This window comes from Macrotis lagotis, unplaced genomic scaffold (genome assembly GCF_037893015.1).
Source record: "Macrotis lagotis isolate mMagLag1 unplaced genomic scaffold, bilby.v1.9.chrom.fasta BILBYCTG149, whole genome shotgun sequence".
Taxonomy (NCBI): Eukaryota; Metazoa; Chordata; class Mammalia; order Peramelemorphia; family Peramelidae; genus Macrotis; species Macrotis lagotis.
Window position 1 is genome coordinate 8,363 of NW_027422056.1, and position 72,089 is coordinate 80,451.

The following is a 72,089-nucleotide window of genomic DNA, read 5'->3' on the forward strand; positions in this document are numbered from 1 at the left end:
CCTAAGCTCTGCCACTAACTAATCCATGACCCTGAACTGAAATCACCTCTCTGGAGCTCAGTCTGGTAAAGCAAAAGGGGTATGGGGGCCATGGCTAGAGTAAATGATCTTGAAGGTCCCTTCCAGCTCTGACATTCTATGATTGTATGGGCATTGCAACAAAGCCTATCAAAGTGCTTGGCAACATCTTCTACCCATGTCATTTTCCGTTCCCCTCTAGGAACAAGGCTCCTGCTAAGGACTTAACACGGGATCCAGTTTCCCTTGGACCAAAGAAATGGCAGTGGTGGTGGGGGACTCTGTTAATAGATGGATCTTGACCTTTGTTGAACCAATATCATGTTTATGTTGCCATTCATTTCTGAAGTCACCTGGATTGAAAGCCTTCTGTTAGCTTCTCTAGGTCTTTTTGGGGATTATAGACAATTCTTCAACCTCCACCATGATCTTGGGAGGTTGAAAATGGGCTAGGAAGTTCATGGAGTACAATAATGAGCTGCTCTGAACCTTGTGATTTTCTTCAGAAATTTCCATGACTCTTTGTCCCCTCAAATGTTTTGTATTTATATTCACATATTGCATTTCCCAATATAATGCAAGCTCTTTGAATAAGGGTGTTCAGGCATTTTTTGGGGGGGGTGGGAAGGCAGTGCTTTTATATCCCCAGAGCCTAGCACAGTGTTCCACATTCAGTAGGTGCTTAATAAGCATTTGTTGAAGCAGACTTGACTCTGGGTAAGCGAAGCTTCTCCAAAAGACTGGCAGGCAGAGATAGAAGCTATTCATAAAGATTGAAAAAATTCTTTCCATGGTTTTTCACTGTAGGTTGTGAATGGATATTATGAGGTCTTTGCCTATAAGGCAGCTTTTGCAGAAGTGAAATAAAATGAAAACTATGGGGTTCTGGGACCCCAGGCACTGAAAGAGAATAACAACAGCAAAACAGAACAGAGGATCTGAGATCACCAACTTCTGGAACCTTCCCCAGTAAACCACCTTCCTTTCTACATCTTTTGGATCCACTGGGCCTCAGCTTAGGTTCCCCACTAACACATAGGTCATTAGCCAATATTGGCCCATTGTGTGTCACTTCCCAACAGAAATGTTCTCCATTTGGAGACTTTAAAATTAAAATCATTTAACCCTGAGAGTTACCATTTGACCTCTTATAAGGAGAGTACAAAAGCAAATCTCAACACACAGGCATTCCACAGAATCCTGGAAACATTTCCTGGTGTTTTAGCAATCAAGGATATGTGTTCATAAAGCATTTTAAGATATATTTAGATGGTCCAGGACCTCCAAAGCTCTTTAACTCAGCTTAGATAGAAAAAAAATAAGTGTAGGTATGGGGATAGGTGGGAGAGCATGTTCCCCAGTCTAGATTTTGAAAGTTCGGTTACATAGAGTAGTTACAGAAGATTGTGGCAGGGAATAGTATGATGTTTAAATGTGCCCAATGGCTTTAATGATGTACACATAGGTAACTTGCCCACAAATATATGCTTTCATTTTTTTTTTTTAAATGAAGAAACAGCATGGAGAAGGGAAGGCTAGATTGCTGAATCCATCCCTGTTCAGGAAGATCTAGGTTGAAGTTTTACTTCTCTTTTTAGTTGTGTGACCACATACAACATTCTGAACTTCAGTCTCCTTATCTGTAAAAATATCAATTCCAGAAGGGTGCTGTGAGGTACAAAAGAAAATAATGCAATTTAAAAATCTGGAAGGGGTTCCTAAATTTTGACTCTTGAGTTTTCTCCTGGACCACCATAACTAAGTTTTCCTTCTTGTACACCTCCTTCTGGGCATTCACTAAACAGTTTCTGTTTTTAAAGCACTTTTAAAAAATTAAGGCCTGCATTTCCCAAAATCTATTTGACAAGAAAAAAAGAGATAGTTCAGGACTTATGGTTGTATTTCTATACTTAAAAAAGTCCATGGGATTTCCCTTTACATACTCTTTTATTGCCAAAAGTCATTCTCTGTTCCTTAGTAGACAATTTCATTATCACTTGAGAATCTGAATCATTCTTCACCATCTAGCCAACATTCTGGTACTGCTTGAGACTGATTCTTCTAAGGACTGACCTCAGGGTTACAGTTCAAATGGCTGGCCAAAGCTTTCCTTCCACAGAGTCCAAAGTCACCTCTATTCCCTCAGGAAACATTGGATCAAGAACTTTGGTGGTAGGTCGTCTTATTCAGCCATCCAAATATTGAACTAAGAGAAGCCTTGGACAAATTGAAGTCAGAACTTATTAGCAAAGACTGTGGTTGTGTCCTTTATGATCTTCTCCCTCTCCCACCACAAGCACCCAGAAGAGTTCCCTAAAACATAGGGTATTACATAATAAACATAGGTAGTCAAGACATGCTGATTGAACATTGAATTTAGGGTCTTTTTTTCTTTGTATCTCCTTAACTTGCTACCTGTTTAAAGATAAGCTAGAAACAATGACTTGGCAAGTAAGGGGATGGGTACACGGACCACCAGGGACACCTCCTTGGAACTTCTTTGTACTCACACATTCTTATCCTCAAGTGCTAAAACTGATTGTGGTGTCAACAATGTAAAGCATATACTCCAACACTGCCTGAACTGGAACCACTGGATTCAATGTTTTCAGCATATCCTGGAGAGAGAGAGGAGTGAGTTGCATTTTCCTGCCTAGAAGTTTTCTGGGGAGTATACTCCCCATTTGTATCACAACAGTACAAACCCAAACTCTGAGCCAGATAGTCCTAGACACTCAATAGAATGTGAAATAAAGTGAATTTTGGTCAGGGGCAGGAGGGGGGAGAGGGGGGATGTCAGAAGGAGAACTGTGGTGGAGATGGAAAAGGGGGGGCATAGGGAGAGAAAGAAAAATCCTGATTTCCTAAACACTGGAAAATGTGTTTTTAGATTAAGTATCATTCATGCTGACTTTGTCCCTAATGGGATGACTGACTTTGGTTAAGTCCTGTCTCTGCCCCTACATTGACTCCTCCAAAAAGTGAGAAGCATGGAATAAGGGATGTCTTCCCTCCTTCCAGCTTTAGGAGACTTTTAGAACATTGGTTGTCAGACTTAGCAACAATGGTTCCAAGAACAGTTTCCCCTTGGGTGGGTACTCTCTCCCCTAATAATATGCCCACAGTGGAGGGGACTAGTTCATTGACTTTGCCCTGATGCATTCCCCAGACTTGGAGCCCTCTTCCTACCATATGAAGAGGACTCCAAATACAAAAAACACATATTTGACTTTGGAAACAATTGCAATGTGAATGGGATTAAAAAAAAAACTGAAGAAAACACATTCAGTATCTCAGGTAATTGATTCATGTCTATTAGTCATGGAGTATTATCAGGCCTAACTTGGAACCCCTGGAAACTCTTAATGATTCTTTCAGGTCATCCAGTTCTCTTTATTCTAATGTGTATGACTCTGCCATTTAAAGTAATAATTCACATTTATATAGGACTTAAAGGTTTGCAAAGCTTTTTGCTCATAATAACCCTGTGACCCTTGAGAAGATAAGTGGTATGCCACATCAACCTCATTTTATGAAGGAGGATTGGGGCCCAGAAACAGGACTTGATTTATTGACTCCAAGTCATACAATAAGTGGGACAGTCAACATCTCACATCTAGGTATCTTGACTCCAAAGCCAACACCCTCTCCACTATATCATTCCCCTTAATGGTGAGCATTAGTAAAATGAGGGAACTTAATTAAATGGTTGCTTTCAGTTTGGAAATCTTTGTGATACCAATGTGATCCCAATATAGCTCTTATCCAGAATTTATTTATCCAGTAACTTTACCTATGCAGAACTTAACTAAAAGCCAGGGAATAAGGAACACAATTTTCTGAGTAACTAAAGATATTTTTAAAATTTTCAGTGAACTTTTCATGCTTTTAAAACATAGTTCTGTGAATGAATTCTTAGGGCTTCCCACACTTTCAGAGGGGCCCATGACATGCAAAAAAGGTTAAGAATCTGTTCTGTAGAGTCTTTTCATTCTTACTTCAAACAATAATTATAATCAGCCTATTGTATCTTTCTCAGTTCATAGCATATGAAGTAACACAAATTATGTGGTGGCAGGGTAGGATAAGATGACTGCCCCCCCCCAGCTTCAAGGAGAGAAGGAACTTTAGATTCAAGCATGATGATGTCAATGAGAAAGGACAAGTGAAAGATAAATGATTAAAACAGATACAAGTAGAGAAAAAATAGTCTCAAGCTACTTGGTACTAGGACATCTTCGGAGTGTCAAGGCATCATAGCCTAGTCCAATAATTGAAGTAAAAAATCACTCAGTCATAAGTTCAGGTTCAGTCATGGCCACTATTTAAGAAGGTGGGAAGGCTCCATCCAATACTTTAGCTTTTCAGAAGAGTCATGAAAAATTAAACTTTGTCATCTTCCTAATCCCATGTACCTAATTTCCCCCTTTGACTTCTTTGTTTCTGTTAACTGGCATCACTGTCTAAATTAGTCATCCATCCATCCATCCATCCATCCATCCATCCATCCATCCATCCATTTCCTCATTCATCCAGACAGGAAACATCATGGTATTGTGAAAAAAAAAACCTGCTCTTAGTGGAGTCAGAGGATGAGAGAAGGTGACCTCTCAGTTCCTCATGAAAAAGTTGGATGTCAAAGAAAGCCTCTACAGCCCCCTTGCAGCTTCAAATCTAAAATCCTTTGACATCTCATCATTAATCAGTTGCTAGAACCTTTCTAGTCTGTCTTTGACATGTCTATCATATATTGCCCCTTTCTATTTCCATGGATACTACTTGAATTTAATTCTTGATGATACCTTGCCTTGACTGTTAACCCTGTAATTAGTCTAGTCTTTAATCCAGCAGCTCTGACTTTTTGATCTCAAAATAATCTTATACTCTTAAAATTATTAAGGACTACTCCCCCCCAAAGAGCTTTTGTTTATGTGTGGTTGATGTCAATCAATATTTAATATATTAGAAATTCAAACATCTTAATAATATTAAGAAAATATTTTAGAACTCGTAACAACCCCCAGGGACCCCGTGGAGTCCCTGGACCACACTTTGAGAATCTTCTGCTCTTCCTAATCTTCCCTAAGAAAATCTCCATCATAATTCTCTTGCTCAAAAAGCTTCAGTGTGAGCTCCTCATTGTCTGCACAATAAAGCCCAAACTTACTGGGCAAACACAAAGGCCCCCTCCACAATATAGCCACTGCCTAGCTTTCATCCATATCTACTTTGCTTCATATTCCTTATACCTTGGCCAAATTGAACTGTTAGACATCTTTCAAATATTGAACTTTTCCTGCCTCTGGCTCTGTGCTCATGTGGGTTCCCTCCACCAGGAATGACCTTCCCCTTCATCACTCTTTTAGAACATTAGGCATCTCTCAGGATCAAATTCAAATGATATTTCCTCCCCCCAAACTTCCCAATCATCATAACAAAAGAAATGGTGTCTCTTCTTAAAACTTTGCATTCTCTTGCAAAATTATATTAATTTAAAAATTATTTGTCTTTAAAAAATCAAAGCATTTCTGGAGAAGTCCCTTCCCTGCTTCCACCTACCCTGTGAACTTTCCCTTGTACTCAATGAAAGAAGGAATGATTAAATTATTATTTTTTACTTTTATTATCCACACTGTACCAATAGAAAGAGGCGTTGCATATGGGGAAGCAGGCTTTGATCTGAGAAATCATAGAGATAGTAGTGGAGACCTACAGAGATAATTGCATGAAAAAATCTTATTTTCTGGGATAGTAGTATTGATTTGATGACTGTTCCCAAAGCTAAAAGAAGGAAGGAGGAGGGGAGGGAAGGAAGTGACATGGAGATGGCTGAAGGTTGGCATAGTAGATAATGTCTTTGAGTCAGGCTAAATGTGATGAAGTATGGTCAATTAGAAGCCCAGGCCCCCAAGACTTCAAGGCAGAAATTGTAGAAATAAATGGAGACTTGAATTTCAGGGAATAATGAATTACCATTTCAGAGGAATTGGAGGGATTGTTGCATAGACCCAGTCGAGGACAAAGTTAGGTTAGATATGGAGTCACCATTTAGGAGGCAAGTACCCCAGAAGGAGAGTTGGAGCATTAGTCAGAGATGTAGGGGTTGGACCAATGGAAAAGGCAGAATGATACAACTGGGCATGGTACTGAGTTGGGCTAGATAATGGAAGAATCTTCCAGTCAAAAATCAAGGACCTCTGGGAAAGATAATAGGAGTAATGGGTTGGAAGTAGAAACAGGATTGAAGAGAGAGAGAAGATAGAAGGCCAAAGGAAGAAAAAAGTGATCAAGCAAAATCTACTGGAATATCAGTATACAATACTGCACATCCATAGCTCCTTACCTCTCTAAAGAGTGGAAGGAAATATATTTCCTCATCTTTCCTCAGCAAGACTCATTTTGGGGGCCATGTGTCTCTTCTCTAAATCTAAAATTTAATGGGTTCACCTTATGGACAAGTCTTGTATTCGCTTACAGATTTTTATGCTTTTCAAGACAGGGACCATTAGAGAATCCCAGGTATCTCGAATTCTTATTTGATTCAACACACATCTGGTAGGATTCCCCTCTACAACCCTTGAGTCATCTCAATCCAGTGTGTGCTCTTCACTGTACCACAGTCTACTTCAAAGACTTGATAAATATTTGTTGTTGAAATGAACTCTGCAGAAGATGAGGGGGAAGAAAAGGCGTGATTGCGGAAGAACTAATTTGTGCATGTCAGATAAATGATGTGTTAATGAACCTTGGAAAGAAACGTTCCTACTAACAGCAGGTTGGTCTAGGAGAGCAAGTGTGTTTCCTGACTGGAGCTGGATTCTAACAAGAGAGGAACTGCACCCTTGGGAAGAATAGTTTGAATAAATGTGAATTATTTGCTCTCAGTTGAGGATTTCAAAATACCTTGAGGTCCCAAATGAGGTGAGAGAGAGACTGGAACCTCTGTTCAAAGGGGGGTTGTAGGGCACATGAGACTGGTGGTTTTATGGGACTGATATGTCCCAGTAAGAGTTGCAAGAGAGCAAAGGAAAAGCATGGAGGGGTGCTTACTTGTTCCCAACTCAATCCCCTTTGCCTCAGTGAAGACATTGGGATATTTGGAACATAGTTTCAATGATGGAAGGAAGCGTAGAGGTCATCAATGGCACTGTTTACCCAACTAATTTTACAAATAAGGAAACCAAGGCCTAAAGGGATTTGACAAAGGTCACACATGCAGAAGTGGCAAAGCTAGGATTGAACCCAGTCCTCTAATTCCAAATCCAGGGCTCTTTCCAGTGTACCAAGCTTGCCTCTGTGACTTAAAGGACTAGAAAATGGCCTTTTGCTGAAAGAAATGAAAAGTGGTCTGCCTCTTCTGTGGAATTCTCCTAAAGAGTGAAATTCCCAAACACATTTCTAGATGTATTGGGTCAAAAAGGAAACCTTTTCTTCTTTGGCATTCTGGGATTTTCAAATGGTACTGGCTACTTTCCAAATCAAAGGAAAAGCTCAGAAGGAAAGCCTTAGAGACCCATATTGATAAATGTGGCATCATTTACACAGAAACAAACTCAACTTTGAACTTGGCACTGGGGGAATAAAATCAAACAAAACTCACTACTGATTTTTTTCAAAATTGCTTAAAATGGGGGTAGGACTCATCCAGCCCGAAACCCATGTCCCTTTATAAAACAACATCAGTAATTCATGATATTCCAGTCTCTTGATCCATGGAAAATGCTTTACTTTCTTCTCACAGATCCTCCTAACACTAAAACACCTTGGTTTTTTTAAGTTGAAAGGCTGCTATGGACTTGTCTGACAACAGAACCTCTAATATACTCATGGATTTTTTGTAACATTCATTCAGGGTTTCTGGAGAACAGACTTTTTAATAGAATACAGTGAAGGAGCATTTCAAGCTGTTTTACTCACACCCCATCACACTGGTGACAGCAACACACTTTCATGTATTTTCTTTGCCTAAAAGGACACAAGAAATCTAGAAAAGTTTTCCAATTATTTAGGCTAATCTATTTATTTGAAAACTACCATATTTCTTAATTGACTGAAATAGATGAAAAAATTCAGAGTCTTGAATTTTGATTGTTACATTCTTGGTGGGTAGCCAAGTTTGGGAAAGGACTCTAGATAATGCCATATGAGATCAGGTAAAGGATGCTTCACCTGGACAAGAGAAAAGTTGGTGGGGAGAGAGTGAGAAACATGATGACTGTCTTCAAGTATTTGAAGGGCTATCATATGGAAGAGAAAGATTTGTTGGCCCAATGGATGGAACAAGGAACAGAAGCAGATGTAGGCTTGATGTCAGGAAAAATCTGCAAATGTTTAGAACTCTCCAAAAGTGGAAGATGCTGTCCTGGGATGTAGAGGGAATGTACCCTACAACTATGCCCCAATACCTTTTTTCTTTTCTCTCTCTGCTCTTTTTTCTTGTTGATTTCATCAATGCCTATGGGTTCAATCTTCTCAGGGCACAGGGCTCACAAATCTACTTATCCAGAAGCTCTCTCTTCCTGCTACATAGCTGCATGTCCCCTAGGCATCTCAAACTCAACATCTCTTTATGTTCTCTGTTTCAGTCAAGGTCCACATGGTCATTTCAGGTACATTTTCTTGACCTCAGAGTTCTTAACTCTTCATCTCTCCTCACCCATGAACATAAACAAAAATTGCCAAGTCTGCCTCAGTTTTAGCTATACCATATATATTTTTTCATTTTATCTCTTCACTCACATTGCCATCATTCCTATCACCTTTTGCCTAGCCTCTTAATTGGTTTTTCTTTGTTCCATTGTCTCTGATGGCTTGATTTGGTGGTCCCTGAAGGTCCCTCACTTCTCTATCTATAAGCCTTTGATCTTCTGTGTCAATTTTTAATTTAAGAAACTATTATGGTCTCCTATTGCCTCTAGGATAAAAATACAGATTCCTCTGTCTGGCATTTAAATCCCTTTACAACCTTTCTACAACCTCTCTTTTTAAACTGATGTATTTCTCTCTCACTTGTCTCCTCTGTGTTCAAGCCAAACTGGCCCCTTTGGTGTCATTGGCATAGGTGGCTGCCCCCCATTCCTGGAATGCTCTTCCTTACCATCTTAGCTTTAGGCAGTCACCAGATCCCTTCAGGACTCAGGTCACATGCCTCTTCCTCATCTGCCACACTTTTTTCCCCTCCATATTTTGTCCATGCTGTTTGTGGTCTCCTCCTACAATAGCTTTGCATTGATCTGGTGCATATTACCTCTTAACTCATCTGAAGATAAGTTGTTTCCCCCCAGTTGAATGTAACCTCTTTTAGGGCAGGAACTGTTTTTGTCTTTGTATACTCAGGGCCGGCCATGGTATCTAGGTCATCATAGGCCCTTAATGAATGCTTGTTGGAATTGTTGAAGTGACCTGGCTCCCATTTCCAAAGAGTTTCTCAAGTCAAGGCAAGATGACATCTTGCCATATATGTTGTAGGGACAATTCTCCCTCAGGTATAGCTGGACTCCAAGGCAGCAGCAGGAGAGGCTTCTAACTCAGAAGTGAAGCATTACTCTTGCTTCTTCTATTCTCTTTTCTTGTCTCCTACTCAAACTAGTGAGTTCTCACTGAAGCCAATTGTAGACCATGTTAATTTGGATCAAGGTTCATTTAGTTCACTCTGAGGCAGGCTCGGAGGACCCTTCTAACTCAGAAGTGAAAACTTTTCTTGCTTCTTCTTCTTTTCTCTTGTCTTATCTTCTCATCCAAATTAGTGTCCTCTCAATGTAGCCAATGGGAGACCAGTCCAGCACATTAATTTGGATCAAGGTTCATTTGGGTCAAGTAATGTCTTCCTTAGCAAAATAAAGCATAGGAGAAGCAGTGTGGCATGGTTCCCCTGCCCCAGGTTGATCTGAACATGCTCATGGCATTGGGGAAATGCATTCATGTGTTGGGGCTCTATTTTCCTCATCTAGGAATTGAATGGGGCCATTTCAAAGGATGCTTCTAGTTCTAAATCAATGATGGCCAATGACGCATGATCCCATGTCCTTTACTACCCATAGTGGCTCTTCTTGGGGTTAAACTGAGCTTCTGCCTATCTGAGCTACATTTAGCTCACTATTGTTCTCTTTTGGACCCCCTGTGCTGACTGGATTGCCAAAGGGTTTTGCATAGTGTGTGTGAATCATTTTCACAACCATCTCTGAGTCAGTTCATAGTTGTTTTATAGGAGCCTGAGTGATCTAATACCTATCTTTACCAGTTGTCCTTCCCTGAGGTGCAGGGTTTCTTGGCATTTCCAAAAGCTTCTAGTACTTGACAGCCCCTGCCTTTCCCCCAGACAAAGAGGCCTGTTCAAAGCACGTTGCAAAGGATAGATTTGGTATTAGTGGATGGAGGGTAGCCTGCAGCATTTACCAGTGATCTGGGGCTCTTTTTCAGGATGTGTACTTGAGAGTACACATTCATTTCTCTTCTCCTCAGAGACAAGTTATTGATGCTCCCCTTTGGATGTATATCTTCTCTCTGAGCTTGGGATCAGGTTCCAATATCAACAAGACCTTCCTATAGAGAGACAAATTGATGAATTCTCTAGGTCAGGATGGGAAAGGAAAGATGAGGCACTAGGAAGGGGACCTCCCCCAAAAATGGATACAGTGTTCTAAACATCTCCCTCACGATTTCTTCTCCACTGCTCTTAAGAAGGACTCCTCTGGCCAGTTGGTAGATAAAGGCTGCCTCATTAACTTGGACTGCTAAGATCATCACTGGAGAATGACCCCAGGTGAGTCCAACAACATCTTGTTGAGAACAGTTGCCAATGACAGGAAAATTCCCAGGACTATGGAAATGAAGCAAAATTCCCCTAAAAATCACTGCAAAATGGGTAGCTAACAGGTTTTTGCTTTTAAAAACAAAACAAAAAAGACACTGAGGGCCATGGCCTTAGTTATTTTTTTTTTTTTTGCTGTCATTTTCTATAAATCAGGCGTTCTAGATGCCTGAGGAGAAACACAGACAGGACTTAGGAAAAGAGAGCAAAGAGAAATAAAGTCTGAACTGAGAGCATGCAGAATTCCCAATTCCCTTCTATTGGGGGGGGGGGAGATCAAGAGGAGGATACAAACTTTCATTTCCAAGCACTCTAGCTGACTTGGATGAAGTTAGTGAATGATGTAAGGCTTCCCTTCCCTATAAGAGGACAAAGACCTGCCCCAATAGAAATCACAAGATGCAATGGACTCCTTCTGGCCTCACCATTAGATAATTCTTTGGCGGAATCCAACCCCATAAATAGAAAAGTTTTTGGAAAAAAGATTAGCAAGGAATGAAAGAGGAAGAGAATGCAGAGCAATTCTAGCTTTAAAATGGAAAGAAATGGTGTAAGAATAATATTATTGTCCCTCCTAATTATAAAAATGAAACCTTTCTTGTACATAACCACCTATGATCATACGAATTATTGGATGGCAAAAATGGACAAGACCTCAGAGGTTATATCTCAAACGTGCAAGCTATTTTCCTCACAGAACCCCAAGGAAGTAGCTTATTCTACATGGCCAGTTCTCTCTGTTACAGATGAGACTTTGTCCAGATTCACATGGTAAAGTACAGAAACTGGTACCTGAATCCATATCTTCTGATTTGAAGGCCAGCACCATACCATCTCATTTACTCCAAAAATGTGCCAATGTGTTAACTCGCTCTGTAACATCCCCAACAAACCAGCATCCCTCATACAGTGATAGGTCATTCACAGGGCTGTCAGGTAGTTTAGTAAGTTCTAATTGTTGTGATGTTTTTCCTCATATTTAGTTTTGATCCTTTTCTCTTTAATTCCATCAGTCGATTTCTAGTTCAGGATGGGACAAATTAGTTTGTCTTCCACACATCTCTCGCTTGACTACTGTCATGTCAATATGGCTACAATGCCTCTCTGATTCTTCTCTTCTCCAGAATGAGGATCTTCAAATCCTTCACTACAGTCTTGGATTACAGTATGTCCCTGCCCTCACTGCCGGATAACTCATCACTGCCCTTTGGTGATGCTGAGGGTGAAACATAGTCCTTGAGATGGGGTCAGCCAAAGACGGGGTATCATCTTCCAACTTGTTAGGTATTTCACAAGTCTATTGAGGAAGCCAATGATAGCATTTTATGGAAAGAGATTGGCCTAGTGGATAGAGAGTTAGCCTGGGACTCAGGGAGACCTGGGGGAGGTGGTAAGTGTCCAGACATCCTGCCCTCGAAACAGGTTTTGTGACTCTGGGCAAGTTACTCAACATATATGCTCTAGGGAGCTCTCTAAGCCTGGAAGTTGCAAAAAAGATACTGACTGACCTTGGTAAATGGAGTTTCTCATGGTGATGAAATCACAGCTCCCATCCTAATTCCTATCTCTAAGAGATGGCATTACTTTCTGTTCTTTTTTTCCCCCTTTTGGCTGCTGTGCCACTGTGCTGATGTCACAGAAGGAGACTCAATTGAGCCAGAGGATTTATGCTAGCCCTGCCACTCATGGCTGGTATGGAGTCAGCCTGGGATCCTAACTCCCCTGAGTTGTTCTTTCACATTTACAAAGCACTTTCCTCCAAGAAAGATCCACCATGATCTTAGAAGGTTGATATGTAGTACAAGAGTGAGAAGCTCTGAACCTTATGATTTTCTTTAATTCAGAAATTTCCTTGATGCTTGGTACCCTCAAATGTCTTATATTTCTTTACCTGTTTGCAGATTGCATTTCCCAATATAATTCAAACTCTTGGAAAAAGGGTGTTGGGGTTTTTGGAGTGAGGAGGGAAGGCAGTGGCTTTAAATCCCCAGAGCCTAGCACAGTGTTCCACATTCAGTAGGTGCTTAATACATATTTGTTGAGGTGGACTGGACTCCGGGTAAGTGGGGATGCCCCAAAGACTGGCAGATAGAGATAGCTCTTCATAAAGACTGAGAAGGTCTTTCACAGTTCCAGTTCACCACAGGTTCTTAATGGATATTATGAGGTCTTTGCCTATAAGGTAGCTTTTGCAAAAGTCAAAGAAGTCAAATTATGGGGTTCTGGGACCCTAGGAGCTGAAATAACCAAAAGAGGAGAACAGAAGCAAAACAAAAATGGAGGGTCTGAGATCACCAACTTTGGAATCTTGTTCATTTTTCCTCAGTAACCTCCTCCTTTTCTACATCTTTCAGATCCACCACTATTTTATTCATTTCATCTGGGAAGGATTTGTACCCCAATTAGGCCTCAGCTTAAGTTCCCCAGGGACATAAAGGCTGTCAGTCAACAGTCACCCTTTGTGTGTCACTTCCCATCAGAAATGGTCTCCATTGGGGGCCTCTGAAATTAAAATTGTATAACCCTGAGAGATAAACCATTTAACCTCTAGCAGAGTACAAAAGCAAACCTCAACACACAGGTATTCCACAGAATCCTGGAAAAATTTTCTGGCATTTTAGCAATCTAGACATTTGTCCATAGAGCACTTTGAGATCCATTTAGCTGGTTCAGGCCCCCTCCCAAGCTTTTTAATCTTACATAGAGCAAACAACATTTTTTAAAAGTGTAGATGTGGGGATGGGTGGGTGAGAGCATTCCCAAGTCTAGATTTTGAGAGGTCAGTTACATAGAGTAGTTACAGAAGATTGGACCAAAGAATGTTATGTTTTAAGTATGCCCACTAGCTTATTGCCTACAAGTATATGCTGCCATGTTCCTTTTTTTTAATGAAGCAGCATGGAGATAGGTGGGCCAGACTGCTGCCTCCATCCCTGTTCAGGATTATGTAGGTTGGAATCCTACTTCTCTTTTTAGCTCTGTGACCACATATAGCTCTAGGAACTTCAGTCTCCTTTTTCTGTAAAATGGAGATACCTCAAATACAAATTCCAGAAGGGTGCTGTGAAGTTCAAAGCAAAGCAAAGCAATTTGAAAATCTGGAAGGGGTTTCTCTATGTTGATTCTTAGATTTTCTCCTGGACCACTCAGTACTCAGTAACCTAGTTTTCCCTTCTTGTATGCCATCTTGTGGATATTCTCTAAACATTTGCTAAGCAATTTCAAAGAATAGGGCCTATGTTTCCCAAAATCATATTTGACAAGAAAAATAAAGATAGTTCAAAACTTAGAGTATGTTTAATATTTTAATACCTAACAAAGGCCATGAGATCTCCCTTTAGGCACTCTCCTTTATTAACAAAAATCATTTCTCCATTTCTTAGATAATTCCATGATCACTTGAGACCCAAATAATTCTTCACCATCTAGCCAACATTCTCTTGATGGCCTCTCCCAGTTTTGTTTGAGACTGATTCTTCTGAAGACTGACCTCAGGGTCACAGTTCAAATGTCTGGCCAAAGCTTTCCTTCCACATAATCTAGGGTCACTGCTATTCCCTCAGGAAACATTGGAGTAAGAACTTTGGTTGTGGGTCAGCTTATCCAGGCATCCAAATATTGAACTAAGAGAAGCCTTGCACAAATTGAGGAAAAGTCAAACTTATTAGACAGAAACAGTAAAGTGTTTGAGAGCAAAGACTGTTGTGTCTTTTTTGCTCTCCTCCTCCTCCCTCCCCAAGCACCCAGAAGAGTTCCCTAAAACATAGGATATTACATAATAAACACAGGTAGTTAAGACATGCTGATTGAACATTGAATTTAGGGTCTTTTTTTCTTTGTATCTCCTTAACTTGCTACCTGTTTAAAGATAAGCTAGAAACAATGACTTGGCAAGTAAGGGGATGGGTACACAGATGTCTTATTGACCACCAGGGACACCTCCTTGAAACTGCTTTGTACACAGACATTCTTATCCTCAAGTGCTAAAACTGATTGTGGTGTCAACAATGTAAAGCATATACTCTGACACTGCCTGAACTGGAATCACTGGATTCAATGTTTTCAGTATATCCTGGAGAGAGAGAGGAGTGAGTTGCATTTTCCTACCTAGAAGTTTTCTAGGGTGTATACTCCCCTTTTTATATATGTTGAGCCTTAAGGAGGTATGTGTAAACAACAGTCCAAACCCAAACTCTGAGCCAGACAATAGTGTGAAATAAAGTGAATTTGGAAAGGGGGGGGGGTTGGGAGGAGAACTATATTAGAGTGGTGAAATAGGAAGAGAAAGAAAAATCCTGATTTCCTAAACATTGCAAAAGTGAGTTCTAAATTAGGAATCATTCATCTTGACTTTGTCCCAAATGGGATGACTGACTCTGGTTAAGTCCAGCCCTTGCCCCTACACTCCTCTGTAAAGTGAGGAGCATGGAGTAAGGGATGTCTTCCTTTCAGCTCTAGGAGACTGGTGTAGCATCTTCCTTTTAGAACATTGGCTGTCAGACTTAGCAACAATGGCCCCTAGAATAGCTTCTCATTGGGTATTCACCAACTGTGTCCCCCTCCCCTGATAAAATGCCCACAGTGGAGGGGACAAGTTCATGGACTTTTGCTCCCGATTTGAGCCCCTTTTTCTACCATGTGAAGAGGGGACCAATTGCAAAACCACTTTTTTGCCCATGGAAATAGTCTGCTACAATGTGAATGGGATTTTTTAGGGGTTTTTTTGCAAGGCAAATGGGGTAAAGTGGATTGCCCAAGGCCACACAGCTAGGTAATTATTAAGTGTCTGAGATTGGATTTGAAACCAGGTACTCCTGACTCCAGGGCTGGTGCTTTATCCACTATGCCACCTAGCCGCCACATGTGAATGGGATTTAAAAAAAAAAAACTCAGAATGATTCAGTATCTCAAGTAATTGATTTATTTCTACTAAAGTCAGAGTATTACCAGACTTAACTTGGAACCCCCTTGGAACCTTTATTGATCCTGTCAGGTCATCAAAGTCCTCTTTGCTTTAATGTGTTTGACTCTGCCATTTAAAATAATAATTCACGTTTTTATAGGACTTTAAGGTTTACAAAGCACTTTGCTCATAACAACCCTATGATCCTATAATTGATAAGTAGTATTTTATGAATGAGGATTGAGACCCAGACCCAGGACTTGATTTATTGCCTCCAAGTCATACAGCTAATAAGTGGGACATTCAACAACTCACGTCTAGGTGTCTTGATATCAAAGCTAACACATTCTCCACTATATTATTCCCCTTAACTATCACCATTAGAAAAATGAGGGGACTTAACTAAATGATCTCCAAGGTTCCTTTCAGCCTGGAAATCTTTGAGATCCCAGCTCTTAACCAGAATTTGTTTAACCAGCAACCTCACCTACACAGAACTTGACTAAAAGCCAGGAAATAAGGAACACAATTTTCTGAGTAACTAAGGGAGATATTTTAATAAGGATTTCAATGGAACTGGTTCCCTTGGTAATCTTACATATGGTTCTAAAATGGGATTTTTAGGGTTTCCCACACTTTCAGAGGGGCCCTGACACAAAAAAGGTTAAGAATCTGTTCTGTAGAGTCTTTTCACTTTTATTTAAACAATTCTAATCAGCCCATTGTATACTTTCTCAAATCATACCATATGAAGAAAAGCAAATTTTATGGTGGTAGGGAAAGATAAGGGGAATGTCCATCCAACTTCAGGGAGAGAAGGAAGTTTAGATTTAGGCACAGTGTCTGCATTGAGAAAGGATGAGTGAAAGCTTTGACAGTAAGAAAAAAGATAAATGAAAAAAAGCAGACACAAATAGAGAAAAAAGTACAGTCTCAAGTACTTGGGACTGGGACATCTGGGTGTGTCAGGGAATCATAGCCTAGTCCAAGAATTGAGCTTCAGAATCCATCAGCAAATATTAGGCATTGGTGTTGTCTACACAGAGCTGAAGGCTGTAAGTCCAGGCTCGGTCATGGCCACTAAGAAGGTGGGCAGCCTCAATACAACACTTAGGATTTTCAGAAGAGTCATGAAAAATTAAATTTTGTCATATTCCTAATACCATGTAACTAATTTCTGTCCTTGACTCTCTACTTCCATAAAATGACATCACTGTCTTCTAAAATAACCATCCATCCATCCATCCATCCATCCATCCATCCATCCATCCATCCATCCATCCATCCATCCTTCCAACCATTTCCTCATTCATCCAGGCTAGAACCATCATGATACTATGGAAAAGCCTATTAGCAGTGGAGTCAGAGGATGAGAGAGGGTGACCTCTCAATTCCTCATGAGAAAGTTGGTTATCAAAGAAAGCCTCTACAGCCCACTTCAAGCTTCAAATCTAAGATCCTATAATATCTGAATCTTGACTCTCACCATTAATCAGTTGTTAGAGTCTTTCTAGCCTGTCTTTGATATGTCTCTTATACATTCCCCCTTTATAATTCCATGGCTACTACTTGAATTTTATTCATGATACCTTGCCCTGAGTTTTAGCCCTGTTATTTAGTCTAATCTCTAATCCAGCAGCGATCACACTTTTTGTTCTCAAGATAATCTTATATACTTAAAATTACTAGGGACTCCCCCGCCTCAAGAGCTTTTGCTTATGGGATTTATGTATATCAATATATAACATATTGGAGATTAAAACAAGTTAATATTAAGAAAATAATTTAGAACTCATAAACTCACCCCACAAGAGACTTAGGATATTCTGGGGACCCTAGACTACTATTTGAGAATCCCTGTGCTAATTTATCCTTCCTAATGCTACCAGATGAATCTTCCCTAAGAAAACCTACATATAATTCCCCTCACTCAGAAAGCTTCACTGTGAACTCCCCATTGCCTGCAGAATAAAGCCCAAGCTTAACTGGGCAAACACAGACACTGCCTCAACATGGCCTTTCCTTAATTTTCCATCCATATATTCTTTGCTTCAAATTTTGAATTTTTTGGTCAAATTGAACTGTTAGCCTTTTTTTTCAAATATTGGTTGAACTTTTCCTGACTGTGGGCCTAGGTTCATGTGGTTAACTCCATCAGCAATGACTACCCTTCTTCTCTCAGAAGGACATCTCTCAGGGCCAAATTCAAATGCTACCTCATCCCCAAAAGTTTCCCAATCATCTTAACATTAGAAATGGCACCTCTTCTTAAAACTTTGTATTCTTTTCTGTAATTTCTCTTGTGAAATTATTTTTTTAATTGTCTTTTGTTTTCACACTTAAAACATTTTGGGAGAGAACCCTTCCCAGCTTTCTCCAATCCTGCAAACTTTTCCTTGTATTGAATGAAAGAAGAAATTAACAAAAAGAATTTATTAAGTTTCTACTGCTATTTTAAACAATGTGCCAAATACTAAGAATGTAACTATAAAGAGAAAAATAGTCAGTGCTCTTGAGAAGGAAGATACATGAAGAGAAGTCACATATGGGGAAAGGGTTTTGGTCTGGGAAATCATAAGGATGGTGAGTGGAGACCTACAGACTTGAAAAGGTCTTTTCTAGGATAGTAATATTGATTTGATGACTATTCCCAATGCTAAAGCTGGGAAGGAAGAGGGAGAAGGAAGGGACATGGAGATGGCCAAAGGTTGGCATGGCAGATACTTGTTTGGGTCAGGTTAAATATGGTGAAGTCTGGTCAATCAGAAGCCCAGGCCCCCAAAACTTCAAGGCAGGAATGGTAGAACTAACTGGAGATCTGAGATTCAGGGAGGAATGAACTTCCATTTCATAGGAATTGGAGGGACTGATGTACAGACTTAGTCTAGGACAGAGTTGGGTTAGATAAGGAAAAACCTTGACAATTAGGAGTCAAGAACCTCAGAGGGAGAGTTGGAGTGATGGGTCAGAAATATGGGAGTTGGATCAAGGAGTAAAGATATGTGGCAATGTAGAGGACCAGGAAAAGGCAGTATGATGCATCTGGCATGGTTCTAAGTTGGGCTAGATATGGAGAAGTCTTTCTAGTCAACAAACAAGGGCCTCATAGAAAGACATGGGACAAAAGAGGAAATAAATCAGAGAGATAGTCAAAGGAAGAAAAAAAAATGATCATTAAAATCAACTAGAACATCAGAGTATACAACCACTGCACATTCATAGATCCCTACCTCTTTAAGGAATGGAGTAAAGTACATTTCCTCATCTTTTATCATGAAGACTCATTTGGAGAGGGGTCATGTGTCTCTTTTCTAAATCCAAAGTCCAATGGGTTCACCTTATGGGCAGATCTTGTGTTCACTAATAGATGTTATGCTTCTCAAGGACAGGGACTATTAGAGAATCCCAGAGACCCCAGACTCCATCTGATTCAACCCATATCTGACCAGGAGTCCCCTCTATAACATATTCAACTCATCCCAACCCCATGAACTCTGCATTGTACCACAGTCGGCCTCAAACACTTGATAAACATTTGTTGTTGAAATGAACTACACAGAAGAAGAGGGGAAGAAAGAGGCATGGTTGTGGAACAGCTAACTCATTCACAACATCGGATAAATGATGTGTTACTATACATTGGAAGGAAACTTTCCAACTAACAGCAGGGTAGTCTAGGAGAGCAAGTGTAGCTTCCCAATTTGGTCTGGATTCTAACAAGAGCAGCTGCACCCTTGGGAATACTACATTGAACAAATCTGAATTTATTATTTGCTCTTAGTTGAGGATATTAAAATAAGTCCTGAATGAAATGAAAGAGACTGGAACCTCTGTTCAAACAAAGCAAAGTTGCAGGGCAGATGACACTGGTGGTTTTGTGAGTCTGATGTCCCAGTAAGAGTTGCAAGAGAGATAAGGAAAAGCATGGAGGAGTGCCTTCTTGTTTCCAACTCAATCCCCTTTGTCTCAATGAAGGGATTTGTTTTTTTTTTGGGGGGGGTTAGGTTTTTGGCAAGGCAAATGGGGTTAAGTGGCTTGCCCAAGGCCACACGGCTAGGTAATTACTAAGTGTCTGAGACAGGATTTGAACCCAGGTACTCCTGACTCCAGGGCCGGTGCTTTATCCACTGTGCCACCTAACCACCCCTCAATGAAGGGATTTAAATATTTGGATCATAGTTTCAAAGATGGAAGGAAGCTTTGAGGTCATCAATGGCATAATTTACCCAACTAATTTTACAAATAAGGAAACTGAAGTCTAAAAGTGGTTTGACCAAAGTCACATGGGCAGTAGTGACAAAGATAGGACTTGAAACCAGTCTTCTAATTCCAAATCCAGGCTTTTTCCAGTGTACCAAGCTTGCCTCTATGACTCAAGGACTAGAAAATGGCCTTTTGGCAAAAGAAATGAAAGATGACCTGCCTCTGAAAGGTGACCTGCCTCTGCTATGGAATTCTTCTAAAGAAAAGCCCCAATCACATTCCTAGCTGTAATGGATGAAAAGGAATTTTTTTTTTCTTTTTTGGCATTCTGGGATTTTCAAATGGTTCTGGCTACTTTCCAAACCAGAAGAAAATTCCGGAAGGAAAGCCTTGGTGACAGTGTTGTTAAATGTGGCAGCATTTACTCAGAAACAAACTGAACTTTGAACTAGGTGCTAGGGGAAAAAAATTAAGCAAAGCTCACTACTGATTTTTTTGAAGGTACTTAAAAAGAGAGGAAAGGACTCATCCATCCATAAACCCATTGATCCATTGATATAACAATGGTAATAATTCATGACATTTCATTTTCCTGATCAACAGAAAATGCTTTACTTTCCTTTTTTTTTTAACTTGAAAGGATGCCATGGATTGGTTTGACTATAAAACCCCCATTATATTCATGCATTTTTGTTACATTTATTTTTAGATTCTGGAGAACAGGTTTTTAAAAGAATACAGTGAAGGAGTATTCCAGGCTATTTCATACCACATCACACTGGTGACAACATAACTTTCAGTATTTTTCTTTGCCTAAAAGATCCCAAGATATCTAAAAGAGATTTACCAATTATTTAGGCTAAACTATTTATTTGAGAACTATCATATTTCTTAATTGACTGAAATAGATGAAAAAAGTCAAAGTCTTGAAGTTTTGATCGTCACATTCTTGATGGGCAGCTAAGTTTGGGAAAGGTCTCTAGATAATGCCATATGAGATCAGGTAAAGGATGCTTCACCTGGACAAGAAAAAAGTTGGTGGGGAGAGAGTGAGAAACATGATGATTGCCTTCAAGTTGTAAATCAGTGACATCCAATGCTGCATGGTTCCATGTTCTTTACTACCTATAGCAGCTCTTCTTGGGGTTAAACTGAGCTGCTCCCCATCTGAGTTACATTTAACTCACTGTTGCTCTCTTCTGGACCCTATTTGCTGACTGGATTGCCAAAGGGTTTCACATAGTGTGCATGAATCATTTTCACAACCATCTCTGAGTCAGTTCATAGTCGTTTCATAGGGGCCTGAGTAATCTATTAGCCATCTTTTTGAGTTGTCCTTCTCTCAGGTGTAGGGTTTCTTGGCAATTCCAAAAGCTTCTAGTACTTGTCAGCCCCTACCTCCCCCCCGCCCCCCAGACAAGGAGGCCTCTTTGAAAGCAAATTGCAAATAATGGATTTGATATTAGTAGATAGAGGGTACTCTGCAGCATTTGCCAATGATCTGGGGGGGCTCTTTTTCAGGCACTCATTTCTCCTTAGAGGAGTGAAAAGTTATTGATGCTCCCCTTTGGATATATATCTTCCCTCTGAGCTTGGGATCAGGTTCCACTCTGAAAAGGACCTTCCTGTAGAGAGACAAATTGATGAACTCTCTAGGTCAGGAAGGAAAAGGAAAAGTGAGGCACTAGGAGAGGGACCTCCCAAGAAAGGATCACAGTGTTATAGACTTCTCTCTCAGGATTTCTTCTCCACCACTGTTAAGGAAGACTCCTCAGCACCAGTTGGCCAGTCTATAGATAAAGCCTGTCTCATTCACTTGGCCTACTAAGGAGGGTCACTAGAGAATGACCCCAGGTGATTGCAGAGAGGGTGAAGGGAGTCCAACAACCTCTTGTTGAGAATAGTTGCCAACGATAATTCATTTGCCATAGACAGGCAAATCTCAGGACTATGAAAGGTAGCAAAATTCACTGTAAAATGGGTAGTATACAGACTTTTGCTTTTAAAAAACAAACAAAAACAAGACACTCTTGAGGGCCACTGCATCAGATTACATTTGCTATCATTTCCTGTAAATCAGGAGTTCTAGGCAACCGAGGAGAAACTCAGAAGGGACTTAATGTCAGCAGAGCAAAGAGAAATAGTCTGAACTAAGAGCATACAGAATTCTCTTATACTCTTGACCTCCTACCCCCCCCCCACCAATGTATTTCCAAGCACTCTAGCTGACTTGGATGAAGTTAGTGAATGATGTAAGGCCTCCCTCCCCTATAAGAGGACAGAGACCTGCCCCAATAAAAACCACAAGATGCAATGGGCTCCTTCTGGCCTCACTACTAGCTAATTCTTTGAGGGGGGGGTCCAACACCATAAATAGAAATGTTTTTTGGAAAGAGATTAGCAAGGAATGAATGAGGAGGAGAATGTAGAGAAATTTTAACTTTAAAAATGGAAAAAAATGGTACAAGGAATAATATCATTGTCCCTCCTAATTATAAAAATGAAGCCTTTGTTGTACGTAGCCAACTATGATCATAGGAATCATTGGATGGTGGAAATGGACAAGACCTCAGAGGTCATATCTCAAATGTGTTTTCTTCACAGAACCCCAAGGAGGGCCAGCACTGTACCATCTCATTTACGCCAACAACGTGCCAATGTGTTAACTTGCTCTGTAACATCCCCAACAAAGCAACATCCTTCATACAGTAACAGGTCGTTCACAGGGCCAGGCATTTTAGTAGGCTCTTAATAACTGTAGTCTTTCTTCATATCTAGTTCTGATCCTCCTCTCTTTAATGCCATCAGTTGATTTCTAGTTCAGGATGGGACAAATCAGTTTGTCTTCCACACATCTCTCACTTGACTACTGTCATGTCAATATGGCCACAATGCCTTTCTGTTCTTTTCTTCTCCAGAATGAGAATTCCCAAGTCCTTCAATAGAATCTTAGATGGCAGTGTGCCCCCACCCTCATTGTGGGATAACTCATCACTGCCCTTTTGTGATGCTCAGAGTGAACCATAGTCTTTGAGGTGGGGTCAGCCAAAGATGGGGTATCATCTTCTAAATTAAGGATTTCACAAGTCTATTGAGGAAGCCAATGATAGTATTTTATGGAAACAACTTGGCCTAGTTAATAGAGAATTAACCCAGGACTCAGAGAGACATGGGGGAGATGGTAAGGCTCCAGGCATCCTGCCCTCGAAACAGGTTTTGTGACCCTGGGCAAGCCTGGAGGTTGCAAAGAAGATGCTGACCTACATTGGTAACAGGAGTTTCTTATGATGATGAAATCACAGCTCCCATCCTAATCCCTATCTCTAAGAGATGGCATTACTTTTCCTTTTTTTCTTTCCTTTTGGCTGCCGCGGCACTGTGCTGAGTCTTGGAAGGAGACTCGATTGAGCCAGAGGATTTACACTAGCCTGCCACTCATGGCTGGCCTGAAGTCAGCCTAGGATCCCAACCCCCCGGGGTAGTTCTTTCACATTTACAAAGCACTTTGATCCAAGTAAGGAATGAATTGAGACCAAGAGTCCAGGGAGCATTATCCTTTTCCAGAGATTCAGAAAGGTTGAGACTTGCTACTAATCACAGAGCTAGGAAGTATCTGGCATGAAATTTGAATTCGTATCTTTGCACTCCCATGGCCAGCACCCTTTCTTCTATGACCCACTGCTCATCCTCTTACTGGACCTCAGTTTCCTCAACTGTAAAATGAAAGGGTTGGATTAGATCATTTCTAATGGACCCCTTCAGTTTAAATTGTTTGATCCTTTGGTTCTTATGAATTTGCTGATCTATAGAAACCCTTACTTGTTTTCCTATGACCCTGACTGGTGTTCCTATGGATTACTTTCCAACCCTGTCCTTCCCTGACTTTTAACTCTCTGCCAGCAGCTTTTGGAGTCCAGGGGCCGATAAAGATTTCCATGACTACCTATTACATTTTGATCCCCCTATCTTCTGCTCTTAGTTGCACATTAACAAAATTCTAGATGCCTGAAATGCCAGTGCCTTTCCCCCATTTGATGCTATCTTCAATGCTATCTTCCCATGGATCATGTTTCCCCTGTGCTCAGAAACATGGATGCTGTTTTGGGGATCTTTCTTTGTAAGTGGGCATAAGGAGACTTATTGATCTGTGTCCATACCTTTCACTTGGCTGTCCCAGATGAAGGATCACTGTCACAGTTAAATGTATATCACCTCAGTCAGATCAGGGAATGCAAATTCCATATAGCCCAAGGTTAGGAATGCATTTCAGAATCTTTTTCTGTGTGTGTGTGTGTGTGTGTGTGTGTGTGTGTGTGTGTGTGTGTGTGTGTGTGTGTGCAGAATCAGTATCTAGAAAGACCATAGATGATTTAGTCCAATATCATCATTTCACTAAGGAGGAAACTGAGGCTCAAGGGGTGGATTGATTTGCCCACTCCCTACTTAATCTTAGCCCATCCTTCCTCCAGCCATCTAGCCTTCAGCCCAGAAATTGTAATGCCTGTGAGTTTTATCCTTTTTAGTTTAAGAACCATCTTCCTTGGGGCACATTGTCCTCAGTGTGAACTAGGTCCACTCTTCAGGAAGGGCCAACTATAGGATCTCTGTACTTCTTACTCAGCCATCATTTAGCATAGTGTTTGTCACATGATGGTAGTAAATGAAGGTTACATAGACATAAAGTAGGAATGCTAAAATCTGAGGACTAAACCTCTGACTTGAAATCCACTACTCCTTTCCACAAAACTACAGTATTTTACCAAGTCCTTTGATGGATCCTTATATAGCATGGTATCTAGTCGTCTCTCCATCTCAGAGGCTTTTTTCCTCAAGGCTCCCAGAATGGATGCAATGCTCCTGATTTGGTCAGTGGGATTAAGGATACCTTTCTTTAGTTATTATGTTTCTCTTAATACAGGGTAAGATGGCATTGGTATTTATTTGTTTTGGGTTTTGGTTTTTTGAATTTATTTGGTTGCCATGTATATTCTTCTGCTATCTTCTTTTGAACATCATGTCAAAATGATCAGATTATGTCCAAGACATAAATGACTGCCACATATCATCTATCTTGTATTCATGTGGTTGCTTTTTTTTAATCCTGTTTGTTCCAAATTTGTTTTGTCATTTTAGATTTACTGCATTGTACTAGAGTATTGAATTGTTGAATCCCAATTCTATCAACTAATCTATTTCTCCTAGCTTTGCTTCATTCATAGGTCTGGTGAGTATGCCTACTTTTATCAAGGTCATTGGTAAAATGTCAAAATAAAATAATCCTACGAGAAAAAAAAAAACTCTGTGGTATTACTCTAGGGAGCTTCCAATGGGCTGGCATTGATCAATACTCTTTGACTGACCTAATTATATCATAGATCACATTTTTCCATCTAGTATCCAAAGATATTGGGAAAGTCTTTGATAAATACCTACCTGACATCCTGGTATATATACTAAGCCTCTACAAGTTTCCTGATCAACTGAAAAAGGAGATGTGATTAGTCTGGCATGATTTGGTTTGTCATTGTTTTTTTCTTTTGAACTAAATAATTTTCTTTATATAATAGAATTGTTTCATTTTTAAAATAATTTATTGTGCATTCTAAACAACAAAACTGAATAGACATACATTCATAACTATTTTACATTTTAAAATTTATTTCTACATGCATTCTGTCCATAACAGCCTATTAATTGCTCTCTCTAGTCCTTTCTTTCTTTGTTTATTCATTCTTCTCTGTACTTGTTTATTTATTCTTGTGTAATTGTAGTCAGTGTGTTTGCTTTTTTGGTTCTGTTGTCTTCTTATTCATTCCTATTTCTTTCCAATGGCTTTATATGCCCAAAAGTTATTTTTAATGGCATTGTAGCATACCATCACGTTTGATATAACTGTTCTCCCTACCAACTCAGATTGTAGACCATCCATGTTTCATCATTCCATTCATTTCTTATCTAAATTCTTTTCATGAAACCCCCATTGAGCTGCTCCCCCAGCATTATCCAACACTTATCGGAGAGTCTTCTGGGATTTTCCTGCATTGCAACCCTGTGTCTCTGCTATTCCTCACTCTCACCAAAAGCCCATCTTTCCTTCTCCTCAAGTTGAGCCTGTCCTTTGGGATATATTTCATACCAAGGCTACATTGGTAATCTGGTGTAAGTTCTAGGTACTCACCATATATATTCATTTCCATTGCCCTTTGGGTTACCTGCAGTTCTTCTTCTGTATGGTCTACTAGTTCGAAATGTATAAACACAGTGATATAGCAGCTGATGGCCTGCAATTTACCCTGACAATATCTAGTATATACATAATCATTAATTAGCATGTTTTGACCATCTTGTAATAGGAGATCACAGAGAGCATGGACTGCTGTCTTCTTTTTTCATAACCTCAGAAGTCAGGGCAGTGACAAGAATACAATAAGGCTTAATAAATGCTTGTCAACTTATCTTCACATGGCATGGTTTTCAGTCCCTTCATCACCATTTTGTTGACCCTCCTCTGAACAGCTTATCAATGCCTAGTAATGCTTTGGATGAGGGTTAGGACTTGGCTAGAAGTAAGGGGGAAATATATTCTAGGTGAGGGACACAAACAGTATTTATGGAAATAAACATCTATTAATAAGATATGTTTGCAGAATAGTATCTATGCTATTGAAGAATGAGAGATAAAAAAGGAATGAGAGATAAGTTTGAAAAAATTAGTCAGGGTCAAAGTAGAGTGACATGAATGCTTAAGCCAAAGTCCAAAATTTATTCTGTTGGGTCTTTAACTTTATTGGGGTGCAGTCCTGTCATTTGTTTAATAGGACATTGGTCACTGAATAAGGATCTTTGGCATTTTTAATTAATGCATTGAGTATTTTTAAGGTCTAACCATTGGAGACACAAAAGAATGGCAAAAAAACAATTCTTGCATTCAAGGAGCTCACATTTTAATGTGTAAGAAAAGATGTACACAATTAGTACCCACAAGAGACATATATAATAGATGGAAGACAGCCCTAGAAGGAATAACAGCAGCTACCAGAAGGCCAGCAAAGGCTGAGCTGAGACTAAAAGGGAACCATGATGAGGGAGAAGATCCCAGGCATGGAGGCAACTCATCAGCGAAAAAGCATGAAAGTGGGACATATGTCATATGAGAGAATAAAGAGACCAGTTTTGCTGGATTGGGTAATTTGTTGCAGAAAATACTTTGTTAAAGCACTGGAAAGATAGGAAGGAGCCAGACTGGGATAATCTTTTCAAGCTTTATTTCATTCTACAGTTAAATGGGAGTCAAAAGTTTTGGGGTTTTTTGTTTTTTGTTTTGGGGGGAGGTTTGAAAAGCAGGGATGATAATAGTCAAACTTGTATTTGAGAAAAGTCAGTTTGGCACCTTGGTGGAGAGACTTGAGTTGGGGGAGACCAATGCCACAGTCCATTGCAATGACCCAAGTGAGAGGGGATAAGGTTTGGTGTTAGGGTGGCTTCTGGGTGAGTGAGATTGTAGAGCAGAGGTATCAAACACAAAAAGAAATATGACCCACTTAATCATACATAAGGATCCCAATGAACTACATATTGACTTAGAAACTGCGTCATAAACATTATCTATGTCCCTTTATATTATTTTGCTGAATATTTCTCAATTACATTTTAATCTGGTTATGGCTGCATGCATCAGGGCCATCAGCTGGATATTGGATACTGTTGTTGTAGAGAAAGAAATGACTAGAGTTTAATTATTTAGGGCGCATGTGGGAGGGACTAGTTGATGACACAGAGGTTTAGAACTAGGGTGATTAGAAGGGTAGTGTTGTCCTCAACAGTAAATGCAAGCTTGGAGAAAGGAGAAAGGATCAGGGGAAAGAGTTCTGTTTTGACCTTGTTGGATTTGAGATGCCTGTGGAATAATTGGTTCTAAATTTAGAACATCAACAGTTAAATGTTTATAAATGGTCTGTAGCAGTTTATTTGGCTGTTTACCAACTTTGGACAGTTAGATTGTTTTCAATTCTTTGCAGCCATAAATGATGCTGAAAACAAAAAAGACTTATCATTACTGTAACATTGCTATGCTCTATTTCCCACTCTCTGGGCTTATTGGTTAAAGGGTTTGATTACTATTTATCCTTTTTTTGCATGCTGTCATTTGGCCTTCAAAAGAGCTTCTAATAATTTGATATTTTACCCACTTCCCCAGACCCCCTCCCCCACAAGTACCCTTGCCAAATCTCATTAGTATTTTTGGCTAGTTTTACCGATGTAAAATTTAAAGTTGTTTAATTTTCATTTATCTGATGATTATTGAACTTGAATGTTTTTTCAAATATTTTACAATATGTTTATCCCCTTTGCAAACTTATTTTGATTATCTTAGCTTTAAGCAGTTGACAAAATAATCTTTCTAAAGCACAAGTTGCTAATCACTCAAGAGCCTCCAGGAGCTGTCTAGTGGCTCCAAAATAACATGGAAACTCATCAGCTTGGTGGTGGCTTTATAATCCGGCTTCAGTCAGTCTTTCAGCATTTGCTTCACATTATTCCTCAAGCACTCTATACTCCAACCAAATTGTCCATCCTCAAGATCAGAACTATGTATCTATCATCCCTCCTCACTCCAAGGCTCCAGACCCCACCACTTGGGCCTTATCTCCTGACCAGACTCCCTAGGGCCTTACCATCATCACCTTTAACTGTCTGTGCACAGGGAACCCCAGAATAGAAGATCATCACCATGAAAAAAGGAGCCCAAAGGGCCTAATCAAGGGGTTCCCTCTGCAACCAATGGGACTCCGCCTAGACTGATAACTCCTACCTATAAAAAACCAATCTTATGTCCTCTGTTACCAAATCCCTTATTCTTATTTATTCTATCCTATCCCCATGACACACCTACCTGTCCTTTTTCACTTGCTCCCTGGAATGCCTGCTCCATAGTAAACAAAGCTTCCTTTTTCCCTTAGCCTTTTCCTTTCTCCTTTCATCTTCTGGCACCAAATGAAACCTATTTTCTTCCTTATCCTCCCTCTCTAGTGCTTTCATTCATACCTTAACTTACTGGTTTAGGACTCAGAATTCTCCCATAGCAAGGGGCTATATACTCCCCCTTCCTTTTCTCTCAGTCTCAATTCCAATTCTTGTATCGGCATACTTCAGCATAAATGATGCTTTTCTCAAATCCCAATTTTCCTTTTCTTATTCTAACCAGTTCCCATGACCTCCTCCTGCATTGTACTACAGCTATGGTCCCACCCTCATTGTTACTATTCCCTACAACTGTTGTTCTTCTGTGTCCATGGACCCAAAGTCTTATCTAATTTTTTTTATGATTTTATCTTTCCCTATGTTTGAGGATACTCTGTTGTTTCTACTCACTATGACCCCAGAACCATCTTTGCCCAGTTCTTTTTGAAGTCATCACTTCCATATTGGGTACACTTTTGGTGAACCAGTTCAACTCAACACTATCGTCAGCCTTAGAATTTCTTGTACCTTTATCTTACTGTCAATCATCCCTTGCCAGATCTCAACCATTTTATTCCTAACATCATCTTCCTTCATTCCTACTCATATGCTGCTGAGCTAAGGAGGAGAAGAATAACTGATATGGCCTGCTACAAGATGATGTAACATAATCTCAAGGTAATCCTTTGACCTTTTTACTGGAATTGTATATCCTAGTCACTACAGTGTCCATTCTAAACCCTTTCTTCCCTCAAATCTCCATAGTACCCTCCTCACATCCCCTCAGATTAAGATCTTGCTTTATTATTTTCTGACAAAAGTTAGGACTGTTTACTGAAGGCTCCCTCTTCTACCCTCCTACCCATTTCCCATTACTCACATGGCTTCACCCACCTTCTCCTTCCTTTTTCAAATGAAGAGTTGTCCCCTATTACTAGATACTTTCTATTTATTTAATTTTTCTGGCTTCCTTCAAGACTCAGCTCAACTCTGACCTTCTGCAGGAGGCCTTTTCAGGTCTCCCTCCCTACCCAATCCCTTCCCTCTGTTGGGATGTGTACATTATGTAAACTACAGATGAACACAAACAGATATGGGTGTAGAGACAATCTCTAAGACTAGATTGCCTTCTGTAGGGTTTTGCCTTCTTTCGCCAGTACTTATCACATTGGTAAGCACTAAATAAAAACCTTTTCCATAGTGCCTAGAAAACAGCTCAATTTCTTTTTCTTTCCACTTTTTCAATTTCCACTTCCAGTTCTACCCTTCCTAGATCAGTTCAAGGGTCTCCTCCCCATACTTTCAGGGTGCTCTCTCATTTATAGTAAACATGTATAATTATGTTTACCTATTTACCAGTTGGATTTCTCCAACAGAATACAAGCTTCCTATGGACAGGAGCTGCTTTTTGTTTTGTCCTTGGATCCCCCAATAATTAGCACAGTACCTCGAACTTAGTAATTCTTTAATACCTTAGTAAATTCTTATTAAATTAGATGATCCATGGATGTTGCTTGAATATTTGTAAAAGCTCTTAGCAAATTTTAGATAGTAAATTTATATTGATTATATTTGCTAAAAAACTTTTTACCAATATTATAACTATATTGTTTTGATTTGAACAGAACTTTGTCATTTGTTTGTAAGAAAATCATCCTACATCATACCCATAAATTTCTTCTGTTTAATAGTTTGAAATTAATCTGCCTTCCACAACTGAGATACTATGTTTAAGTAATAAATTATTTTCCTAGTTTTGATCTTTTGTATTTGCTTTGTTTCTAAGGTTTCTGTTCTGTTCCACTGATCTATTTTTAGAATATCTGATGGATGTTAGATATTTGTTTTTTAGAAATAGCTTTAAAATTTATTTGAAAGTTTGGGAGTGTCAGTCTACCTTAATTTAGTTTTTCGTTTTCAAATAAACCCTTCACATTCTTCCTGTTAGTTTGTTTTCTAAATAAGAATCAGGGTCAACTTACACTAGCAATTAATCACAGAAGGCCCAAACATCTTTCTTGAATCACTCAATCAAAAGTAAACACATTCTTTACCATAAAGAAAAGGATCATTAGACTTATCAACAGTCAGAGGTACCACTGAGGTCCTTAATGTAGGAGGAACAAAGTACTTTGTTAATTAGATGAAAATGTAGGACACTACACAGAAAATACTTTGCAAATTTTTGAAGGAAATCAGTTGTGTTCTGTGGAGCTGTGAACTGAGCAAGGAAGTATTCACATTTTGGAAGTTTCTAGCTTCAGAAACTCTAAGAGCACAAACAGGAAGAAGTGAACCCAGAGTGCAATTCTCCCACTTCCACTTGTGACCTTCAAAAGCTCAGAGGATCCCAGGATGCATCAATCATCATGGGTAGCTGTATCCACCAGTAGCTCTATACATCAGGAGCTAATAGATGCACCAAGTATAAACTAGAACTTCCAAAAAAAGATAAAGATTCTACAGAGAGATAAAAATAATATTCCAGTAAACAGAAAAATGTAAGTTTATACATTGGCCATTGCAGACTTTCCAAATTTGTGTCCACTCTCCCTAGGAATCTTGTGTGTGAGTGTGTGGGAAAGGGGGTGGGAATAATGGTTATGTAAAATAAGAACGCGCACCTATTTGGGAGGGTTAAATTTTGTAACTACTATTTTCATTATACTTTTCTCAGTAAATCCTTGGAAAAGTTGATCTTAATGGGTTATTGAAATTGAGGAGCACACCAGATTGGGAGTCATGAGAGACAATATTAAACAAATCCAGATGTGGGTATTAAGTTAGAATCTTGAGGGAAGAAGTAACCTGCTGGGGACAACTAAAGGGGTAGATGGAAGATTAATTCTAGAAGACCTACTATATTGTTAGAGGGAGTCAATAAGGAATTGAGAAATAGCTCTTTTCCCCAACCAGGAAAATTCTGAGGATTCCTTCACCATTAAATCAACCCCCCTTTCCTGATTGACTTTAAACTTGCTTGATGTTTTTTTTTTAATCTAGCCTCCTGGGATGTGACTGTTACTCTTCAGCCAGTCAAAAGATATTTTGTGTGTGTGTGTGTGTTTCAGTGAGTTAGAACCCTTCTGTATCTGTCAAAAATTTTCAATGGGATTATTTTCATTTAGTTTGCTTTGGATTGATGGATTCAGTTGAGATGCCCAGACCTTTTGTGATTTAATTATGGTTGGGATACATCTGGGTTTTACCTGATTCTATAAAAACTTAAGAAATACATCGAGGAAGCAGGAAGGTGGTGCAGTTGGATGCAGTGGTGCACCAGCCCTGAAGTCAGGAGGACCTGAGTTCAAATTTGGTCTCAGACACTTAATATTTGCCTAGCTGTGTGACCTTGGGCAAGTGACTTAACCCCACATTGCCTTGCTAAAAACAAAAACAAAAAAATACATTGGTATGGATAATTATTTGGTATTACATTAAATCTATAGGGAATATTATTCTTTCTATATTGACTTATTGATCCATAAACTTTGAATTTCTCTATAATTATATAGATTTTATAGTTTCTCTCTCTCTCTCTCTCTCTCTCTCTCTCTCTCTCGAATTTCATATTTATATACATACACATACTCACTTGGGTATCTTAATATCCAGGTGATTTTGTTGCTGTTTCTGTTATAATTTTGTCTTCTTTATGATGTGTTCTTGGTCTTCATTAGTGGTCTCTCTCTTTATGAATCTATCTTGAATATAGTCACCTTGTTACTCATTTATTATATTTTTTAATTGTTGTTGCAGCCAGGGGATTTCCTGGGTCAACAATCATGGCATCTGCATGTAATGTCATTTGCCTTTTTGTTTCCTAGGTTAATGCCTCTTTTAAAAAAATCGTAATAGAATGTCTAGAATTTTTTATTCTCTACCCAATAGAAGTGATGAAAAGTGAACACCCCTGTTTTGTTTCTACTTTTGGCCATGACTTGTCCTTGGAGTAGGTCATAAATCCTTTTTTAGCACTATAGCTTTTATCCAATGAATCAATTTGTTAGCTTAGAGAGTTTCCTTCATTTCCAAAAGACACACACACACACACACACACACACACACACACACACACACACACACACTTTAATTCTATGTTCTAGAATTTTACCAGGAATTGAAGTATACTATGTAAGAAAAAATGACATGGCTAAAAATAACATGAAATCTGTATTGAAAAAAGTAAAAAGGACATAAATGAAGTGATTAAATTACCAGATGGTAACACACTATGAGGGCAGGAATCATCTCTGTGTCTCTCTCATTGTCCTGCACAATGCTTCTTTGCACATGGTAAGATTTTTGTTCAATATAATTGAATTGCAAGGGGATGTAGCCCTGGAGCAAGACATTTAACATGTGTTCCTGACATGCACACAACATTAAAGGACATAGAGGAAAGCCTCCACTGTGTTGGACTGATGTTCTTCTACATAGTCAGAATAATATGTTGAGAAGACACAGATGGCTTGTCATCTCGAGCCTTGGATGGAGTGCTCACATTAGATCCATAAAAATGCCATGGTCCTTTGGGACCCAGAAGAACTTACTCACTAGAAAGATTCCCTGTTCAATCAGTCAATTCTCTTTTATTGATCCCTTACTTTATGATAGACAATGGAAAATGCCAACCACTTTCAGAGAAAGAACTAAAGACTCTAGATGTAGATCTAAGAATATTTTCACTTTTTTTGGTTTTCTTGTGTTTTTCTTCCTTTTTGTTCTGATTCTTTCACAACATGACTAACTTGGAAATATATTTAACATGATTGCATATGTATAATCTCCATCAGATTGCTTGCCATCTTGTGGAAGAAGGGAGGGAGGGAGGAAGAGAAGGACAACAATTTGGAACTCAAAATCATAATTAAAAAGAATGTTGAAAACTATATGTGTAACTGGAAAAAAATACCATTTACAAAAAAAAGTACGCTTTGAGTCTTGAAGGGAAACCCAGACAAAGAAAACCTAGAAGCAGAGGTGAGTATATGTTGAAATGGACATTTGGAGAGAAAGGAGAGTCACAGTAGTAGTAGTCGTCATCGTCATCGTCGTCGTCGTCGTAGTAGTAGTAGTAGTTTTCAAGGAGTTATTTTCTTAAGATTTTTGGATCTTGGTTTCCAGTTGGGTGATGCTATTTGGATTCTATTCTTATTTTTTTCTCTATTTTTTAAAAGTTGTTTTAAAGTTCTTTCAAGAATTCTTTTTTGGAGCCTATGATCATTTGATATTCCTCTTAAGAAAGTAAATGTGGCTTTTTTTAACCTTACTATCTTAATGTATGAAATGGGATACTCTTTTATACAATAGTAGCGATCTATGGTCAGATTCTTTCTTCTTTCCTTATTTTTATCTTAAGCAGTTTATTATTATATTCAGGTATTAAATCTTGAGGGTAACGGTGCCCCAGGTCCAGTGTCTCTAGGACCAAACTCAAGCACTTCTCTCCACATCTAAACCATGGCTAGGGTTTCCAGTCCCACCATTTGAAAAATGTTCTTACACCCTGCAGGACTACACTCACCAGGCTCATGCTCTCTTCCTTGCCCATAGCTATAGCCTAGGATTGAATCTAGGTCTGTGTTCAGCAGAGGTTCCTTCAGTTTGACTTGACTTAGCCATCAGACATCTGCTGTTAGATGAAAGGTTGGGAGGTGAAAATTTCCTATGCCAAGGCTTCTGACCCAGCTGGCCCCAAAGCTCTCTTGCTGTAACAGTGGAGTTGGCTTAGAGGTTATTTGTACTTCACCCCAGTCAAACTCAGTGCCTGGAAGTTGTGTCTTTCCTGAGGTCCTCTCAGATTCTTAGGAGGGTAACCACTCTAAGATCCTTTAGAGATGATGTTCTGTTTGGGGAAGAAATTTGGACAGTGTAAAATCTGACCTACTCCACTAATTTCCCAGAATCTCTAGGTTAAAAAAGAGGGAACAATGTAACACATCTAAAAGGGTAAAAGTCCTATAAAGAAATTATGAAAAAGGATAAGAGAGGAACTTTTAGAATGGTGTGCAATAAAATATGGCACCACAGAAATATAGAATAAAAACTAAATTGAGACTAAATAACCTAATGTGTGGGATGAGTTTACCCACTTAAATAAAATTTGGAGATTTATCCAGGTATGAAGAGAAGAGAGGCACAGAAAAAGGAATCCACAATCTATCCTAAAGCAATCCCTGCCACTCCCCACTGACCCCTCCTCATTAGTGAGGAATGTGGTCTTCACAATCTAAATGCAAAAATTGCTCTAAAGAAAAAGCATATAATTCAAACAGAGACAGGTTCTCCCCCTCCAGGACAAGGAATGTAGAAACATCTGGACTTCAGATAAGACAGGGTCAGTTTACTCTTTACATTTTGGTCAAGGTAACATTAAGTTGCTTATTGGGGAGGAGGGACAGAAGAGAGATAACACACAGCTCAACTATTTCTAATCTATCATATTTTACTGAAGAAATCTCAAACTTTATCCCATTCACTAATAACAAATGAGTGGGTTAAATCATAGAAACAATTTCATTAAAGAGAATGACAAGAGTGAAGCAACATATCCAACCCTGTGGGATACAGCAAAGGCAGTAATCAGAGGAAATTTTCTGTCTTTAAATATTTCAAAATAAAAAACAGATCAATGAATTAAGAATACAGTAAAAAAAATTAGAAAACACTAAATTGAGAAAATTAGAAATTAAAAATTGAATGAATAAAATTAAAGCTAGGGGGTTGGTTTTATTTTTTAAAAATTGGTTAATTTTTAAAGAAGAAAATCAAATCACTGGTATTTAAAGCAAGGAGGGAGCAATCATATCAAATTATATGTCAATTTAACAATTTAAATGAAATGGAATATTTACAAAAATATAAATCACCTAGATTAGCAGAAAGGAAAGAGAATATCTAAATAGACCTATTATAGAAAAATAAATTGAACAGTTAATAAATGAACTACCTGAAAAGTACCAGGACCAGATGTATTTATTTACAAGTAAATTTTCTTAAACATTTAAAGACCCAACTGATACCAAATTTAAATTATTTGGAATAATAGGCAAAGAACACATATATATATATATATATAATATCAAAAGCCAGAAGAGTAAAAATGGGAAAAAAGATCAGTTTTATTAATATGGATGTAAAAATATTAAATAAAATACCAATTATAGAAATCTTTTACAAAGCTTACATCTTATGACCAAGTAAGGAATGCACCAGGAATTCAGGGATGATTTTACATAAGGAAAATTATTAAATTATACCTAATAACAAATAAGTTAGATAAAAAGTTTATGACAAAACTATGACTATATAAAGCAGAAAAATTCTTGATAAACTATCACACATATTTCTAGTAAATATTTGAAAGTAAAGGTATTAAGGAATTTTTCCTTAAATTGATATTTAATACTTCCAGTCAAATTGGCAGAGAGAAGCCAGGTACTGTTTACAGCTCTCCTGGCTTTCCCTCAGAGTAGACATGAACAAAGCCTTTTAATAGACTTTTAAGTCAACAGAACCCACAGAAGAAGAGAGGGGAACATTGCCCAGCAAGTTCTGTCACAGAGGAGTGTGGATATGCCCAGGGAAATAGACCTACCTAAGACTTAACTAAGAAGCACAGAAGCCTTTGTTGTGTACCTGGTGGGTAGATGGGAGAGCTCCAGCATCCCTACAGAGGACATCCATCAGGCCAGCTCAGCTGGCCTGAAAGACCCTGATGGGAGCCCCACTTTTTCACCTACCCCTGTATTTCCAATGGAGGAGCCCCATGTTTCAAGCTGAGCCCTTCCCTCCCCTTGGTCCAGGGGGAGTGTCTGATTTTCTCTAGCACAAAGACAGCAACAGCTCCAGGTGTTCTCACCTTGCCCCAAGGCTAGGGTGTGGGTGACAGAGCCTCTGGCTGCAGATCCAGTCCCAGGCCCAGGGAGTGACAGAACTAACACAGACAATCCAGAGAAGGCTTCTGTCATTTCTTATTGACTAGACTACTGAGTAACCCCCTGGAGTTCCTAACCCTGTGAGCAAGGTCTCTTAGGAATCTCAGCACCAAAGTTCTGCAAACCAAGGACTCAACACAAGACCTAGGGCAACGACCCAAAATGAAGGCAGGCCAAAGAAAAACAGGATCCATTGAATGTTACCTTAGAGATAAAGATACTAGCTCAGAAAAGGAGGACAGAAGAGGTGGAGCTTCAGAGGAGAATATAAATTGGTCTCTAGCCCAGAAAGACTTATTAGAAAGGAGTTTAAAAATCAAATGGGGGGTGGCTAGGTGGCGTAGTGGATAAAGCACTGGCCCTGGAGTCAGGAGTACCTGGGTTCAAATCTGGTCTCAGACACTTAATAATTACCTAGCTGTGTGGCCTTGGGCAAGTCACTTAACCCCATTTGCCTTGCAAACACCTAAAAAAAAAATCAAATGGAAAAAATGAGAAAAACACAAGAGAAAAGTACTATGAAAGAGAAAATGATTCAAATATAAAAAGAAAATGATTCCCTTAAAAACACAATTGAGGGGGGCGGAGACGAGATGGCAACAAGAAAGGATCCCTTCTTAGGCTCTCTCTCATAAAAATCATAAGCTAAGGACTCTAAATAAACTTTTAAGAGACAGAACCCAGGGAGGTAGTTCTCCTATTCAAGGTAACCTGGAAAAGAGCAGAAAGGCTCTGCTCCCTGGGGTCAGAGGGTCGGCCGCCAGAGGGGTGGCCCACCAAAGCGAAAGAATTTCAGCCTCCCAGAGGCAGCCCCAGGGCACTGGGCGCTGCAGCTCAGAGCATCAGGGGAGTCTCCTGAGCTAAGGCCCTGGGAGTACCCGACACAAATTGGGGGGACAGCTGGGGGACCTCTGGCAGAGTGAGCACTTGGAGCCCAGCCCTCAGGGAACACAGCGAGCAATGTGGCCAGCACAGCCCAGATCCAGGAAACAGAAGCAGCCAGCAGGTAAGCAGGAGCCCCCAGGGCATGGGCCCATTGAACCTAGGGAGGTAGCAGAGAGAGAGACTGCTGAGATTTGTCCTCTGCCCTGGAACAGGACTCTGGGGCTCTGACCACATTCAGATCCTGATTGCAGTCTAGGCCCCCACCATAGAACAGCAGGGCACCCCCACCTCAGCCCCGTGGCAGAGGGGGGCGCATATGGTCATTCACAGACCAGGAAGGAAGACAGAGCCTCACACACTGAGACCCTTGTGGGAGTGTCCCAAAAGCTCAGGAAGCACCCCAAAACCCGGCCCAAGCTGGTAAAATGAGCAAGCAGAGAAAAAAGAGGAACACGATTGAGAAATATTTTGCATATGAGCCAAAGAAGGATCAAAATACTCAGTCTGAAGATGAGGAAGCACAAGCTCCTGCATCTAAAGACTCTAAGAAAAACAGAAATTGGTATTGGTCTATGACAGAGCTCAAAAAAGACTTTGAAAATCAAATGAGGGAGTTGGAAGAAAAACTGGGAAAAGAAAGGAGAGAGATGCAGAAAAAACATGAAAATGAAGTCAGCAGCCTAGTCAAGGAAATCCAAAAAAATGTTGAAGAAAATAGCATGCTAAAAACCAGCTTAGGTCAAAAAGTTATTCAGCAAAATTGGCCAGATAGAAAAAGAGATAAGAAAACTCTGAGGAGAACAAATCCTTCAGACAAAGAATAGAATTCAGGGAGATTGATGAATTTACCAGAAATCAGGAATCAATACTTCAAAACCAAAAAAATGAAAAATTAGAAGAAAATGTGAAATATCTCATTGAAAAAACAACTGATATGGAAAACAGACTTAGAAAAGATAATTTAAAAATTAATGGAATACCTGAAAGTCATGATCAGGAAAAGAGCCTTGATTTCATTTTCAAAGAATTACTACAGGAAAATTGCCCTGATATTCTAGAAGCAGAGGGCAAAATAGAAATGGAGAGAATCCACTGATCCCCCCGAGAAAGGGATCCCCCAAAAATCAACCCCTAGGAAGATTATAGCCAAGTTCCAGAACTCACAAGTCAAAGAGAAAATATTACAAGAAGCCAGAAGAACACAATTCAAATATCGTGGAGCTGCAGTCAGGATCACACGGGGCTTAGCAGCAACTACATTGGAAGCTCGTAGGGCTTGGAATATAATATACCGGAAGACAAAAGAGCTTAGAATGCAGCCAAAAATCAACTACCCAGCAAGGCTGAAAGTCCTCTTCCAGGGAAAAAGATGGACTTTCAATGAACCAGGGGAATTTCAAATGTTCCTGTTGGAATGGCCAGACCTGAACAGAATGTTTGATCTTCAGATACAGGATTTGGGTGAAGCATAGAGATTGGAGGAGAAGGGGAAAATATGAGGGACTTAATGAGGATGAACTGCATGTATTCCTGTATGGAAAAATGACACTGATAATATTCATATGTACCTTATCAGTTAATAGAGCAGGTAGAGGGAGCTTTTATAGTTGAAGCACAGGAGAAAGCTGAATTCGAAGCTAAAATATGGTGTAAAAATGGAGTCAATAGGAAAAAAAGGGAAATGTAATGGGAGAAAGAAAAAGGAGAGGGGAATAAGCCAAGATATTTCATATAATAAGATTTTTCGTTATTACAATGAGCTATTGCAATGATATGGAAGGGGGGAAGGCAAGGGGGAATGAGGGAATCTTCACTCTCTTCAGAGGTGTCTAGGAGAGGAAACAGCATATATACTCAATGGAGTATAGACATCTGGAGTAAGAAGGGGGGGACAGGGGGAAGAGGGGTGATGTGAGTGATGGAGGAGAAGATGGACCATGGAGGGAGAGTGGTCAGATATAACACATTTTCTTTTTTATTTCTTGCAAGGGTCTGGGATTGGATGGCATGTCCTGGACCATAGGGCCAGGTGGATGCTGGGCCTAAGGGGTGGTAGGAGGTCTCAGGGCCTCTTGGCCTCAGAGCCGGGGATCTGTCTGCCACTCAGCTACCCTACAGCAGAGTCAGAGTGAAAGGAGAGAGAAAATATAGTACATGTTAGTGGAGAAATACAAAAGGAGGGAGTTGCGATCAACAATGGCAATGGTGGGAAAATATGGAAGTAACTTTTGCGATGGACTTACCATAAAGAATGTGATCCACCCATGACAGAGTTGTTGGTGTAGGAACAAAGACTCAAGCACATTTTTTATTATTATTATTTGGGGGGTGCAGGGCAAATGGGGCTGGGTGGACTGCCTGGGGCTGCATAGCAGGGTAATTGTTGGGTGTCTGAGGCCGGATTTGGACCCAGGTGCTCCTGGCTCAAGGGCCAATGCTCTGTCTGCTACCTAGCCACCCCTACTATTATTACTATTTTATTTTATTTTGGGTCTTTTTTTTCTTTTTCTTTTTTTTTTGGTTTTTGCAGGGCAGTGGGGTTCAGGTAGCTTGCATGTCACACGGCTGGGTGTTTGTTCAGTGTATGGGGCCAGATGTGGGCTCCGGTGCTCATGGCTCCAGGGCTGGTGCTCCATCTATTGGGCCACCTGGTCATACCTACAATTATTACTATTATTTTTTTAATTTTAATTTTTTTCTCTCCCCTTTACTTTATCACTCAAGCAAGTCTATATTTATGGGGGGAGGGGGTATTACATTTATTCTTAAACAAGAATATTTTATTAATGTAAAAAATTTGTACAAAATGAGAATAAATATTAAATTAAAAAAGATCATTGGTATCTGAAGAGATTATGAAAAAGGGTAAAAACATCATGTACAAAAAAATTCATAGTGGCCCTGTTTGTGGTGGCAAGGAATTGGAAATTAAGTGAATGTTCTTTAATTGGGGAATGGCTTAACAAACTGTGGTATATGTATGCCATGGAACACTATTGTTCTATTAGAAACCAGGAGGGATAGGAATTCAGGGAAACCTGGAAGGATTTGCATGAACTGATGCTGAGTGAGATGAGCAGAAAAAGAAAAACACTGTACACCCTAACAGCAACATGGGGTGGACTTGCTCATTCCATCAGTGCAACAACCAGGGACAATTTGGAGCTATCTGCAATGGAGAATACCATCTGTATCCAGAGAAACAATTGTGGACTTTGAACAAAGACCAAAGACTATTACCTTCAAATTAGGAAAAAAACCCATTATCTTATTATATAATTTTTCTATCTCTCATACTTTATTTTTCTTCCTTAAGGATATGATTTTTCTTTCTCAACACATTCAACTTAGATCAATGTATACCATGGAAACAATGTAAAGACTAACAGACTGCCTTCTGTGGGGGGTGGGGGGAGGGAAGCAAGAATGGGGGAGAAATTATAAAACTCAAAATGAATAAAATCTTTCTTAAAAAAACACAATTGAGCAATTGGAAAAGCATAGCAACTTCTTCAAAAATAGAATTGACCAATTGGAAAAGGAGAAGCAAAAGTTAAATGAAGAAAATTCCTCTCAGAAAAAATATTGTGGAATAATGTGGCTAAACTCCAGAATTATCAGAGCAAGGAGAAAATCCAGCAAGTGGCATGAAAAAAGCAATTCAAATACCAAAGAACCACAGTCAGGATTACACAGGACCTGGGTACATCAACATTAAGACACTGAAGGGTCTGGACTATGATATTCCAGAGAGCAAGGGAGCTTGGATTATAACCAAGAATTCACTATCCAGGAAAACTAAGCCTTCTTTTTCAGGGGAAAGGATGGATATTTAATGAAATAGAAGACTCAATTTTTTCTGATGAAAAGACCAGAGCTAAATAGAAAATTGGATATTTAAACAAGAATCTCAAGAGATGCATGAAAAAGTAGATAGGGAAAAGAAAAAAAATATATATATCCATGACTTTTATGGAATTATATTTTAAAGAATTTCATTAAAGGAGGGACAGTAAAGGGAAGGGAGAAAGGGGAAGACTGAACAGGGTAAATTATATCACATGAAGAGGTACAAAGGACCTATTGCAATAGAGGGGAAGAAGAGAAGAAGTGAGAACTGCCTGAATTATCTTACTCTCATCAGATTTGGCTCAGAGAGATTAACACACACATACACACACACACACACACACACACACACACACTCAGTTGAGTTTAGAAATTTATCTTACTTTTAAAGTATTAGGAGGAGAAGGAAGAAGGGGAAAAAGGAAAGGGGAAAGAAAAGGGAGGGGGGCTGCTATAAGGGATAAACACGTTGAAGGAAGCTGTGTTTGGAAGTGAAATACTGGGGAATATAGGGATAAGGTGAAAAAAGGAAAAATATAGAGGGGAGATAGTATGGAGGGTAATGAAGAGTAATAACTTTCAATGTGAATGGGATGAATTCTCCCACAAAACAGAAACAGACAGCAGAAACGATTAAAATAGAATCTCACAATATACTGTTTACAAGAAACGTATTTGAAGCAGAAAGATATAAAGTAAAGGTAAAAGACTGGAGGAGAACATATGCTTCAGCTGAACTGAAAAAAAAAACAGGGATAACAATCCTTATCTCAGACTAAGCAGTTGCAAAAATAAGAGAAGGAAGGAAACTATATCCTCTTAAAAGGTACCATAGAGGCAGCTATGGTAGAGCACTGAACTGGAGTCAGGATGACCTGAGTTCAAATGTGACCTCAGACACTTAAATAATTACCTAGCTATGTGACCTTGGGCAAGTCATTTAACCACATTGCTTTGCAAAAACCAAAAAAAGTACCACAGACAATGAAATAATTTCAATATGCATGCACCAAAAATTTTTAAATATTCAAGCACCAAGTAGTATAACGTCCAAATTCTTAGAGAAGCTAAGTGGAAGACACACAGCAAAACTCTACTAGTAGGGGACCTCAACCTACCTTCCTCAGAATTGGATAAATCTAACCAAATAAGGAAGTAAAGGAGGTGACTAGAATGTTAGAAAACATAGATATGATAGACTTCTGGAGAAAATTGAACAGGGATAGAAATATATCCTTTTTTCTGTGGTATAAGGCACCTACACAAAAATTAACTATGTATTAGGGCATTAAAAACTTCATATTCAAATGCAGAAAGGCAGAAATATTGGCATCCTTTTCAGACCATGATATAATAAAAATCATGTGAAATAAAGGGCCATGGAGAGACAGACCTAAAACTACATGGAAACTAAATAACCTAATCTTAAAGAATGAGTGAAATGGAGCGCCTAGGTGGCTCAGTGTATAAAGCACCGGCCCTGGAGTCAGGAGTATCTGGGTTCAAATCCGGTTTCAGACACTTAATAATTACCTAGCTGTGGGCCTTGGGCAAGCCACTTAACCCCATTTGACTTGCAAAAACCTAAAAAAAAAAGAAAAAAGTAAAAAGAGTGAATCGAACAAATCATTGGTTTCATCCAAGACAATGACAATAACGAGATAACATACCAAAACTTATAGGATATGGCCAAAGCAGTTATTAGGGGGGTTAAATCTCTAAATACTTACATGAATAAAATAAAGAGAAGATGAATGAACTGAGCATGCAACTGAAAAAGTTCAAGAACAAATCAAAAATCCCCAATTAAATTCCAAATGAGAAATTCTGAAAATTAAAAGTGAAATTAATAAAATCAAAAGCAAGAAAATTATTGTACTAATAAAACCAAGGGTTGGTTTTATGAAAAAAAACAAAAATAAATAAACCTTTAATTTGATTTTTAAAAAGAAAAACAAATTACTATTGTCAAAAATGAAAAAGGTAAATTCATCACCAATGAGGAGAAAAAGTGATAATTCAGAACTATTTTGACCAACTGATGCCAATGAATTTGATAATTTAAAAGAAATGAATACATACAAATATATAAATTTCCCAGGTTAAAAGAACAGGAAATTAACTACTTAAATAATCCAACATCAGAAAAAGAAATTCAACAAGCCAACAACTCCCTAAGAAAAAATCTCTAGGCCAGATGTATTCACAAGCGAATTCTATCAACATTCAAGGAACAATTGGTTCCAATTCTATATAAAGAATTTGAAAACTTAAGTGAAGCTGGGACTCTGCCTAATTCTATGACACCATTATAGTACTGATACCTAAACCAGGAAGAGTCAAAACAAAGAAAATTATAGACCAATTTTCCCAATGAATATGGATGCAAAAATTTTAAATAAAATATCAGCAAAGCAATTACAGCAAGTTATCATTAGCATAATACACTATGACCAAGTAGGATTTATACCAGGAATGCAGGGTTGGTTCAACATTAGGGAAATTGTCAGGAGAATTGACTACATCAATAACAAACCTAGTAGAAACATGATTATTCTCAATAGATGTTGACAATGCTTTTGACAAAATACAACACAATTCCTACAAAAACTCTAGAAAGCATAGGAATAAATGAATTGTTCCTTAAAAATGATAAGCAGTACCTATCTGAAACCATCAACAAGCATTATATGCAATGGGGATAAGTAGAAACATTCCCCATAATATTAGGGATGAAACAAGGATGCCCATTGTCAACACTATTTTAATATTGTTTTAGAAATGTTAGCTTTAACAAAAACAGAAGAAAAAGAAATTGAAGGAAGTAGAATTAGTAACGAAGAAACAAAACTCTCATTCATTGCAGATGATATAATGGTCTACCTAGAGAACCCTAAAAAAAATCATCTAAAAAAACTACTGCAAATAATTAGCAATTTTAGCAAAGTCATAGGATATACAATAAACTCACACAAATCCTCAGCATTTATTATATATATATATATATATATATATATATATATATATATATATATATATATTACTATGGAGATACAGAGGTAAGACTTAGAAAGAGAAATCCCATTTAAAATAACCTCAGAAAAAATAAAATACTTAGGAATCTACCTTCCAAGGCAGGCTCAAAAATTTTATGAAAAAGAATAAACTCACACAAATCCTCAGCATTTCTATATATTTATTACTAACAAGATACAGCAGCAAGACTTAGAAAGAGAAATCCCATTTAAAATAATCTCGGGGGGGCAGCTAGGTGGCGTAGTGGATAAAGCACCGGCCTTGGAGTCAGGAGTACTTGGGTTCAAATCCGGTCTCAGATACTTAATAATTACCTAGCTGTGTGGCCTTGGGCAAGCCACTTAACCCCGTTTGCCTTGCAAAAAAAAAACCCTAAAAAAATAAAATAAAATACAATAAAATAACCTCAGAAAAAATAAAATACTTAGGAATCTACCTTCCAAGGCAGGCTCAAAAACTTTATGAAAACAATAAAACCCTTCACACAAAATCAAAATTAAATAACTGGACAAATATCAATTGTTCATGGGTAGACCGAGCTAATATAATAAAAATGGCAATTCTAGCTAAATTAACTTATTTGGTGCCACTTCCAAAAAACTTACATGTGAGCTAGAAAAAATAGTAGCTAAATTCATATGGAGGAAAAAAGGATCATGAATTTCAAGTAAATTAATGAAAAAAATGCAAAAGAAAGTGGCCTAGCTATACCAGATCTAAAATTATAAAGTATCAGTCATCAAAACAGGTACTGGCTAAGAAATAGAGTGATGAATCAGTGGAATAGATTATATGCAAAAGAGACAGAAAGAAATGACTATAGTAATCTACTATTTTATAAACCCAAAGTGTTCAACTTCTGGGATAAGAACTCACTCATCGATTAAAAACTACTAGGAAAACTAGAAGATAATACAGAAGAAACTAGGAATGGACCAATATTTCATACCCATACCAAGATGCAGGATTTAGACCTAAAAGACAATATTACAAGCAAATTAGAATGAAGAATAGTTTATCTGTCAGATTTATGAAAAGAGGAGCAGTTTATGATCAAAGAAGAGATAGAGAACATTATAAAAAACAACCTGGATAATTTTGAATTAAATTAAAATTTAAAAGGTTTTGCACAAACAAAACCACTGTAACCAAGATCAAAAGGAATGAAGTAAAAATAAAGGACTCACTTCTAAAATATATAGAGAACTGAGTCAAATTTATAAAAAAAAGTCATTCCCCAATTGACAAATGAACAAAGGATATGCAAAGACAATTTTCAGACAAGGAAACCAAAGCTATCTATAGTCATATAAAAAATTTCTCTAAATCATTGATTAGAGAAATGCAAGTTAAAACATCTCTGAGGTACCATCTCATACCTCTCAGAGTGACCAATGTGACCAGAAAGGATAATGATCAATGTTGGAGGGGATGTGGGATATATCTGGGACACTAATGCATTGTTGGTGGAGCTGTGAACTGATACAACCATTCTGGAAAGCAATTTAGAATTATGCCCAATAAAAATGTGCATACTCTTTCATCAAGCAATACCACTGCTAGGTCTATAACCTGAAGAGATAATAAAAAGGGTACAAAAATATTCATAGCAGCTCTGTTTGTAGTGGCAAAGAATTGAAAATTGAGGGAATGCACATCAGTTGGGGAACGGCTGGACAAATTGTGGTAAATGAATGTGATGTCACACTTGTTCTATAAAAAATAGGGAGGGATTTCAGAAAAGTGTAGAAAGACTTGCATGAATTGAGTGAGATGAGCAGAACCAGAAGAACATTAGGTACACTACCAACATTGGAGTGCATTAATCAGGGACAATCTTAGGGGATTTGGGATGGAGAATACCATCTATATCCAGAGAAGGAACTGTGGAGTTTAAATGAAGACTAAAGCTTATCTCCAATTCTTAAAAGCCATCTTATGTATTATGTAATTTTTATCTCTGATATTCTCTTCCTTTTGAATCTGATTTTTCTCTCACAGCATGTTCAATTTCTATGTATGGTTATCATGGTTGCAAATGTAAAGCCTATATCAGATTGCCTTCTGCAGGGCAGGGAGAGGGGGAAAAGGGGGAGGGAGGGAGAGAGGGAGAAAAATTGTAAAACTCAAAACCTTGGGGTGGCTAGGTGGCACAGTGGATAAAACACCGGCCCTGGAGTCAGGATTACCTGAGTTCAAATCTGGTCTCAGACACTTAATAATTACCTAGTTGTGTGGCCTTGGGCAAGCCACTTAACCCCATTGCCTTGAAAAAAAACTAAAAAAACAAACAAACCTCAAAACCTTGCAAGAAAAATGATTGTAGAAACTATCACAGTATGTAATTGGAAAAAACAAATAAAATATATATTAAAATATTGATATTTACCTAAAACCATCATCATTATTTGTAATGTGTATAAGCTAGAAGCTATCCCAGTAAGATTGGCTATGAAATAAGGATACCCCCTGTCACCAATATTATTCAATATTGTATTTGAAATCCTAGCAAAGCAGTAAGAAAAAATAAAAGAAATAGAAGCATTCAGAATAAGAAATGTGGTAATAAAATTATTTCTTTCTGCAGTAATATCATATGCTTGGAAAATCTTAAAAACTCAACTAAAAATTAGCTGAAACAAATTCAGCGAAGTAGCAAGATATAAAGTGAATCCTCATATGTAGTCAGCATGTTCTATATGCATATTACAAATAGAACCTTGAAGAGATACTAAGAGATATTCCTTTAAAATAACTCAAGGCATTAGGCATTATAAAATACTATGCGTACACCTGACAAAACTATGCCATAAAAGAACATTTTATACAAATAAAATCAGATATAAATAATCAGAGAAATATTATTCGTGGGTAAGCAAGGCCAATATAATAAAAATAACAATTTAGCCTAAACTCTATATTCACTGCCATCTCAAATTATCAAAAAATTATTAACTGAGAAGTGATAAAATTCCTTTGGAAAACAAAAGGTCAAGAATATCAAAGGAACAAGTAAAAATGTAAAGGAAGGAGGTTTATCAGAATAAGATCTTAAACTATATTTTGAGGCAATAATTATCAAAATTATCTAGCCTTGGCTAAGAAATAGAAATGTAGCTCAGTGGAACTGAGTAAACATACAATATACAGCAGCAAATGTCAATGATAATAATTTAATAACCTTTAGTTTGGGGATAATTTGTTAATTGGTAAAAATTATTGGGAAACCTAGAAGTAGTCTGGCAGGAATTGGGCCTTTGCCAAGATAAGTTCAAAATGGATACATGCCCTAGATATATAGAAATGACAACATTTGAAAAATATGGAACATATTACCTATCACAATTACAGATAGTAGATAACTACATACAGAGAAAGAATTGCTAAATAAAAGCATTTATGGTTTTACATATGCATGTATATGTTATTGTTTTACATAGACATATATGTAGGTGTAATGATTTTATATATTATATAATGATATATAATTATTTTATATGTATATGTAAATATATGTGTGCTTATATATTATATACATATACCCATATTTGTGTTTAATAGTCATCTCTAGGGCTCTAGGGCAGTGGAAGAGGGAATGAAAAAAAGGAAAATAAAACTAAATGATAACTTTATTATATATTTTAAAGGAATAATAAGTTTTCCTACTAGATTTGCAGTTTCAAGTACAGTCTTATTTTTTATATTCTGCTATGTTATAGAAATTCTTGTTTTATTAAGTTCAAAATAAAATAAAAATGTTTTTTAAAATCACCCCATGATGTCTATTGGCCCTCTTCAAAAATGAAAGACAAACAATATTCTCTCTTGAGTGTTCCAACAAGTCTATGCAGCAGGTCAACTAGATATTATCCACATTTCATAGATGAGAAAAATAAGGCTCATATCAATGTTCTCCCCACTCTTTCATGATACAGCTCACTCTAGAAGACTGATCAGAAGCATTTTTGGAGAAACTTAATGTGAAGAGATGAGTTGTATTCCCAAGCCAAAGTTTCATTAAAGGGAACCCTACCTTCCATTCCCCAAATGCTGAAGGAAGCAGGACAATTTGAAACCAGAAAAGAATCCTGTTCTCTTTCCCTCACCCCCAGTCCATGAACACCCCTTTATCTTCCCAGGGTCTTATAAGTAGCATGATTCCATATAAAGAGCACTGAATTTTGAGTCAGAAGAGAGATTTGAATCTGACCACTACTTCTGAAAGCCATGTTACCCTAGGCAAGTCACTCAGCCCCCTCAGTCTTTTTACCTGTGAAATGGAAATTTTCATTTTTATAGTTACTACATTGTGCACATCAAATGAAATAACACAAGGAGAGTGTTTTGAGAACCTTTCAGAACATAAATGTCAGCTATCTGATGAGAGAAGATCAATATCTTTAGTTTACCCATCACACCCATTCAGTTCTTCCAGGAAATAGCTTGAGTAGTTAAAAATGAAAGGTCACTATTCAATGGATCTTCCAAATATCAAACTGTAAATATAGACAGGCCTTCCACCCTTTTTCCTTAATTTTTTTGGGAGGGGGGAAGAGGCTATTGTGCGAGAGATGAGAGAGAGAGAGAGAGAGAGAGAGAGAGAGAGAGATCACTTCTAGTTCTTTCTAGCTCCTACTAGAAAAGAGACTCCAAAGTTGCTTCTAGGTATCAATCCTATATCCTCTATCAGTTTGGTTCCTGATTTGCAAAGTGAATACAGTCACAAGGTTACTGTAAGGAAAGAACTCACTAAAGTATGCTTTTATATGTGCACTAAATGAACAAGGCCCTAAGAAAAGGGCAAAAGGACATCCAAAAGGATTCTACAGACTTGTTAGAAGATTGATAACCTTAAGGTAAGATGGAGAAGTTTGAGGTAGAAAAGAGGGTAGTGAGATCAGTTCAAAACAGTTGGAATGAACAAACCTAAAGAATGTTGGCTAAGATCACTGTCAGCTTAATAAGATCTTTCTAGGGCCATACTACTGAACTCTTGTCTTCATCCCTGTACTGGCAACAATTTTTTGCCCTCTTAACCTGTAAGTTCCTCAACTTCTTACTTGATAGTCCCACCTTGGAAGACACAAAATGTATAAATCACAAGGCTCAGAGACTATGTCAATTAATAAAATTGGGCTTTGATAAAATCACAATTGGCTGAAACAATGGACAAAGGTTGTTCTATCTATCCTTCAGTTAAAAAAATGAGTGAACTAAGTCCTTACACTGTGTAAATTCACTACTCCAGATCACCACCACCACCACCACCACCACCACCAAAAATGCTGGGATGGGGATGGAGAGAGGAGGAAGGAAATCATGAAAAATTGCTTAGGGGAAACTGTTAAAATTAATGTCACCAAGGAGAAATAGTTTTGTAAAAGGATGTGGGATGGTCATTTAAAGTGTGGTATGATTGAGGGACAGCTCATTTGTTCCATTACTTCTCATAAAAAGTCCAGAGGTCTGGAGAAATACCCCCAGAATGTTAAGCAAGTATTCTTTTCTGGATTTACAGTGGGGCAAAAATCATTGGGATCTGTAATTCTTAGAAGGAGAATCTACATTGAAAAGATCACAGATCCAGGGAAATATTGAAGCATAAGAAAAATCTTTCTAAGGATTGGAACAACCTCTAGATGGAATGGACTCTCTTAAAAGATAGCCATTGCCACCGGAGGTCTTCTAGTGTAGGCTGGAGGATATCTTATTGTGGGAGTATTGTAGACAGTAATCATGCTTCAGATTGAGATTTGATGAGCTGAATCTGAGATCTCTTCTAGCCCACAAACCTATATTCCCTTTAGTATTGGGGAAGTCTGGGTTCAGTATCACTTATATCTGACCCAGATCGACCTTGAATCTTCTCCCACTTTAGTATTAAATCTCACTTTCTCTCAAAAGAGAACCTTTCTCCTCTCACCCTGGTAAAGTGGTCACCTTACATTATTTCAAACAACTCCAAGTATAGTTAGTGTCCTTAAATCCTATGAGCACTCAATGAATCTTAATTCAATGAAATTAAAGTGATTTGAATTTACAGCCTGCCATAGTGAGGGATCTGGTTCAAATCCTGTTATCTGGCTAGATTGTATAGGTTTGTGACAATTACTAACTCAGGCATTAATCTTGAAGTGAATCAGAATGAGATTATTCTCTGAACCAAAAAGCTACTCTTGAGAAATAATCAAAACATTCCCCTCTGGGAATGTAGACAAATCACATACATTCTCTGAGTCGCAGTTTCCTTATTTATAACAATAGTAATATTGAATCTATCTCACAGATTTTTTTAGAAGTTCTAATTAGATAACTATAACTGACATTTTCATTCAAACTTCACATAAAAACTTTAGTCATTTTTATCTCAACTTCCCAGATGAGGAAACAGAGGTACAGATGATATGATTTGCCCAGGTTATACTGATGATACTTATTAGTGGTGAGATCTGAACCTAGGTCTTTCTGATTTCAAGTATAGTACTCTATCCATTAAGCCATGGTGCTTCACTAAAAATGTATGCAAAGTGATTGGTAAACTCTAAATTACTATATAAATGTCTATTACTGTCATTGTTGTTTATTGCGACAACTGATTCTTTAATGCATATTTGAAAGCAATCTCATCACCAGTATCTGTTCTCCATTGAACCATATAGAAGGAGAGGGAGAAAAAAGTAAACTGAATTGAAACCCAAGTTAAACCATTAACTGGTAAGAGGAAATCTTAGTCCTCTCAAGTCCCCTGACCCAAATGGTATAAATCCCAGTATATCACTAGAATGGCATTCCTGAGTCATTCCAGAGCTGATGAGATCATTTATCTTTGAAAGATGGTGGAGGAAATATGAGTTGAACAGGAGTGATAGCAGCACCAGAAAGAGGTTAAAAAAGGCCCCCACCAGGAATGCAGCACATCAAAAATGGCTGGTTCACATGGCCCTCTACAATGAAAAGGCCTAAGACTGAAGGAAGCCCTTCAAGCCCTTCACCAGCTCTCTGGAAACCCTATATTTTGACTGCCTCATCCTTAGTACATTTCCTTAGAACTGAGTTCTTCAACTGGTATGCCTACTCTTCTCAGTCCTTTGGATCTTTGCATCCTATAGACACTCCAATAATGATCTGACCTTGCCTCCCCAGCCCCAAGCAAAAACTGCTCAGGGATTGCCTTAATTAAGAGCATATGTTTGCCTTGCTCCAGGTTATTCATGATGAGGCACACAAGTATCGCATGAGTAGAGACAGATAAATGTACCAATTTCGGACTGGGAGAAGGTTGTTTCTTCAACCTATTGAACTTGACTTTGATCACTGGCAAACTTCTAGAATGTGTTACTGCAGCAAGGGTTCATGGTTATTTGGGAAGTCAAGTGTTGATCGTTAAGAGTCTATTTAAGGGGGGTGGCTAGGTGGTGCAGTGGATAGAGCACCGGCCCTGGAGTCAGGAGAACCTGAGTTCAAATCTGACCTCAGACACTTAATAATTACCTAGCTTTGTGGCCTTGGGCAAGCCACTTAACCCCATTGCCTTGCAAAAACTTAAAAAAAAAGTATTTAAGTGACAGCTAGGTGGTGCAGTGGATAGAGCACCAGCCCTGGAGTCAGGAGGACCTAAGTTCAAATCCAGACACAATCCAGCCTCAGACACAATATTTGCCTAGCTATGTGACCTTGGGCAAGTCACTTAATCCCTTGCCCCCTTAAGTAAATTCTAAAAAAAAATGTAAGAGTCAATTTAGAGGGCAGCTAGGTAACCCATTGGATAGAGCACTGGCCCTGGATTTAGGAAGATCTGAATTCAAATGTGACCTCAGACACTTGATACTTACTAGAGCTGTGTGGCCTTTGGTAAGTCACTTAACCTCATTGCCTCACGAAAACAAACAAAAAAATGTCCACAAAAAAACGAGTCCACCTAGGTTCTTACAAAACAATACAAGTCAACCCCACCAGGGTACTAGAAGAGAGACAATACTTAATAAGGATATATAATCCCTGCTGTCAAAGAACATACTGGCTGAGACGATAAAACACCATCACAAATAACACATGTGATAAGTACATAGGAGAATTACAAAAAACCAGCTATCTGAATCTGAAGTCTGAGCAGTAAGGTTAGTACTAAACCCAGGGGAATCAGAGAAGGTAGGTGGAATTTTAAGAATTGCCGCACAGGAAGAGAAGGAGCAGTCTATTTCAATTCTGGGGGGAGTTACTAACTGTATTTTCTTTTCTATCAAAATAACTAGACTCTTAGAGCAGTAGAATACCATGGCTAGTATATACTTGGATTTGGTCAAGTGCCTCCAATATCCTTATGGATAAGATGAAAAGTTATGAAAGAAATGATAGTAAAATTAGGTGGCTTCACAACCAATTGAATGATGGGCCCTAGAGAATATTGAGTCCCACTAAATCAGAACACTACAGGGTTCCTTAGCCTTGTTCTTTTTAACATTTTTACTGGTGATTTGGATAAAAGCATAGAGAGTAAGCTTATCACATTTCCAAATGGCACAGATATTGGAAAGAATAGATTTCAAGTTGAATGATGGGTGGTTGTTGGTTCTCAATTCAGTTGTGCCCTATTTTGTGACCCCATTTGGGTTTTTCTTGGCAAGCATGCTGTAGTGGTTTCCCATTTCTATATCTGGTTCACTTTACAAATGAGGAACTGAAGCAAAGAGAGTGAAATGACTTGCCAAGGGTCATACAGTTAATAAGTTTCTGAGGCCACATTTGAACTCAAAACCTGACTCTTCTTGACTTTAGGCCCTGACTCTATCCTCTGAATGGGGTTCTCAGCAGTCTGGGAAAATGAATGTAATTTTGAATGTATAAATTTCATACAGAAACTGGTGGAAAGAGTAAACTGCACAACTACATTGATGACTAGGCAATAATTCATATAAAAAAAGACTTGTGATTTTAGAGTACAACAAATTCAATCTGAGTTTGATGTAAAAGTCAAAAAAAGTTACTGTCATGTTAGATGAAGTTAAGAGAATCAGTATCCCACAGGAGTGATGTATGTGGAGGATAAAAATCTTACATTCAAGGTTGGCCCTTGATATGTGCTGGTTGTATAATCTTGGGCAAGTCAGTTGACCTTGGCAAAGTCTTTTGATGTAGCTGAATTCTGTTGCATCAGAGAACAAATTTCCTAACAATCCACACTGTCTAAAAATTGAGTAGGCCATGTCAGAAAGTAGCGAATTCCTCTTACAGGAGAGCTTCAAGCAAAAGTTTGATGACTCATTGTGAGAGATGTTGTAGAAAGTGTTCCTGGGGTCCAAGTTTTATTTGATGACCTCTGACTCCTCTCTAACTCAGAGATCTTTTGATCCTGAGGTTCCTGAATACATAGGTATTCCTTACCTATAATACTGTGTGGGGTGGGGAAAGACAGAGAATGTGGAATATTCTCTATATCCTATAAAATAACATATCCCTAATGAGAAAAGAGGACACTAGCTAGATAATGGAAAGACATCAACTTCTCACTCTCCCCACCCTCCCCAACCCCACCTAAGGGGCATATACATCAAGACGTGGAATGTCCTTGAAAATATTTACACCATTTATTAAAGCATTTGTATGTGCCTGGTGGCTACTAGGTGGTATCATAGTGGACAGAGCACTAGATCTGGAATCAGAAAACCTTATCTTCCTGAGTTCAATTCTGGCTTCATTCATTTACTAGCTATGTGGCCCTGGGTAAGTTTGCCACTGTTTCCTAATCTGCAAAATGAGTTGGAGAAGGAAATGACTCAAAATCACTTTTGTATTTCTGCCAAAAAAAATTCCAGATGGGGTCAGACATGACTAAAAACAATTAAACATCAATGTGCACTGTGTTAATACAAATAGGCAGTTTTTGCCCTTAAGGAGCTTATATTCTAATGGGGAAAGACCACACAGACAATACATAAAAGGGGGAGAAGGGAGAGACAAAGATTTCACTCCGGTGTGATTATATGGTAGAGAAAAGTCTAAAGTGCAGTCTGGAGAAGAATGAGACGTGAGTAGGGGCGGCTAGGTGGCACAGTGGATAAAGCACCGGCCCTGGAGTCAGGAGTACCTGGGTTCAAATCCAGTCTCAGACACTTAATAATTACCTAGCTGTGTGGTGTTGGGCAAGCCACTTGACCCCATTTACCTTACAAAAAAAAAGCCTAAGGAAAAAAAAAGAATGAGACATGAGTGTCATCCTTAAATGAAGGGTCTAGAAGTAGTCATCCAATCAGAGGGAAAGGCCATAGGATAGGAGGGGTCTTCTGGAATTCCAGGGCTGGAAATAATCTCAGGATAAAGATCTGGAGAATAGTAAAGGAAGACTAGATTGCACCCTGGAAAGGAATGAAGCCACTTCTCCTACATGACAACCCCCCCCCCAACATACAAGCACATAGAGAATTGGACCATTTGTTCTCTACCATGCCAGCACATTGTAGGGAATTTAACAATTGTTTAATAGCTGATGGAAATGATATTCATTCATGTGGTGCCCTACAGTATTTTAATGTAAATGGATCAATTAATCAACTTTTCCTCTCCCCAAAAATCCACCTGCCATCCAGACAGGAACCTGGCTGTTCCTCCAGCTTACTGTAGCACAAGTATGGGGCATACGTATGGGACCAATGCCAAGGCCAACTATGCTGCCCTCAATCAGACAGCTCCCGAGCTGCTTGGCATCTCTCAAGATTTCAAGAAGTGAAGCATTCCACTGAAAGCCAACAGATATGATGCATATCACTATGTGATCCCAGGAAAGACAGACTATCAAATTCTATCTGAACTTACACCAGGCCTCACACCACCCAAAAAGATAACAAAAACAATCCAGCTCATGCTCCCCAAAATCTAGACACCTTTCTCCTCTGTTCTGATATAGCCAAGCTTGGATTATCCCTCTAGATAATGTCCTTCCAGTCTCCAATCTCCCCTCCTTCACACAACTTGTTGTCATTGTCATTCAGTCATTTTTAGTTATAACTGACTCTTCATGAACCCTTTTGGGGTTTCCTTAGCAAAGGTACTGGAGTAGTTGGCCATTCAGGAATGTAAAGGAAACTAAGGCAAACAAGGTTAAGTGACTTTCCCAGGATCACACAGATATTAAGTGTCTGGGTTCTGAGTCTTGGTACTTGCTAATGTCTATACTTTAGTCTCTCCTTCATGAATTTGGTCTTTAAGTCCACAACCTCTGTTTCCTTTCTCTGGCATGCCATCTAGTCCCATTTTAGCCCCAGCTCTAGCCCTAGCCCCTAATTGGATTAGATAAGCCTGAGAAAACTCATGGGTCATCAGTGATCATGATGAGGAGGATGAGGATGATGATGATTATGATAGCTAATGGTTTGTTTTTCTTTTTTTGAATTATAAAGATTTTATTTATTTGAGTTTTACAATTTTTTCCCTAATCTTACTTCCCTCCCCCCACTCCCCACAGAAGGCAATTTTCCAGTCTTTACATTGCTTCCATGGTATACATTGATCCAAATTGAATGTGATGAGAGAGAAATCATATCCTTAAGGAAGAAACATAAAGTATAAGAGATAGCAAGATCAGACAATAAGATAACAGTTTTTTTCTAAATTAAAGATAATAGTCCTTGGTCTTTGTTCAAACTCCACAGTTCTTTCTCTGGATACAGATGGTTTTCTTCATCACAGACAGTCCTAAATTGTCCCTGATTATTGTACTGATGGATGAGCAAGTCCTTCAATGTTGATCATCACCCCTATGTTGCTGTTAGGACATAGGATGTTTTTCTGGTTCTGCTCATATCACTCAGCATCAGTTCATGCAAATACCTCCAGGCTTCCCTGAATTCCTGTCCCTCCTGGTTTCTAATAGAACAGTGGTGTTCCATGACATACATATACCACAGTTTGTTAAACCATTCCCCAATTGAAGGACATTTACTTGATTTCCAATTCTTTGCCACCACAAACAGGGCTGCTATGAATATTTTTGTACAAGTGATGTTTTTACCTTTTTTCATCATCTCTTCAGGGTATAGAACCAGTAGTGGTATTGCTGGGTCAAAGGCTAGGCACATTTTTGTTGCCCTTTGGGCATAGTTCCAGACTGCTCTCTAGAAAGGCTGGATGAGTTCACAGCTCACCCAACAATGTATTAGTGTCCTGGATTTCCCACAAACCTTCCAACAATGATAGTTTGTCCTTTCTGGACATATTGGCCAGTCTGAGAGGTGTGAGGTGGTACCTCAGAGATGCTTAAATTTTCATTTCTCTAATAAGTGATGATTTAGAGCAGTTTTTCATATGACTATGGATTGCTTTGATTTCTTCATCTGTAAATTGCCTTTGCACATCCTTTGACCATTTGTCAATTGGGGAATGGCTTCTTTTAAAAATTTGACTCAGTTCTCTGTGTATTTTAGAAATGAGTCCTTTGTCAGAAATACTAGTTGTAAAGATTATTTCCCAGTTTAGTATATTTCTTTTCATCTTGGTTACAGTTGTTTTGTCTGTGCAAAAGCTTTTTAATTTAATGTAATCAAAATCCTCTAGTTTGTTTTTAGTGATGTTCTCCATCTCTTCCTTAGTCATAAAGTTCTTCCCTTTCCATAGATCTGACAGGTAAACTACTCCTTGCTTATAATATTGTTTTTTATGTCTAAAACCTCTATCCATTTTGATCTTATCTTGGTATAGGGTGTGAGGTGCTGGTCTAATCTAAGTTTCTTCCATGCTAACTTCCAATTTTCCCAACAATTTTTATCAAAGAGAGAGTTTTTATCCCAATAGCTGGACTCTTTGGGTTTATCAAACCGCAGATTACTATAATCGTTTCCTACTATTGCACCTAGTCTATTCCACTGGTTTACCACTCTATTTCTTAGCTAATACCAGACAGTTTTGATGACTGATGCTTTATAATATAATTTTAGATCAGGTAGGGCTAAGCCATAATGGCTTGTTTTTCACAAGTTGTTAAATATTTTCTAAGTACTTATTAGGTGCCTAGCACTGTCCTAGGAGCTAGGATTACAAAGAAAGGCAAAAACAACCCCTGTCCTCAAGGAGTTTCCAGTCTAATGGGGGAGATAACATGCAAACAATGTTGTACTAATAAGATATAGACAAGATAAACTGGAGGAAGAGCTAACAGCATTAAGGAGTATTCTTGCTGAAATAGCTGAGATACAAAGGAAGTTAAGGAAGATAGGAGACAGAGACAAGATGTAGCCCCAAAGATGGTCACATCATTTAATGATGCTCCAGAGTTTGCACATTCTTTGCAAATGGAAAATGAGCTGAAACCAGAATGAAAAAAGGAGGAAAAGAGTGAGTTGGGCTATATTTGAAAAACTGCTTCATGTTTACAGTGACTTCTGAGTGCTCCCTTACACAGAAACCATTTTTTAAGCACTAATTTTCTGCCACAAATATATTACTCCTGTAAATCATTCAACAGTGAAACATCTGAAGAATCAAAATTGCAGATTACCAACAGGGCAATAAAGAGATATAAAGAAACTGTTGCAAATTGCCAATGGTTTGTATTCAAGACATGGCAAAACAGAAATGACCTTTTCTGATCAGAAAAGAAAGAAGGGCTAATCATGAAGCAGGTGAGGATGGACTCCTTATATGTAGCAATGATATACACAAAATATTTTTTTTTAAAAGCTAGGATTTGAATTATGAAATGCTAAAAAAAATCACAGAATTATGAAATGCTAAAACTGGAAGAGAATTGATCAGGGCATATTCAGGTGATGAAGAGTTGATCAGCTAGATTGGAGCTTAATACACAGAAGAGAATAATATGAGATTAGATTAGATGTTGTCATCTTATGGAGGGTCATGAATACCTCCAAAGAATATGAATTTTATATACTAAGCAATAGGGAATATGGTTATTTTTGAGAGAGGAGGAAGATGAATATATGTGAAAGAAACATTCTGGAATAGTATGAAAAAATGATTAGAAGTAAGAGAAAGGGGAGGAATACTGAAAAAAATGGCCAATGTGATTCCTAGGCTACTGTCAGTGATTTTTGAAAAATCATGGCAAAAGAAAGAGGTAATACAAGATTGGAGGAAGAAAACTGTTGTTCAATTTTCAAAAATGAAGAGAACAGTCTGGAAACTATAAGCTAGTAAGCTTAACTTTGATTCTTTGGAAAAAACTAGAAAGGATTAATCAAGAGGCATAAATATCTTAAAATGGAAATAATAATAATTATATGGCATTCTTGAGAACAGGTCATGTCGAAGATGGCAGAATGAAGGCAGGGAATCCCAGAAACTGTCCTCCAGACCACTCCAGATGCCTTTAAATTATGAATCTAATCAAATTCTAGAGTGGCAGAACCCACAGAAAGCCTGAGTGAAACAATTTTCTAGCCCGAGACAACCTGGAAGATTTGCTGGACAAGTCTGTTCTACTAGGGCTGCACCTGCTGTGGTAACAAGCTGGCTCTAGATATCCAGGAACAGAGTGCAGGGTGCCTGTATCCCTGGGGTCTGTGTCAACACGGCAGTTCCCAGATCTCTCTGCCCAGAGATTGCCATAGACAACTTGAAAGATCAGTGGGAAAACTGCCACACCAGAGTGAGCGCAGAGCCCAGGCCAGCCCCACTCTCAGCACAGAATCACTCAGCAGCTGCTTCCTGAGTACTCAGTCCTTGTGGACTCTCAAAAAAGTTGATAATTCTGGGTGGGAAGACCTGGAAGAAAATTATGTAATAGTTCAGGCAGAAGGTAATGAAGGTCTGTATTGACAAGAAGATATGGCGATGAGGAATATTTACCTGGAATCTCTGGCAACTTAGTGGATATTAGAGGTAGGGGAGAGAATGACAATTAAATGACAATAAATCTAGAGGGCAATCAGTGGCATCATAATGCCACAGAAAGGAGTCAGAAACAAAACCATTTTTTGGGGGAAAGTTAATAAATTCAGCTTAAGGCATGCCAAGGTTGAAGTCTTGGGTGGAGTATTCAGGTGAAGATGTGGGACTCTAGGGGATCTTAGATGACATAAAGTCCAACGGTATCATTCTTTTTTTAGGTTTTTTGCAAGGCAAATGGGGTTAAGTGGCTTGCCCAAGGCCACACAGCTAGGTAATTATTAAGTGTCTAAGCCTGGATTTGAACCCAGGTATTCCTGACTCCAGGGCTGGTGCTTTATCCACTATGTCACCTAGCTGGCCCCAACCTCATCATTTTGCAGAGAAGAGAACTCAGACAGGTGAGGTGACTTGTCCAAAGTCATATATGTGGCTAGTGACAGAACCCAGATATGATTTGGAACTCAGTACACAATACAGGATCAGAGAGATATAATGGAGCATCATTTTCATAAAAGTGATGGTTAGGATATTAGTAAATTGAGATTGACAAGAGAGACAGTATGGAAAAAAGACATGAAGGTCAAATATAGACCCTTGGGAAACACTGTCCTAGAGGAAACAGGAAATAGGCAAGTCAAGATTCAAACCAATTTCTCCCACCCCCACTTCCATTGCTCTTCCCGCTACACCAAACTCTTTTCAATTCAAATCACATATTTATTGAGTTCCTACTTCATGGCTTGTGTTGTCTTACAGAAAATATACTAATAACTTCAAGACCTTCAGAGCAAAAGGACATTAGACATCAGATAAGGGAGGAAGGGGAATGAATAAAGGTCATTTTCCATGAAGTTCATTTATCATTTCTTACTGCATTAGCAACTAAGCCTTTCTTTAATTTCTCAGGATGTTTTTGGACTCAGTGGCCTTGGAATCTGAGGTCAGATCATGCTTTATTTACCCCTTCCTTGCCTGAGAAAGTGTTTCTTGACACATGTATTTCTGTTTTATTGTCATCCAAGATGGATTGAAAATATGAGCATGGATTGATACCAGCCATTAAAATTTTCAGTATTTCCAACACCTCTTAAAAATCTTTTTACTCTTGAATAAAGCAAAGACTCTTTATTTAACCTGCCCTTCCAGGTTACCTCCCTTGTCAACTGTCCCTTTGTAACTCTGTGATGATATACTAACCATCTTAGAGCATGACAACCAGTAAGGCAGAGAAGGTAAAAAGTTGAGAAATAAGATTCCCTTAAAAATAAAATGTTGACCTATAATACAAGTCTTCTATACAAGTCCCCAGTATTCTTTTTGATCAGCTATTTGGAAAAATGCTGCTATGTTGTCAATAACATCTTTCACATCTGAATTTAAGTATTAAAAATAATTCCCTGCTAGTTTGAGATTTGTGCATTTGTTTACAAAAGGAAGAAACATTCAGCAAAATTTAGGAGTTAGGGATTAGGCATATGATTTCACTGATGTAGGGAATTTCCCAAAGGGAGGAAACTTCTTGGAGGAATGCTGGTCTATACTTTTTCTGAAATTTCATCTGTCCGGGGCTACAGAGAGGTGTTGTAACTTCCTCAGGGTCACCCTGTCAATATGATTGAGAGACAGGACTTGAAACCAGGACTACCTACCTCTGAGACAATTTCACTATGCTACACTGCTTTGTATAATAAAATGTACTAATGCTAAATGGTGTTTACAGAATCATAAAATATTGGTTATTAGAAGGGACCTCAGCAGCCATTTAGCTCCATATGAAATTCCCATTGGGTGGCAATCCAACATTCTGCTTGTGTACATCCAAGAAAGGGGAGCCACCATCTCTTGAGAAAGTCGGTGACATTTGTGGACAGCTCTAATTGATAGGAAATCATTCCTAATATCGATCCAAAATTTGTTTCTCTGTATCTTCTATTATGTGTCCCTGGTTCTGCTCTCTGGGACCAAACTGAACAAGTCTTAATTGTTCCTCTATCTCACAGCCCTTCAGATAGTTGAAGACAGCTGTCATGTGCCCCTGAGTCTTCTCCTTTATAGAATAAACTTCCTGTTTCCTCTTTGAAGCATTGAAGTTTTTTCTTCTTGAAATATTTCTTTCATCCTTTCAAAGGACCCTTAATTCTCCTTGATCAATTCAATGATAACATGGAAAGTGACCTCTACTTTGTCCATAAATAACTAACTATTCCCTGACAGTGACAGAAATACATACTACTTGCACTGAAAACCATTGCAAGTCTCTTCCTTATTTTCTCAAAGGGAGTTTAGTGGCTCTTTGTCATTCTTGTTGGTAAATTCTAAAGAGAAATCTATGTTTCTATCTGCCATGGCAAACTGCTAGTCATGATGGAAGATGTCTCACAGGGGCTTTATTCAGAATGATCTTTCCCTGATTTGAGGGGGTGGTTATCTTATATGCTTATTCAGTCAACCTTACATTCTGATGAAAAAATTCCTCCTCTCAGCTGTTGTCTGGGGAGAATTTCCAGAGCGGTGGTGGAGATATCCTGATTTCAGGTTCCTCTTCTCTGTTCTGTTGGTTAACATTCATGTTGAGACCAAGATAAGGAACATGGAAAGCTTTCACTGATGAAATTACAGATCCACTGAAGTATCTCTTCACTCCATTTGGTTTTCATTTTATATTCATTTCCATAGGATGATAAGTATTACTGAAGACAAGACCTACTTTGACAAATTTCCATTAGTTGAAAGACTTTAGAGTCCTATACCAGAATCAGAAAGCATATATTATATAAGCACCCTCCATAATATAAGGTCCATTGACTTGAGCTCCAATTCTGGTGAATTCCCTAGTATTCCAGTGAATAGTTCTAGCTCCATTTAAACAAATAACAAATTACTTTTTACAAATCTCCCCTCAGATGTGAACTCGGGATTAATGCTAGAAGTGTTTCCTTTTTTGACCTTTCTCTGTCCCCAGTGCAGTGGGCACTTAATAAATACTCAGACTGGTAGGCGAAGGAAGATGTAGCAAGAACTGAAATACAAACTTATGCCCAAACCCTGAAGGACACACTTTCCCCAATACTATCTTGGCTCCTCATTAGAGTGGACTCAAACTTAAAGCAGTTTTTCCCATAGTGTTTACCTCACCATGTTTGTTTCCAGATTTGGCAATAGCCTGGAAATATTTTCCAGGGCTAGGGCTAGGGTCCTCAAGTTGTTCCATGCCTTAAATGGAATGTCAAAAAAGAGGAAACAAACAGCCAGAGAATTATGTTTGAGTGGGACAAAGATAATCTTATTGATAGGACTTTAAATGTTAGATGAAGATATATGAAAAATCCTGTCTTAACAGTGCCAGATGGAAACATCCCTTACTTCTCTCTTGCTGCCTCTCTCCCTGGGACAAATCTAGCCACATCTTTCCTGCAGTCAGAAGGGCAAAGACTGAAACAACTCAACAAACACTTAGTCTTATCCTCACGTGGAATCTGTCCCACCACACCCTATACCCTTTATCCTCAATATCATTGCACACCTTCACATTGTGGGCAGAAGAACACCACCATGCCATATTCTAAAGGTATCATTATATCTGTGAATGGTGTTTTGTTTTAATGGGCAAGTCAGAATTGGATTTGACTTTCCTGTGAACTTTTGAGGTCTGGCATCAGGCCAAATCCAGGTCATTCTTGGCTCTCCATAGGGTGATTCTGAGAAGAGAGACTAGATGAAGTGTTTCTCAAAGGAGGAAAATCAGCTTGTCTAGCCTAGTTGGCCCAAGGAGACTCTTAAATAATTGCCAAACTCCCTGATCCCTGATGTCCCTTCTTTACCTGTTCACTACAGTATGCCTCATTAACAAGGTGGCCCAGGGAATTCAGGACAGGATCCCCACATCAATAAATCAATACAGAAATATTTCTGGACCACCAACACAGAGCAGAGTTACATACTAACACACTATTATCGAAGAATCGTATTTTCCTCCAAGAACTCACCATCTAATTGGGGAAATAAAATGTGTATACTTAAAATTATAAGACAGAATACAACTTTTAAGAAAATAATTATCATTATGTAATACTTTTAGGTTCAAAAATACTTTATATGAACAATAACGGCTAAATAATCATAACTAACATTCTCTATTATTTAAAGTTTAAAACTAAATGAAAACTTTTGAAAATCTCCAAAGGATTTTATATGGTTTGTACTACATACTTTAGGCTCATTGGTTTATAGCTTTCAAGCTAGAAGGAGCCTTAGACACTATTTGATGCAGTCCCCTAATTTTAAAGATTAGGAAATTGAGACTCAGAATAAATCCTAGGGGCAGCTAGGTGGCACATTGGATAGAGCACCAGCCCTGGAGTCAGGAGTACCTGAGTTCAAATCTGGCCTTAGACACTTCATAATTACCTAGCTGTGTGGCCTTGGGCAAGCCACTTAACCCCATTGCCTTGAAAAAAACTTGAAAAAAAAAGTATTTAAGTGACAGCTAGGTGGTGCAGTGGATAGAGCACCAGCCCTGGAGTCAGGAGGACCTGAGTTCAATTCCAACATCAGACCTTAATAATTACCTAAGCTGTGTGGCCTTGGGCAAGCCACTTAACCCCATTGCCTTGCAAAAAACCTAAAAAAAAAAGTCAGTTACCATTGTTATTCTTGTGGTGATAGTAAGAGTTAGAATGGAAGGCAACCTTGGTGTTGATCCTTTTTTGGGGTGGGGGGGAGAAGTACCTGTTAGCAGTTTCAGATAGACAATATTCTATCAAGCTATAACATTTTTGAACTGGAAAAGCAGCATGGAAGTCAGAGGACTAAATTAGGAAGATCTGATTTCAAATCCTGTCTCACTGACCACTTGGCCTCAATTTCCTTATCTATAAAATGAGAATAATAATAGTCTCCATCAAATGAGATAACAGATATAAAGCACTATGCATGTAAAGCATATTTCCTATAGTTCAAACTATATATATTACAGATGAGATCCACATTAGGGAAAATGACTTGACCAGGATCACACAAGGAAAACGTATCTCAACCAGGATTCAAAACCAGTCTTCACATGTATGAATGCTATTTGTTTTTTTTTTTATTTTTAGCTATTAGCTAGTTCAAACTATATGTTTTACAGATGAGTTCTACATTAGGGAAAATGACTTGATCAGGATCACATAGGCAAAATGTAGCTCAGCCAGGATTCAAAACCAGGTCTCCACTTTCCAAATCCAGACCTCTTTCCATTATCTTTTGCTGTCTTAAATGGGTATAAAATGTTTTGTAAACTCGAAGTACTTCATGTAAAAGTAAGCTATAGGGTAAAAACATCACCTATACAAAAATATTCATAGCAGCCCCATTAGTGGTAGCAAAGAATTGGAAATCAAATGAATGTCCATCAATTGGGGAATGGCTGAACAAATTGTGATATATTTATGTATAGAACACTAATGTTCTATTAAAAACCAGGAAGGATGGGATTTCAGAGAAGCCTGGAGCGAGACAAGCAGAAACAGAAGAACATTATACACCATAACCCCAACATGGGGGTGATGATCAACCTTGATGGACTTGCTCATTCCACCAGTGCAATAATTGGGGACAATTTTAGGGTATCTGTGAGGAGAATACCATCTGTATCCAGAGAAAGAATTTTGGAGTGTAAACAAAGACCAAAGACTATTACCTGAAATTTAAAAAAAATTGTCTTACTTATTACATAATTTTGCTATCTCTAATATCTTATTTTTTCCTCAAGGATATGATTTTTCTCTCAACACATTCAATTTTGATCAATGTATAGCATGGAAACAATATAAAGATTATCAGGTTGCCTTCTGTGAAGGGGGGAGGGAAGGGAGGGTGGGGGAAAATTGTAAAATTCAAAACCTTACAATAAAAAGATAGGTAGAAACTATTGTATATAATTGGAAAATAAATAAAATATTTGTATAAAAAGTAAGCTATAGTGAAGATTTCCATGTAATCGGTATTTCTACTTTAGAAAACATAAAGCATTAGGTAAATTTGAACTGCAGTATCATTACTATTATTATCTCATTCCTCTCATCTTTTAAGGCAAGTTACTGTGGCCTATTCCACAATAGGATGAAATCAGTGCTTTTTGTAATTGAACAAAAGTATTGGGAGGCAATCTCATCTTATGTAAAGTCATTGAAAGTATCTTTGGGGCAGCTCCAGTACCTGAAGGATTATGGGAGTCATAAGGATGCTACCCAGTTCTCCTTTGGTTTTGATGAGGCTGATACAATAATATCAATGAAGCTTCTCTTCAAATGACTTCTAAGACTCACCTTCTACCAAATTCCTAGCTACAGAGAAGAGTGCTATAGTGTAGTTGAAATATTCTAGTACAATCTCTCCCAGAATGCTATTTGTAAACAGAGCAGCTATTTCCAAATTGCCCAATAGGGCAATTTACATCTACTATCTCAATTTATCCTTGAAACAACCCCGGGATGTTGGTGCTAACATAATTCCTAGTTCACAGATGAAAAAAGTAATAATGCAAAAAAAAAGTTGAGAGATATTACGTGACTTGCCCAGGGCCACACAGATAGGAAATATCTAAAGCCGGATTCAAACTCTTCCAGACTTCAAATCTAGCATTCAGTCTGCCACACCACTATGAAAGGATTCAATCTGTCTAGTAAATGAGAGATTTTCATCATACTACAGGAATATTGTATAAATGTCTTTTTTAAAAAAGCAAAATAACTCAATGGATTTATTTTTCAATGCCACTGTCATGGCTTCATGAGTACAGCATCACTACAATGAGGGAAGATCCCATGAGTTCATAGATTCATTAACTTTTTGTCACTATTTAGAGATGTGGACAGGATAGTCTCAAGGAAGAATCATCTTCCAATTTGGCCTCTATACTTATTAGCTGAGTGACCCTGAGCAAGTCAGTTTCCTCATCAGTAACAATGACCTGGAGAGGGACAGCTAGGTGGCGCAGTGGATAGAGCACTGACCCTGGAGTCAGGAGGAGCTGAGTTCAAATCCAGTCTCAAATCTTTAATAATTACCTAGCTATGTGACCTTGGGCAAGTCATGTAACCATATTGCCTTGAAAAAAAATGACCTGGAGAACGAAATGACGAGCTACTCACTATTTTTGCCAAGAGAACCCCAAATGGGGTTACAGAGAGTTGGTCAAGACTGAAATGACTAGGGGCGGCTAGGTGGCACAGTGGATAAAGCACCGGCCCTGGAGTCAGGAGTACCTGGGTTCAAATTCGGTCTCAGACACTTAATAATTACCTAGCTGTGCCTTGGGCAAGCCACTTAACCCCATTTCCCTTACAAAAAACAAACAAACAAAAAAGACTGAAATGACTAAAATCATGTTGTGATTCTAAATTTATAGAGCAATTTACATCCATTACCTTATTTGACTCATATTGCAGCCCTTGTGAGGTGGTATTGTTATCATTACATTTTACAGATGAGACAACTGTGATTCAGAAGGGTTAGGAACATCTTGATTCCAATAAATCACCCAATCTATCAACTCCCATATATTTAGAGAATACTTGTTTCTTATGTCTTATCTTTGTTATTGGATTGTTAAATCCTTTGAGTTTAGGAATCATGGAAGTTTTTTTTTTTTTTCCAGAAGCTAAAAGAAAGGGTCCAAAATGTAGCAGAGTTTCAGTGAGATTCCCAAGGCTACAGAACCTCTTCTTTAATCCCACCCCTCCATGAACGGCAATAGGTCCCACACAACCACCTGAATTTACTTGGGAGGGTAGATGTAGCTAAGATAAAGATACTGAGTTCCAACATCCCTGGGATGGCTGAATCTTACATTGTCATTATCAGACTACATCTATGTGACTGAGTCACCTTCCTCACACCACCCTGATTCCATTTTCATCTATACTCCTATACTACCTGACACTTCACATTTCATTACCAGGGAACAGGGAATTTTCATCCTGAAGCAAAAGCCAGAAACATAAAGGCAAAGAGAAACAAAGTCAGAGACTGAGAGACAGGGAGAACCTTAGATAGAAATCAGAGAGAGAGAGAGAGAGAGAGAGAGAGAGCACAGCAACTTAAATTTACCCCAAGTGAAATAAGTATTAATAAAAGACTCAATCCTGGGTACCTAAAAGTGTAGGAAGATTGGAGTGCCTAAGAACAATTATTTGTTTGTTTGTTTGTTTGTTTATTTATTTATTTATCAAGCATTTGTTACTATGTGTAACAGTACTAGACACTAAGATAAAAGGAAAATTGAAATGGAGCCTGCCCTCATGGAGCTTCCATTCTACTTGAGTATAAAGAAAAGTGGGAAGGACAGAGCCCTCACCCAAATTCACAATTATGCCTAGGGTCTAACCTCAGTAATCATACAACTTGTCACAAAGGTTAATTAATCAATCAATCAGCAGCAATTATTAATTGTTTGCTATGCAGTGATCACTATACAAGAATAGTCATAAGTGTCAAAAGATAGTCTTATACACTTTTCTCCTGTGGGTGAGTTGCCCAAAGGAGAAGAATTATTTTCAAGAATCTTCCTCAGACTCAGTGTTTACATTTAACTTTAAACTATTTGCATGTCCATTTTCTGCCTTACAGTTTATTCATGGAAACTAGGACCCATATTCCACTCATCTAGCACCTTCCAACTTGCAATAATATCTGGACTCAGAATCAAGAGAGATCTGGATTTAAATTACAACTCATATTTACTAGCTATTACTTAGGTAATTTAGTCTATTTAAGCCTCAGTTTCTCTATCTATAAAGTGGGTCTAATATTTGTAATACTACACTGGGAAATTGAGAAGAAAGTACATTATAAATCTTAAAATGGTATTATGGACTTGTTAATTATTATTATGCAACACAGCTACAGCTATCTCATATCTCTCTCTCTCAAAAGCTCTCATACAGGGTTACTAGAACACTGGCCCTGGAGTCTGGAGGACCTGAGTTCAAATCTCACCTCAGACACTTAATAATTACCTAGCTGTATGATCTTGGGCAAGCCACTTAATCCCATTGCCTTACAAAAACAAAAAAAGGGTCTTAAACCAATTCTCCCCCTTATTCAACCATACAGGTGGTAACCTCATTCTCTCTGCCAATTAAGAATCCTCTCCCCCTCTGTATACAACATCTGCATACAAAATGCCCTGGGCTTTTAGAAAGCCCAGTTCCCTTCATTATTATTCCCTTATGAAATCCTCACTCAGGACAATATTCGTAGAGCATAATCAGTCCTTGAATGTTACAGCTATAATAGGTTTCTAAGGTTACATTGTCTAAAATCATTCTATTTAGTGGAAAATGAAGCCCAGAGAGATCAAATGACTTGTTCAAGGTCATAGAACTAGCTACTGATAAACCTGGGTCTCAGATCCCTAATTAATCATTTTGGTGGTGGGGTGTTATAGCTGGGAGGTGGATTGGAGTAGAACTTGGAGGCTGACCTGCTAAAGAAAAGCTTGCCTCATTGAAGAAATAGGCCAGTTTTTAACTAATTATTCTTACTAATTAGGTTCTAAGCTCACTTGTTTCTACTTTACTGAAAGAATGCCAGAATTGTCAACACCTTAAATTCCAGCACCCTAGGGCAAATCCCCAGTAGCTAGCCCTGCCCTACTTATACCTCTGTTTTCTTGGCTCCCAGTCCAGTATATTTTCTAACACTAGCCTGTCCAATCCTAAGAAGCTTTAGTGAATATAACCATTCTTTGACCTTGCCATTCACTTTAATGCAAAGAGAAGAAGAGTTTATTATTTTGGGATGATCTATCTAAATTGTTTTAAAATCATCTTTCTCTATTAGTGTAGCTGGGCTCTCAACAAGCATTAACTGAATGAATGAATGAATGACCAGGAATGGATTCCAGGTTAAAGAACAAACTGGTTACTTTAATGTAAGGAAGGCACATTTATTCCTTCAGGCCACGAGAGTGTCATTTAGCCCAGGATTTCTGCTGCAGTGATGCCCTCTGACTGAAAACCTATTGCACTAATAGCTAACCAGGAGTGGTTTGGGCTCTGGAGAGAAGAGAGTCCATTATGCTCTTCTCAGAGAATATGATTCATCCTGCTGACAGCAAGAGTAAAGAGGGAATTAGATTCACCTGAGCCTGGCAAGGCAGTGGAGGGAACCTGTGACACCACTACAGAAAGGATCCTGGGCTCCTCTGAGCCCACAGGCTGCCTGAGTATGGAGGAGGCTCCTTATCATTATTAACACAGTACCCAAGGAGGCAGTAATTAGCTGACCAACCCTAGGTCAGGGCATTACCACAAGTTTTTGTACTGCCACATCTGCAGTCTGACTCTTTTTCTTTTTTTTTAGGTTTTTGCAAGGCAAATGGGGTTAAGTGGCTTGCCCAAGGCCACGCAGCTAGGTAATTATTAAGTGTCTGAGACCGGATTTGAACCCAGGTACTCCTGACTCCAAGGTCGGTGCTTTATCCACTATGCCACCTAGCCGCCCCCCATGCAGTCTGACTCTTGAAGAGGCCCAGAAAAGTCACCAAAAGACAGTTACCATGGAGAAATGGGAGCCATCGGCTCACTCACTGCATAGCCCAGGAGGCCGGAGTGGCCACAGAGGGCGAATTGGATGCTCATCGCTGGTTTTCAAACTAAGACAGAGACAGATCCATCTTAGGCCACACTCATCACAAACTTAGAATTCCTCAAAGGAGGAATGTTGAGGTAGTGGGGAACATTGAAAAGAGAGACAGAGAGAATAATAAGAATGCATCAGAGGAGCTGATGGGTAGCTCCATCTTTCCTTAACCTTCAGCAAGGAATCAAAATCATTAGTCTTTAGTGTTGGAAGAAGTCTTCCATCATCGAATGCAACCTACTCATTTTTCTTAACCAATGAGAAAACTGAGTCCAAGAGAGTTTAAATGGCTTGCCCAATGTTACACAGGAAGTTAGGGAAATGGGAAGTGAACATACATACAGCTTCTGACTCTAAAATACAATTTGCCATCACTACATTCAACATAAATGTATTATTGTGCCTTTGCTTTCCTACCACAAACCCAGATATTGTGCCAAGTAATCTGGAGACTATAAAGATAAGTAAAACTTTGTGTTCTGTGCCGCTTTGGTCCTATGTTCACCTGCTGGGGGTAAACACTGGTGAGTGTCTGCTCCTCCTTCTTCTACCTTGTGAAGAAGGGGTGTGAATGTTTGGTTTCCAGGCTCAACCTACAGCATAGATGTACTGTAATATGCATGTATCAGCCTAACCAGGAAACATAGAAGGGGATGTGAACTTTGCCACTAGGAATTTCTCTGACTGTATATTTTCTTTTTTAATGGGAGCTCTGCAAACACCAACAAATGTTTTCATTTCAAAATGCAAAGTACAGAAAAAATTCTAAATGTGAAGTTGTTGTCTGTGTTACCCTATACCATAAACACACACACCCCTAAAATTAGACAAGATACTAACAAAACTTCTCCCTTTGTGTGACACCTTCTATTTTCTCTTTATGAGAAAATTAATTGTTAATGATTTTTTCTTTCTCTTTTTTTAGGCATCACAATCTCAACCCACCAGTTCCCCTTGGCCAATGGAAACATTCCATATTCCCAAAGTGAAGAACTGAGCAAAGTAACTCCATACATCAGTCTTGCTTGAAAATATAGTCTCCTTCTTCTTTAGTCTTTTCACCTTTCTGATAGGAGCATCATTCCTCAAATAGCACTTGGAAATTACACTTTATCATAGCATACTTTCCAAGCTTTCTTTTACATTCCTTCTTTCTTTTACATTATTGTGGATTTTAGATAGCATGTTCTTCTGTTTCTGCTTACTTCACTCTGAATCAATTCATAAAAGTCTTCCATAAGTTTCAACATTTCTTATTGTGCAAAAATAATTGCATTATTATATCCATACACCATTACATTCATAGATCATCATTGATTCTCTCTGCTCTAGTAGTTGATTTCACCAACTCTACCCTCTCTCTTCAACTCCACCTCCCCAGTTCCATCTGGAATATATATTTCTATAAGATTTCTTTTGAACATTATCAGTTTCCTGTTTGTGTGTGTGTGTGTGTGTGTGTGTGTGTGTGTGTGTGTGTGTGTGTGTGTTTTAGAATATCCCTGGATTCAATCTCTGTAGATGATATTTCGGACTTCTCTTAGCCTCATCAAAAGAAGGGTTACCACTCATTCATTCAGAAACTCTGTGTGGATGTTCAATTATTCCTGTTTACTTTTCACTTACAAACAATTTTTAATAGCTTGGATACTGAGGTATCCTTTTTTTCTAGAGCACTTTGTTCCTATTGCTCTCTACTTTTCATTATATTTAGTCTCAAAGAATTAGCATTGGAAGCTACATTTTATTTTCAAATGCAAAATTAAGGCCCAAAATAGTGAAGTAATTAACAAGTTGCACAGGTAGCCAGTGAAGGAGCTGGGATCTGAATCTGAATGGTTGGAGTTCTTGAATATCTACTACCTGCTTGGCAGCATCATCTTTTATCAGCAGAGATAGTTCTCTCCCATCATTATCATGAAATCTAACATTTCTATATCTTTTTAAGGTTTCCAAAGTAGCACATTTTAATGTCTTATCCAGCATACCCTCCAGGACATTATTTATAGCTGGAAATTAG